The 68,767-nt window shown below is 36.0% G+C and overlaps 1 long non-coding RNA gene across 1 annotated transcript; it reads left to right on the forward strand.

Annotated features, from left to right (window-relative positions):
• The first annotated feature begins 38,274 nt into the window (after positions 1–38,274).
• LOC122899189 lies at positions 38,275–58,077 on the forward strand. The gene is made up of 3 exons (XR_006383097.1): positions 38,275–38,315; positions 38,382–38,462; positions 57,933–58,077. It is a non-coding gene; the product is annotated as an uncharacterized LOC122899189 (long non-coding RNA).
• Positions 58,078–68,767: the final 10,690 nt, after the last annotated feature.

Here is a 68,767-nt window from a genome sequence, read left to right on the forward strand (position 1 = left end):
TAATGGTATTAGTATAATACACTGACCACTAGATGGAGACAAGCCCTCCTAACTTCACCTATGTTCGTTTTCTTACTGTGAGTAGAAACCGGAAACAAAGGATGAGGTTCATGCGGTACTGGACGCTCAGAATCATCACTGATATAGGTCTTCTAGGCTTTATTTACCTTCAACCCTACAGGTCTCAGGAGCCATTTAGTCAAAGGAATGTTTACTATTTTCTACTATCATTTTTTCTACTATCATTAGAAGTAATTTCCAAACTATGATGACCATTATAAAAGCAGGTCCCTTTTCCTTTTCTAAATAATTTATTCAGATCTTCAGAATTCTTTGTTTTTGCTTGTTTATTTTTAGGTTTGGTCAAATTGTTTTTTGTTTTGTTTTGTTTTTATTGTGTTATGTTAGTCACCATACAGTACATCATTAGTTTTTGTGTTTTTTTTTTAAATTTATTTGACAGACAGAAATCACAAGTAGGCAGAGAGGCAGGCAGAGAGGCAGGCAGAGAGAGAGGCGGAAGACAGGCTCCCTGCTGAGCAGAGAGCCCGATGCGGGGCTTGATCCCAGGACCCTGAGATCATGATCTGAGCCAAAGGCAGAGGCTTTAACCCACTGAGCCACCCAGGTGCCCCACATCATTAGTCTTTGATGTAGTGTTCCATGATCCATTGTTTGTGTATAATACCCTGTGCTCCATGCAAAACGTGCCCTCCTGAATACCCATCACCGGGCTCATCCAGCCCCCCACCCTCCGCCCCTCTAAAACCTTCACTTTATTTCTCAGAGTCCATAGACTTTCATGGTTCAACTCCCTCTGTGATCCCCCCCCCATTTTTCTTTTCCTTCTCCTAATGTCCTCCATGCTATTCCTTTTGTTCCAAAAATAAGTGAAACCATATGATAATTGACTTTCTCTACTTGACTTACTTTACTCAGCATAATCTCCTTCAATTCCATCCATGTTGATGCAAAAGTTGAGTATTCATCCTTTCTAATGGCTGAGTAATACTCCATTGTATATATGGGCCACATCTTCTTTAGTTCACCTACTGAAGGGCATCTTCGCTCTTACCACAGTTTGGCTGTTGTGGACATTGTTACTATGAACATGGGAGTGCATGTGGCCCTTCTTTTCACTACATCTGTATCGTTAGGGTAAATGCCCAGTAGTGCATTTGCAGGGTCATAAGGTAGCTCTATTTTTAATTTTTTGAGGAAGCATCACACTGTTTTCCAAAGTGGCGGCACCAACTTGCATTCCCACCAACAGTGTAAGAGAGTTCCCCTTTCTCCACATCCTCTCCAACGTTTGTTGTTTCTTGTCTTGTCAGTTTTTGCCATTCTAACTGGTAAAAGAGGGTATCTCAATGTGGTTTTGATTTGAATTTCCCTGGTTGCTAATGATGATGAACATTTTTTCATATGTCTAGTAGCCACTGTTTTTGATTAAACATGAGAAATAGTTGTTCAGGGCGCCTGGGTGGCTCAGTGGGTTGAGCCACTGCCTTTGGCTCAGGTCATGATCTCAGGGTCCTGGGATCGAGTCCCGCATCCGGCTCTCTGCTCAGCAGGGAGCCTGCTTCCTCCCCCCTCTCTCTCTGCCTATCTGCCTACTTGTGATCTCTGTCTGTCAAATAAATAAATAAAATCTTAAAAAAAAAAAAGAAATAGTTGTTCAATCATTATATCATTCAAAGGATATTTGGTGTTCCAATTTCAAGTGATTGTTTCCTTAGATATGATATTTAGGGAAAACTGACATGAACTCATACTCAGGTTCTTATGTGATATTTCATCATATGACTGAAATAGATTTAATAAAATCAAAACTCTAGTCACTACTTTGCATTCTAGCATCATTCTTTCCTCTCCCCTAACAAGCACTCTATCCAGAGGCCCTCAAACTTGCTCATAGTGTTTTTTTAAAAACACTATGTGTCCTTTTGTTTCATGTCCTTGAAATATGCATTCCCTGGATGTGCATTTCTTTTGTAAAGTGAAAGTGGACTATCTAAAAAGGAAGGGAGCAGTCATGACAGAACGGGAGGAAGAGTGGGGGCCCACTTCCTTCAAGACACTTTTCTCAGATCCACACACATCATTTTGAGGAAAGGGTGCAAACCGAACTAAAACACCTAACAATGTACTGTCTTAAAAGTGTGCCACGCAGGGGGGCCTGGGTGGCTCGGTGGGTTAAGCCGCTGCCTTCGGCTCAGGTCATGATCCCAGGGTCCTGGAATCGAGCCCCGAATCAGGCTCTCTGCTCAGCCGGGAGCCTGCTTCCTCCTCTCTCTCTGCCTCTCTGCCTACTTGTGATCTCTCTCTGTCAAATAAATAAATAAAATCTTAAAAAAAAAAAGTGTGCCACCCACTATTTATTTTTTGTAGATGTCCACGTTAGCCCAATATTAGGGCCACTGTTCTAGCCTACCTTCCAATTTTTTTAATTCTTTTGACTTACACTACTCAGAGCTGATGGAGCACAAGTAGAGTGCTGCCCTCTCTGGTGGCAATGGGAACTGCACCAGCAGAAATACCCCACAATAATGCCGTGCAAGCAGTCCCTGTTGAGCCAATCAATGAAATACTATATAGAGCATTAAATGATCCTGCACTTATCTGAACAACACTTTCCACCTGATGGGCACAGTTGGTCATAAGCAAGTCCAGGGACAGTTGTGTTTTCTAACAGATTTTTTAACCATTTGAGCCAGAATAGTGTATCTAATTACTAGAATTACGACCACTATAGTTTATTGAAAAAACCACCATGATGGTGCAATTAAATACATATGTCTAGTCTCCATGGCCATCTAACCTGATGAGATAGGCAGTGCCATATCCATCTGCTAATGATAAATATGAGGGTGAAAGCTGGTGAGAAAATTGTCTAAGGTCACATAGGCAGTCACAGATGGCATAATGGCCACCTAATGAACATATATAACAATATCTACTCCGAGTAGTAACAATGACAATAATAACAAGACAAGTAACTCTTACTGAGCACTTACTGTTATTCAACTCTACAGCATTCCAGCTGGTGAGTCTCAATGATGAAATATCAAAAACCTTGTTCTTTGAATCATAGCAGCAGCAAGGAAATAACACTTGAAACGCTCTTGTTTAAAATCATATAGTTTGAGAAACGTGGTTATTTGAAGTTATATTTAAACCACAAGATAAAAACAAGTTAATCTTAACCTGGAATATATCAGAATACCACCCACATTAGAGCAGATATGCTTAGGGCACCTGGGTGGCTGAGTGGGTTAAGCCACTGCCTCCGGCTCAGGTCATGATCTCAGGGTCCTGCGATTGAGTCCCACATCAGGATCTCTGCTTGGCGGGGAGCCTGCTTCCCCTTCTCTTTCTCTGCCTGCTTGTGATCTCTCTCTCTGTCAAATAAATAAATAAAATATTAAAAAAAAAAAGCAGATGTGCTTAAAGCTGGGAGCCAATCAGAGTTGCTCCCTATGTTTGATACCCTTCTTCAAAATCTCTGCTTGTCCAGAATTATTTTCAGGTTTTGCTTGGAGAGGTTGTGTTTCTGAACACAGATCTGTCTTGTCTGGCAAGTTTGATAAAATTGGCTTTGTATTTTAGAATCATGCTAAACTCTGAATGAAACATTGTTCTGAGCATTGTATTTATTTATTTAAAGATTGATTGATTGATTGATTTTAGAGAACAGAGAGAGAGGAAGGCAGGGGCAGAGGAAAAGGGAGAGAGAGTCCCAAGCAAATTACACACTGAGTGGGGCTTGATCTCACAAGCCTGAAATCATGACCTCAGCTGAAACCAAGTTGGATGAGTGTGCCACTTGTTCTGAGCATTTTAGATGCTCAGGTGCCCCTGTTCTGAGCATTTCATCCTCAGAACAGCCTCATGAATCGTGCTGACCTCCATCTTACAATTGAGGAAACTGAAGCACAGAGAGGTTAATAAACTTTCTCAAGGCCACATAGGAAATAGCAAAGTCAAGATTTAATCCGGGTAGCTTGTGGCTGTCATACGGTGCCTGCAAAAAATTTTTTAAAAATTCATAACTATTCTAGAAAAACAAAGAAAAACCTCTCACTGACCAGAAACTATAGGGAATAACTGAAAGATGGAAAGCAAACAGGCATAGGGCAACATTGGGTAGACCTTGGGAGCAGAGCTAAAGGGGGTGGATGGGGAGAAGACAGAAGCAGGGGTAGTAATTCTTAGGTCAGTCCAGTAGCAGGAATATCTCAGAAGTCAAACTCCTAGTACATGACTTTTTTGCTAGGCAGAATGTTCTGCATCCTGGAGGCACCAGTAGATGGGAGCTTGGGTTAGAAAAATGAGGCAGAACTCCAAGTGATTCTTCTTCCTAGGGAAGTCCTCACACACAGAAGACTAGTTGCTGAAGTATTCAGTGCAGTGGCACCTATCTCTTTCAGGCCATCTTTGGGCAAACAGTCTGCTGCACAAATACTAACAGCTTATCACAACTGGTAATCCCTCCTTGGGTTGTGCAAATACACACATCAGATAGTCCAATCAGAAATTTCAGCCTTCAATTAAGAGCACAATCAAGAACCAGTGAACATTTAAGAATAGAGTGAAATTAAAACCACATTGAGATATCACCTTACACCAGTTAGAATGGCCAAAATTAACAAAACAGGAAACAACATGTGTTGGAGAGGATGTGGAGAAAGGGGAACCCTCTTACACTGTTGGTGGGAATGCAAGTTGGTGCAGCCTCTTTGGAGAACAGTGTGGAGATTCCTCAAGAAATTAAAAATAGAGCTTCCCTACGACCCTGCAATTGCACTCCTGGGTATTTACCCCAAAGATACAGATGTCGTGAGTAGTAGGGAATTTGGGTAAATTGGAAGGGGAGGTGAACCATGAGAGACTATGGACTCTGAAAAACAGTCTGAGGGGTTTGAAGTGGCGGGGGGGGGGTGGGAGGGTGGGGTACCAGGTGGTGGGTATTATAGAGGGCACAGCATGCATGGAGCACTGGGTGTGGTGAAAAAATAATGAATAATGTTTTTCTGAAAATAAATAAATTGGGGAAAAAAAAAGAAAAAAAAAAGATACAGATGTCGTGAAAAGAAGGGCCATCTGTACCCCAATGTTTATAGCAGCAATGGCCACAGTCGCCAAACTATGGAAAGAACCAAGATGCCCTTCAACGAATGAATGGATAAGGAAGATGTGGTCCATATACACTATGGAGTATTATGCCTCCATCAGAAAGGAAGAATATCCAACTTTTGTAGCAACATGGACGGGACTGGAAGAGATTATGCTGAGTGAAATCAGTCAAGCAGATAGAGTCAATTATCATATGGTTTCACTCATTTGTGGAGCATAACCAATAGCGTGGCGGACAAGGGGCGTTAGAGAGGAGTAGGGAATTTGGGTAAATTGGAAGGGGAGGTGAATCATGAGAGACTATGGACTCTGAAAAACAGTCTGAGGGGTTTGAAGTGGCGGGGGGGGTGGGAGGTTGGGGTACCAGGTGGTGGGTATTATAGAGGGCACAGCTTGCATGGAGCACTGGGTGTGGTGAAAAAATAATGAATACTGTTTTTCTGAAAATAAATAAATTGGGAAAAAAAAACATATGTACACTAAAAAAAAAAAAAAAAAAAAAAAAAAGAATAGAGTGAAATGGAGCCTACAGATTTGAGTAACCAGAAAATTATACCTGAAAACTGAGAATTCTACAAGTAAACATGGAGCACATAAAAGAAATAATTAAACAGATCATGAAAATTAAAAATCTCACCATAGAGGGTAAAATTTGAGACAGGACTTGTAGATGAAACAAAACTGGTCACATATTAATAATTATTAAAAATAAGTTAATGACAGATGCATAGATTTAATTATAATATTTTTTCTATTGTAATATGTTTGAACTTTTCCATAATAAGGGACTGCAAATCATTGTCTTAAAAAAGTTGAAAAGAAAAAATAACATGATGAAAGATCAAGCCAAGGAATTCTTATAGAACACACCACAAAAGATAAGGAAAATGAAACTTGTTTCATTTCTTAAGAAAAGTTAAATAACATAAAAGGTAGATCTGAAAGTTGTGACAATAATCTTCTAGAAGTTACAGAGGAGTGATGGGTCACAACATACAAAGAATTAATGAAACTGTGGGTTGAAAGGGATACCAAATTCTGGGTGCTCAGTCAGTAAAGCTTCCAACTCTTGATCTCAGCTCAGCTCTTGATCTCATGGTCATGAGTTCAAGCCCTGCACTGGGCACCATGCTGGTTGTGGAGCCTACTTAAAAAAAAAAAAAAAAAAAGGACACCAAATAGATAATAGACAGTGTTAAAATCAAACACAAATGAGAATTCCCTGAGATGATAAAACCAGTTAGTGATACAAGCAAAGTTTAAGTCAGTTTCTGTTACAAGACAAGTGAAGTTAACTTGACCTGGGTCACTTCTTGGTTATGCCTCTGAAAATCATAAACAAAACTTAAATAGTTACCTAAAATTGATATGAGGTCACCACTAAACAATTCCCTTTCATTTAAGAATATTCTAATATTGTAACCAACCACTGTAAAAATTAAACACTGCCTTCCTACTCTGTAAGCTGCATTGTAACAATACACTTCCATGCTTCAATCCGTACTTTACTTTGCATGCTTCTGGTTTGCAAACTGTCTTTTTGGTGTGTGCACAATACATTTTTACTAATTTCTATTAAGTAATTTGTTGATTTCACTCCTGCTTTTTTATGAGCTTTTGATAATAGGTAGGTAGGTAGAGCTAGCAAGCTAACGAGCTAGGTAGATAAACTACCAGTGACACCAAAATTCCTTGTTTGGACATCACATAGCAAAATTTATAAATGGCAATGTAAATGTAATGAGTAAATGACAGAGGCATAATTCAAAAGTGTGACAAATTTCAAAAGTCTTCTTTCCATTGCACCACATCAAAAGCTAGGTTGCAGAGTTCTGTTAGTATTTCTTTCTTGTAAGGCTACTGTGAGAAGATAGGCTGAAACATGGGTCCACAAGTTATGGAAAGTATGATAAAAACCTGTAAATAAAAGGGATTAAAGTAATTTGAAGTTCAAGAGCACTAAATGATAACATTTCTATTGACAGCAAAAAAAAAAAAAAAGAAAAGAAAAAAGTCCAGATTAAAGTTCTCTGTATTGTGTTTTTTGTAATGCTTTTACATGAGTTTTTAAAAGATTAAATATATGCTATTTCTGACATTTTTAATAAAAATATCTTTTTCACACTTCCATTTTCTATTTCTGAAGGCCTCTTTCACATAGATATAACCCAAAGAGTTATGTTTGAATATATTATTTTCTGAAGGGGATTTTATCCTCATTTATATAAATCATGATTTAAAGATTGATTTAGCTGAACTAAAAAGCCCACTCCTTATTGTTAGGAGCCATATTTTGTTTCATTTTTTTTTCATTTTTTGATTGCACATGCCCAAAGACAGTGCCTGATTCTTTTCTTTTCTTTTTCTTTCTTTTTTTTTTTTTTAATTTATTTGACAGACAGAGATCACAAGTAGGCAGAGAGGCAGGCAGAGAGAGAGGGGGAAACAGGCTCCCCGCCGGATGCAGGGCTCAATCCCAGGACCTTGAGATCATGACCTGAGCCGAAGGCAGTGGCTTAACCCACTGAGCCACCCAGGGGCCCCGACAGTACCTGATTATTTTCAACTGGTAATGGATTCTAGTTCTAGGTTGTTGTTTGTTTGTTTGTTTGTTCTCTCTACCCTATCATCCCATTCAAATGATTAATTATCAACAGATATATATAACATTGGAGAAGCATAACAGGACATTATCATTAAGGCAAACATTTTATCATTTCATGTGGATCATTCTCAAGTTCTTTCTCTTATATGTAAAAGTTTTTGTATATCAATTTTTCATAAGACAGGGAATAAATGGTAACTTTCTTAACCCTTTGAGTATAACAATTAATGATTCATCAGAATGGTAAATATATGTAGTTTTTAAATTTTACCATTCTTGGTTGTCCCTCTAATGGGACTATCCTTAACCCCAGAAAAAGAAACAGAAAAAAGCGTGTATTACCTAATGAAGCAAGATTAAAGCATAAGATGTTCACAGAGTGAGAAAAGTTCGACTCCTAAATGCATCTATTAGAAAATAAGACTGTTTTGAAAATTGATGAGGTTTTTATTCAAGAAGCTAGGAAAAAACCTACAGAAAGAAGAGAGAATCTTAGATATGGAAAAGCAGAAATACATGAAATGACAACAGAGAAATAATAAAAGGATCAGCAACTCAAATATGGCTTTTTAAATGCCTAATTATATGGCAAATATTTTACATGATTGATATAATAAAAAAAAATAAGTAAATAACAAATTAAATAGTAACAGGACATAAATAAAGATCTAATGCAATTGTAGACATCATTTGTGAATGCCAGTAACAATTTTTGTTCCATGCATTTAAATGAGATAAAATGCATATTTTATAAAAGAATTGGCAATAATTATGTTAAAAGAAACAGAAAAAAAAACAAAGAAAATAACTAACTCTTGGCACAATTAAAACAATTATTTCAGCATTTTATGGGACTCTGACCTTTCTCTCCAAATAAGGACTGGAAAATTCTAGATGTGAGTTTTATGAAACAGTCAAAGGATGCAGAACCTCTACTATGTGTCAACTGTAAAAGGAATGAAAATTGCCAAAATTGCCAACTGGTTCTGTTATATTAATATATATAATATATATTAATACTGAAGCCAAACAAAAATAGTACAAGAAAAGTCAACTATATAGATAAAACTTCATTGTGACTTGGAGGTGAAAATTTAAGTGAAGTACTAAGAAATTAAATAGAACATTTATTAAGGGCCTATCTTAGTAGGTTGAAAAAGAAACATTATATGATCAACTTAGTATTGCTAAAAGAAAATTTAAGAGACTATTTTTATGACCTTAGGATGGGGAAGGAGTTCACTGTGGATAAACTGGAGTATATTGATTTTAAAAACATCTTTTTGGCCAAAAAAAAAAAAAAAGAGAGAAAGAAAGAAAGCCATACTGATGAACAAGGTTTTGAAAAATCTGCATTTTGGAATGGATATTTATAACACCAATATCCAACAAAGAATAACTATGTAAAAGTAATGAATAACTCCTATAAATTAGCAAAACCAAGCAATGGCTTGGAATAGAAACTGAAATCTCATGAACATGGTAAAGAGGCTAGTAAAAAAAGAAATTCACACTTGAAAACCACACTTCAGATTAACAAAAATTGTGTCTATTGTTGGCAATATCTGGTGTTGCTAAGGTTTGGAACCTGCTAGAAGTGTAAATTGTTATATCCATTTCGAAATTTGACATCAAATAGAGTTGAAATCTGGAGAACCTGTGGCATATGTGCTCAAAGAGACATGTATGAAAATGTTCACCGTGTCATGAATAATGGCAACAAAATGAAAAAGATTGGGCAGATAAATTGTAGAAAAATCTTGAAAATAGATATGGGGCACTAGGAAAATGGTCGACAGCCGCCCATATCAACTTGAGTAAGTTTCAAAGACAATAGTAACTGAAGAAAGGACATTACTGAAGAATGCATATGATACAATTTATGTAAAATCTTAAAACATGCCAAACAACTCTGGACATTGTGTTATAATAGGGCAAACATGCATGAGAATGAGACCCAAATTTAGGATGGGTCCCTGGGAAGGCAGAGATCGAGGAAGGAAATGCCATAAGATGTGAAAAAGGTGGTGAGTGGACATCAGTCATATTTGTAATGAGCTGTTTCTTAACAACAACAAAAAATTAAAGTTGAAGCAAGCGTGGTTAACTGTTAAAACTTGATGGAGCTTCATAGCTAGGTCTTGGTTCCAGACACTAGCCATGGTACAATCTTACCTTCTGTATATTTGAAGTATTTCATGATAACTAAAGTAAATTCATTAAAAACAAGAAACTGGAAGCAATTCTTTAAATGAAAAGGGAGAGAAGGTTTGGCAGGGGCTTTATGCAGGATGGAATTGTATTAAAGTGTTTCACTTCCTGCTCTAAAAACCTGGGGACTTCATTTTCAGGAAATCACATTCTTATCTTAGCCTCAATCTTCTGGATAAAAGTTTAGGTCTGTTTTCCATGATTTTTGGAATTTTTCCAAATGCGCTCTTTCAGCAGTAAGGATTCAGGGGTCTTATGGTAGCAGTGTCTTTGGACAATGTGATCATTAAAGGAAGGTTACCTTGAGAAGTCAGAAAAATGATTTCTTTAGATTCAAATCAAAGTTTGGATGCATATTAAGGAACAAACAAACCATGTATACATACTCTGTGTGATTAGGAGGAAATGTCTGTACCGCCTTCTTTTTTTTTTTTGTTAGCTGTTTCTGGAGAAGACTTTAAAAAGAACTCTTTATAGTCTCTTTTGAGCATTTTGTTTTCTTCTTTTCTGGGCATGGTTAACAAATTAAAAAGCCTATTTCCTCTCCACAGCTGTGTGTCATTACCTTGGGGACTATTATGGGAACAAATTCTAAAGGAGTTCGTTCTGCTCTCTAGCAGCAAGAGCTTTTAACATAAACAAGCCTGGAACCTCCCTGATTGTTCCTCTACTCAGACTGTCCTGCCAGCTGACTGTGGTGCCTTCCCTGATAGCAGACCCCTGACCTCTGAAGTAATGCTGCCCTGAAGATACCAGGATGCAAGCACAGGTCTGAAGTAAATTCAGTAACTTTGTTTACTGATGAGGTCCTGAAGAGGTCATGGGTGCAGCACCCACAAGTTATGGGAAACTGGATTGTTCAAGGATATTGTGTGGTATATATATATATATATATATATATATATATATATATATATATGATTTTACTTATTTGACAGAGAAAGAGAGATCGCAAGTAGGCAGAGAGGCAGGCAGAGGGAGTGAGGGAAGCAGGCTCCCCCTGAGCAGAGAGCCCATTGCGGGGCTCCATTCCAGGACCCTGAGATCATGACTTGAGCGGAAGCAGAGGCTTAACCCACTGAGCCACCCAGGAGCCCTGGGTGTTGTATTTTAAACCTATTGGTATTTGTTAATTTTTACTCTTTCCATGAAAATGAGAAACTAAAACTAATTTTTTTTAAATCAGTATTTTCCAGTAGGGAAAACTAACATTTTAAAGTTCTGACTTCTTAAATAGCTGAAATAGCATGTTATACCAAAGATCCATCCCCGAAATGAGAATTTTATAAAGATTATTTAAGGTTAACAGGGTGATAATGAAGCTGTTGCTGGTTTTGTTTATAATGCACTAAAGTAACTCGTTTGACTTCAAATATTTAAATTTACTTTGTTTACTAGATATCCTCACCTTATCAGAAAAAAATTTACTTAGCAAGACTAATTTGGAGAATTGAGAAAGTTAAGACTTTGGGAAATAGGACAAGGGTAGGGACAATATAATTTTCTAGGATATTAATCATTTATCTGCTTGAGGGACAAACAGAATGATGTGGGTGCTTACTGAGAATGAACTTGACTGTACGTAAAAATAATAAATCCTAGGGGCTCCTTCTAATTGAGTTGCAACAATAAAAGGATGTTCGTAAATGATGCTGGCATATGGTCATCTCCAGCTGAGATCACTAATCTCAAGAATCTTGGATTTTTAGAGTTGGAGCAGTTTTTATATTGATGAGGAACTATGGCTCAGACAGGTTAATGGACTTGGGCAAAGCCCAATGTCCATCACAATGGTCTAGGTATCTTTTTTTTTTTTTAAGATTTTATTTTTTTAGAGCATTTAGGTTCACAGCAAAATTGAGAGGATGGTACAGAGATTTTCCATATACGTCCTGCTCCCATCCAAAAATCCTCCACTGGAGTGGTAATTTGTTACAAGTGATGAAGCTATATATCATTATCACCTAAAGTCCATAGTTAACTTTAGGGTGTTTTTTTTTTTTTTTTTTTGGTGTTATACCTTCTATGAGTTTGAATAAATGTATAATGACATCTATCCATCATTATGATGTCATACAAAGTATTTTCACTCTCCTAAAAATCCTCTGTGCTCTGTACTCTGACTATCCATTCTCCCTCCGCCACCCCAACCAGCAGCCAACCCTTGATGACCACTGATCTTTTTACAGTCTCCACAGTTTTGCTATTACCCCAAGGTCGTATAGTTGGAATTATACAGCATGTACCCTCTTCAGCTTGACTTCTTTCACTTAGTAATATGCATTTTAACTTTCCTCCATGTCTTTTCATGGCTTGATAGCATGAAGACCTGAATAATATTCTACTGTTGGGATGTACCCCAATTTATCCATTTATCTTCTGAAGCAGATCTTGGTTCATTCCAAGTTTTGGCAATTACAAATGAAGCTTCTATGAAACACCTGTATACAAGTTTTTTGGTTTTTTGTTTGTTTTTTTTGTTGTTGGTGTTTGTTTTGTTTTGGCTTTTTGACGTTAGTTTTCAACAGTTTGGGGAAATACTAAGGAGTGCAATTGCTGGATTATATGGTAATAGTATGGTTATCTTGTTTTTATTCTTATAAAACTGTCTCTCGAAGTGGCTGTACCATTTTGCATCCCCACAGTAATGAATGAGTGTTCCCATCGCTCTTTCTCCTCTCCAGAATGTGGTATTGTTAGTGTTCTGGACTTTGGCTATTCTACTGGATGTGTAGTGGTATCTCACTTCTATTTTAATTAGCAGTTAATGATAACATATGATGCAGAACATCTTTTCCTACACTTATTTGTCATCTGTATATCTCCTTTGGTGAGGTGTCTGTTAAGGTCTTTGGTCCATTTTTAAAGCAGGTTCTTATGTGTTTTTACTATTGTGTTTCAGGAGTTCTTTGTATACTTTGGATAACAGTCCTTTATCAGATGAGACTTTCACACATATATTCTCCCAGTCTGTGATTTATCTCTCATTCTCTTGACATTGTCTTATCCAGAAATTCTTAATTTTAATGAAATCTACTTTATCAACTATTTTTTTTCATGGATCATGACTTTGCTGTTGTATCTAAAAAATCATCGCCACATCCAAGGTCATCTAGGTTTTCTCCTCTGTTATCTTTTAGGTGTTCATAGTTTTGCATTTTACATTTATGTCTATGATTCGTTTTGAGTTAGTTTTTGTGAAGGGTTTAAGGTCTGTGTCTAGATTCTTTTGGGGGGGAGGCAGTGAGTATGGATATCCAGTTGTTCCAGCACCATTTTTTGAAAAGACCATCTTTGCTTCATTGTATTGTCTTTGTTTCTTTGTCAGAGATCAGTTGTATATATTTATTTATTCTATTTCTGGATCTCTATTGTATTATGCTGATCTGTCTATTCTTTCTCCAATGCAACATTGTCTCAATTACTATAGCTTTACAGTAAATCTTGAAGTCAGGTGGTGTCAGTATGTCCACCTTTGTCCTCCTTCAGTACTGTGTTGGCTGTTCTGGGTCTTTTGTTTCTCTATATAAACTTTAGAATCAATTTGTTAATATTCATAAAATAATCTTTTGGGGTTTTGGTTGGGATTGCCCTGAATCTGTAACTAAGTTGGGAAGACTTAACATCTTGACAATATTGAGTATGCCTATTGGTGAATATGAAATACTTCTCCATTTATTTAGTTATTTGATTATTCATAGCTTTAGTCTGTTTCATTTCTTTTGTGTCCCAGTCATGCCTTGATTATATGATCCTTTCAATCTGAGACCATAAATAATGCCCTATTAAAGAAGTTTCCCCAAAACTCTTCTAGAGTCATTCTGAGAGCTACTTTACCCAAACTTCCAAAATTCTTAGCAAATTAATGAAATAACCTTTTGTTTGAAATTCAATATGTTTAGAAATTCAATATGAAAGATATTATGCTCTGTGCTGGAGGTAAAACAAACTAAATCATTGTTCCTAAAGAAGCTAAGCTTGATGGTATAGATGAGACACCTGTAGAAACCTACCCAAAGATTTTTAGGGGTATTTGTGCTCAGGAGATATCAGGGATTTGATTTTTTCCCATCTCTTATTATCTTGAAACAAGGTTATTACAGCTGAATTACATTGGAATTATTTGTTATTTGAATGAAGATTGTGTCCACATTACATTATGCCAAGTGATATTACCTGATATATAGGAAGGAAGGGTTTTATAACTGGTGGCATCTTGGCTTTGGCTATGGTGCTTTCCTTAATATTTTGGCTGACTTAATAAGCATTGTCATTTCCTATATCAAATGGTTTATCCTACACAAAACATAGACCTAAATAGTGCTGTATATAATTATCATTGTCTGTGTGTTTTTTGGTGTGGCTGTTGTTTTTTTCTTTTTTCCTCTACTGTCTTAGGCAGAAATCTGTTCCAAATTAAAATAGACTTCTGATTAATCATTTGGAACATGGCCTTCTGTTTGCCAAAGATTTATTCAGATTCTTTTATTGCAATATTATTAGCATTTCCATTTTTTCTCTATAATCCATATTTTAAGATTAAATTTACAAAATAGGAGGTTATCCTTGAACTAGTAAAAAAGGAAAAAATCCAAAATCCAAGAATGTGATTATAACTTGGTGTAGTCATGAAAATTCATGCTTCCAACCCACACACAAGACAAAATTTTATTAGTGTACAGTTTGTACTGTATGACCTTACATTTCAGTCTGTCATGCCCTAAAAATGCTTTTTTTACTTGGATAAGTAATAAAATTTACCCAATGGCTAAGGCTGTTTTATGTCTGATTTCCACTATGTGGCCGTACAACTTTTGGGAATGTCTGATCAGTGCCAAACGAGAGCATAATTTTACCAATTGTACGTCTGTTGGCAGAATGTTTGATGTTTGGGCTCTGTCTCCCACTCAGAATCTTATCCTTAGATGTAGTTTGTCTAGTTTTTATTTTACAAGTCCAAGAAACAATTTCAGTTTGGCCTAAAACACACCTTTTTTTAATGTACATTGTAGTGGTTTTCTCGCTGTTACTTTTGAGAAGAATTTTAATGAACCCACAAAAAGTTGAATTAAATTAAAATATACACAACAAAACATTAGGCATTTAGAGGTTCAGAATCATGCATTCAGAGTTGATCTGGTTGGTTCTACCACTGAGTAGCTCCCTTACTTAAGAATTTGCCAGCAGATACCAGTTCTTCTGTTTCTCATTGTAAAGTTTGGCAGGCAAGGTAAACACACCACCAGGCAGGCAAGGTAGGTGCAAGACAAAATTTATTAAAGGCACTCTGGCGAAGTTTCAGGGCTCAGGAAAAGGGGAGCCAGGAAAGTCCCTCCAGGAGGAGGTTGGCACTCTCTCGGGCGAGGTTCCGCGACTGGGGGGAGTCGTGCTGGGAGGGAGTGGGTAGGGTCTTTTAATCGGGCCAAGGCAGGGCATGGATTCACATCCATACATGGTAAGGTATTTGATGATCTGAGGGTATGGGGGGGGTCCTGATACTCCTGTTTCCTGCATAGGTATCAGGTTACCTATGGAGCCATAACCTGGGCATACATCCTTTTGGCGGGAGAGTCAGGGGTTAAGGAAGGAGGGGGCAGGGCGGGGTGGGGGCTGGAAGATGGTGGCCCTGTGGCCTCACTTCTATTGTTCCTCCTGCATTCCCAGAGCCGCCAACCCAACACCATTACCATGTAATGCACTAAAATGAGAGTCCAAAACCCACTCACATGAAGTAAGCCCTTTTCAAGCCACATCAGTACAAAAATTCAATTAAAAAGCCTAAATGTGTCATCAGACAATTGCATTGATCAAGCTCATTACTAGAAGGCAGGCAGTATCTTACCAAGTTGATTTTAAACTTCCTAGATATATAAATTCTTTGAAAGAATGAAAGAACTATATCTTAGGATATGTGAAGAATAGACAGGGCATTAGTCCTATATGCATCTGACTAAACACAATCCAGTTTTCTCAGGAGCTGCTTTGAGAGAGGGAGTCCCAGCTGTCAGCTTGGAATCTTCTTTTCCATAAGCACTTCACTGTGCCATGGGTGGGCAGCACAAGGCAGTTACTGAGTCAAGGCTTAAGCATACAAAGAAGCTCCTCTTCTCCAGTGGCAGTCTCAGGCACCTCTGACAAGAATGGGGCCATTGGGTGGGTCTCCAGCCTCTCAAGGTCATCCTCCATCTCTACTTATGGTAGAAATAAATTTTGGAAAACTGTTTGTTTGCTTTCCCCTAGCAAATAGATAGACATGCTCATCTCAAATAACTTTTTCTTTCACTTTGCAAACTTGCTATTTTATTTCTAAAATTCTAGGATTTTCAAAATGTATTTAAATGGGGATTTTCTAGCTCCAGCAGCAGGCTTAAGAAGAAGTAAAAACTATGGCACCTAAGGGAATGTATAATTGTGTGTAAAAATTGAGTGGCTAATGATGTGAAGAAGTTTTTTTAATATGTATTTACAAAGTTGATGATGTTGCTTAATTAACAATATAGTATTCAAAATTCAATGACAGGAGGTCATAAACTGTGACATGACTTAAAAGGCAAAACCTGAGGAACAGCCTTAACACAAGAGGGCAAAAAAGGAGAGCCCAAAGAGACAGAAAAAGACTGGCCAGAGAGGAGATGTAATAGGAGAATTAAGGGATTGACAAAGGCCATTGAATGATAAAAGTAGGATCTCTTTTACAGTGACTCAAGGTGTGATAAGATAATGACAAAGGAGAGTCAGTATGTACAAACATTTCTTCAAAAAACTATTTGGCTGTCAAAGGGAGGAAAGAAGTAGAGTAATAACTAGGGAAGAAAGTGGAAATTGGAAAGATATTAAAAATGGAAGAGGCTTGTATACTTTTAAAATACTAATAGAAAAAAATCCAGTTGAGAGTAAGGAACTTTAGATACGGGAGAGGAGGTAGGCAATGAATAGATTAAATTCCCTGAAGGAAACTGGGAATGTTGGCACCCAGACAATAAGTGAATGAGTAGCTTCAGATGGAAGAAGAGGCATCTCTTCCATTGTGTTTGTGTGGCTAGATACATAGATAAGTAGATATAGAAACAAGTAGATAGATATGCATATACATCTATATCTATCTATCTGAAAACAAGATGATTTGCGAATGCATGTACTTATGTAATTTTGATGTAAGTTCTCATCTTACCAGTAATTTTTATTTTGTATCATGATTTTTAAAAATCTATCCATAACCAAGTCTCTAATCATTGTCATTCCTAAGCCTGGTTTTATAACTAATATTTTTATTTAATGTAATTAATGTAATTAAATGAATTTCTTCCTTGTGGACAGTTTTGAGAATTTAGCATATTTACAACATTGTTTTGAAATATAAGTACTCAGGTATATACATGCTTTGCATCATATACAGAATTTTTATTTCTACCTTATATAGTTTCTTTCTTTATAGTATACATTTATTTGGCATTAGGGTTTCCCTCTAGTGGATGGAAAATCATTTTTAAAATTTTGGTTATAGCTTTTAGATTTAGATGGTAGTCTGTATAAATAACTTAAGGTGTGTAGCTCAAGAAATAAAATAATCAGAATTCTGGAAAAATGTTTGCAAAGTATGTTTATTGTATCATTCATAAAAAATACATAGAAAAATTGGACACAATCTAGAATTCAATCATAATGGATGAGTATATTATAACTAATAAAATACATACCCATTTTTATCATTCACAAAATTTAAATAATATCAATGTTTATATGACAGTGATTGATAAATGGCATGCAAATTTTATAAGTGTAATTTCTTTATTCTGTTAATATAACAATGCACCGAAAGATTGTAGAAGATTATTTGATAAGTTGTTTTGATTCTTTGTTTTTTATGCTTACCTGTGTTTTCAAAAATAGGAATGTAAAAATTTCATAAGCAGAAAAAAGTTAATATATTTTGAGAGACATGTTATTAATTCTTCTATTTTGAGGAACACATGTTTACATTGTTTCTAATCACTAAACTTTTAAATGATATGCCCATCTTGTAAAAAATCTATTGTTTCATTTTAAGTGTCAGACTTGATATTTACTTCGATACCCATTTCTATTCTGTGTGATAAAAATGATGTCAATTACACTTCAATAAAAAAAATGTTCTTTTTCTTCTAAATTTGCCACAATTTTTTTCCCTGAAAATTAAAACATTTGCATATAATAAAGGGAATACAGGCTAAAGGCAAAGGTAAAAAAGAGTCAAGTCCATTCCATGTAAGATTTGTGGTAGTTAACATAAATCATCTTTCTCTGCCTTTCCTCTAGCTCGTTCCAGCTGGATCTTGCTCCTTGGTCTGTGCCTTAAGTCAGAGGACAGTATGTACTCTACCTGTACTGAGCATTTTATTATTTGTTAGAATTTTTCCTAGTGCTAGGTCATTTTGGGCAAGAAGTCTTTGCCAGTTAGAAAAGAGGCAGAAGGGAAAGCAAAAATAATGTACTTTAAAAAGGACAGTATTTGCAAGTTGCATATAATTGTATTATTTTAAACCAGCAAGCGTTGTGTTCAGTGGTGGCAGCCACATCTATCCTGGAGCTTATCACGGAAGAGAACCAGGTACTACAGGAGCCACAAGCAGACTGTACAATTCGGGTTAGGTGAAAGGATTGGGCAATCCTGCAACAGTCCCTGTTACATAACACCCCAGTTGCTGTCCAGGGATATGAGCGGTAACTGAATATTATAGCGGGAACTGTTAGCTTTGTCACAGCCAAGGGTCACTTGTTGTTTCCATTATAAACCTTGTTTTGTAGTTAGTTGGTTTATAACCCAGACAGTTTAATTCGCATCAGGCCGAAAGCTGGCATTCAAATTAGAAGCCCAGAGGCACTTTTTTTCCCCCAATGATAGAATTTTGAGCTAGAAAAAAATTGAGAGATCATTTAATCCAACTTCTATTTTGCAAATAAGAAGACTGAAGCCCAAAGAGGGAGCGAAATGTGCAGAATGTTAGACGGTGACCACGAGGCAGAACCAAATCTGTGACCCAGGTTTTTCTGCCTTTCTGATTAAAACAAAATAGAACAAAACAAAATGAACCTTTACCACCCTACGGTAATATAATCTCTGTAATGTAGCCAAGGGGAACAGGTGCTGGCAATCTTATCTATACCAGGGCTCCCCTTTGATATGTTGAAGTGACTTGCCCAAGGATATGCAGCATGCTGAATGTCAGGATAGGAAAGAATGCAGGCCTGTTTTGTGACTGTTTTGCATTGGTAGATTCTTTTTGTCCCGTTTTATCAATTGATATTCCAATGACCCATTCCATATCCCCAAAGAAATGACTGTTAAATCTTGATAAGTGGGGCTCCAGTTTAGTACACTCTCAGGGCCATAAAATGAATCAAAAATTGAACTGGGGAAAAAAAAAAAAAGAGGGTTATGAAGCCAGAATCATATTTCTACAAAACCACGGTGAGTTGAAAAGTGAGTTGAATCAGTCAACTGAACTTCGTTTTATCTCCATAATATCAAAAGAAAATTTTTGTGGTGGGTTGTTTTTCTTTCATAAATTGCAACTGTTGTTTTGTCAATATTAACAGGGTCAGACTTTTTGATGTAAATAGAGTAAAAGGCATTTTCTTGAGCTGTGTATTATATCCAGTTGGCTGGAACTAGATCTATACAACTTGACTTCATGCATAGCTGGCTTTCCTGAAACCCAACCCAGAAAAACATCCTACATCATTAAACCATGATGGAGTATTTAAAAGTGACCTCGTCTCCCAGATCTGGAAGCCCATTCTACCATGGCAGTAGAATAGGATTTTTTATAAGCTCATGCCATAAAATTAGCGTTCAAATGTCAAAACATAGTTTTAAACCCAGCATGCAGTTAGTAGTACTCCCACTTCTCTTTGTTTACACCCATGACTCCATTACTTTTTTTGAACAGGTCTTTTCGCCCTTATATTTGGTAAGTTTTGGTTTTTTTTGTTTTTTTTTTTTAGTACAAGGACCATCCATATTTACATTCCTTTTTCCATACACGGTAACTTGTGTGGAACCATTTTGCTTTTCATTTGTATCATCAAAATTTATATTATTCATGATATTATTTACTTGGAGATATACTTGTGCAAAGTACAAAATTATTTTATTAACAGTGGTCTTTTCTCTAGAAGAATATGATGAGAAATTGAGTTAACCCCAATTTAGGAGAGGAGAAAGAGGAAAATGCTATGAAAACTGGAACTTTTTTTGACTTTTGTTTATGAGAATTCAGAAAGCAGCTGAGAGATAGAATTCTAAGAATATAATTTGATAAACTTAACCCAACCAAGAAAACTTATCTCTTGTTTCTTGTACATTTTTCAGTAATTTTGTCTTCTTTTTCACCTTCCTTCCCCAAAATAAGATTATTAGCTTATGATTGCATTTTGTTTATACTTTCTGTCTGTGGTCATTGTTCTTTAAGTTTATGATACCAACAGCCTGAAATTCCCATAAACTAGGAAAACCATATGGAAGAAGTAGGTGGTAATTGGCAAAAAGAAAGCATAATATGGAGAGAATTAGTCAAAAGCTGTTGTAATAATTTGGCTCAGTTAGGGGAATCATTTGTTTTGCAGTTCTTGTCCAATATATTATAACATTATTGGAGATGACTTCATAGGTCAAGTGTCACTAAGAAACCTCATATTTTTATTTAGCATGAAGAGATCCAGACTTGCCAGAAAGTCAATATTTATCAGGGTAACTTCATTTAATATTTTTATTTTCTCCATAACCTAATCCCAATTTCTGGAGTTGACAATGTTCGTCAGTGGTTTAGGTTTCCTCATTTTGTTGGAAATGGTGTATGCCACCAACCTAACTTTTTGTTACTAAGCAGTGAGACTAGGCTAAAGGTGCTTTCTCACTGAATAGCACGTATCTGTGGTTTGAAAGCATGGGTATTAGTGGACTTCCTGCAATTACTATTGGGTTTCAGGTATGTTTGGGGGCCTATTTTAGGAGTTTAGGATCATCAGGTTGAACATTAATATCTTGTAGGAAGCACATGTCTTTATGAAAAATCCATGTGCACTCAGATTGCATAATAATGAAAACCCAGGTGTATTATGGAGAGCTTGACAGACAAATGTAATTGTGCTGTCTGGCTGCAAAGCCACTAAAAAGGAAAACTGAGTTGAGATGAAATGACAGCTATGCAGAATCCCTGTTCTAAGTCTGAACTTCATTCAACCCTTGAAGAAGTTGGTAAAACTGACCCATGTTCTCTCATGACTACCACTGTTCTTTTGTGTATACCTACCCAAGCATGGCTTACCTACAGTCACAGAAGTATCAGACCATGCATGAAAGTCCATGCTACCCATGTTTCTGGCCTGAATGAAATTTCATCTTGTAACTTCTAGGAACCTATGTAATTTCCACAGTGCTGAGAAGTAATTCCATAATAGAAGGTATCTTCTGAAAGAGAAAGTGACTTAGTCAAATTAGACAACTCTACTGAATAATCAGATACACACACATGGACATCCTTACATCTTTATCTATTAGGTGAATATGTTTGTCCTGGACCATTTTCTGTCTGAATATGTAAAATTCTTCCATTGTATATTATATTCTATTACCCATTACTAATGCTACCTTTTATGTGTATAGTAGCTTAATTCCCAAAACACTTTCATGTCTATCCAATCTTCATCTGTTTTTGCTTTTCATTCTGGGAGATTTTCTTTGATGTGACTAGGTTCTTAAATCAGGACTATTCTTTTATTCAATCTTTTTATGAATAATTTTATTTCCCCAATCATGGTTTTAAAATATTTTTATTTTTGGAAGCATAGTTTTAAGTTCCAATAAAGTTTTTGGTTCTCTGGCTTTTCTTCTTTCATAGCAACATATTTTTGTTTTATTGATCTTGGAGGATGATTCTTTTAAATTCTCCTTTGATACAATTTCTTTCTTTTGCCTAGAGTATCAAGCTTCCTTCTTTGTTCTTTTGGTTTACTTTCAATACCTAGTGATCTATAGTGTTGGGTTTTTTAAATTTTGTTTTTGTTTTTATGTGCATGAATGAAAAGCAGAAAGGAAAGAGCAAGATAGGAAAATGGTATGTTGATTTATCCATTGAATAGTTCATTATGCCTCCCCAAATTTATGTTGTGTTATTTTAATGCTATGGCACTAAATTTAATGATAAATACAAAATTTAATACTACAGTATGTGAGAAAGGAAAAATTATGCCTCATACCTATGGGTGCAGTCTGAAGTCCATCAGTTCGACCACCAAAATCTGTATACTTTGATTCATCAGTTTTATTTCTAGAAATATACACTAAGAAAATAATTAAGGTTATATTTACAAAGAACTAGGTGCAAGAATATTCATCACACCATAAAATGTAAGAATGCAATGTCAATGTCAAGACTGGTGTGCTTGGGAAATAAGTCACAGTGAGTAAGATAATGGAGACTTTAGAAGTTCTATCTTGAAGTACAATTTAAGAAAAAAAGGAAATGCTCACAATGTTTGTAAAAAGAGAAAATGCAAAATAGTCGAAATAATATAATACTATTTAAAAAATAAAATAAAGGAAATATTTGTGTGTGTGCGTGTATGTGTACTACAGGGAAATACAACAGAATATTAACCAAGGTTATCATTGATGATGAGAACTTTATGGTTGCTGTATTTTGTTTCATTGTAGTAATATTTTTCCTCTTATTTGTAACACATAACTTTAAAAATTTTTATTATATAGTACTTAATATACATAACATATATAACATATGTATAAGTTCTGAAACATAATAATAAAATGAACAACAATTAATCAATTTCTAGATTTATAAACTAGAGTATTACCAACAGCTTTGGAACTACCTGTGTATACTTAATTATTTTTTCATATCTTATCTTCCTGTGTCCAAAGGTAAGCACTCTCCTGAATTTTGAATTTATTGTTCATTTTTTAAAAGTCTTCCAAAATACATTCCTTAGTTTCTCTTACTTTTGAATCTTACAAAATTGAATCATATTTATAATGTTTTATCACTTTTTTCCCTGTCACATGTTTAATGCTTCATTATTTTCACTCCTGTATAATATTCCAGTTTATCACTATACCCTTTTTAAATTAAAATGACTTCTGTCCCTGATCATTTAAGTTTCAAGTATTTTTATTATTAACTTATTTTAAAAGATTTTATTTATTTATTTGACAGAGAGAGGGGGAGAGAGAGAGCACAAGCAAGGCGAACAGCAGGCAGAGTTGGGGAGGCTCCCTGCTGAGCACAAAACCTGCTGCAGGGCTCAATGCCAAGATCCTAGGATATGACCTGAGCCAAAGGCAGACACTTAACTGACTGAGTCACCCATACACCCCTCAAGTATTTTTACATGAGTAACATTGTTAGAAAATTATTATAGTTGGCTCAAGATCTAGAAGTAAAAAGATTACTCTAGATAGTAACTTGCAGAATAGCTGGGGATATGGATATCTGTATAATAGGAAGTCTTCTTTGAAGGTGGCAAAACTTTAATTTATTTAGATCTTCTTTAATGTCTCTCAAAAACATTTAAAGGTTTTCTTCATGAAGGCCTTATACATTTTCATTGGACATATTTCTATGCATCTTGTACTCTAAGCTGACATAACAAAATGGTACCTATTTTACAATTTCATTTTCAACACTTTATTGCAACTACATACAGGTTTCTATATATTAATTTTCTCCAAGTACCTGGCCATATTGTCTCAGTAATTCTGTTGATTCTTTGGGGCTTTTTTCATCTGTAAATTATAAAGATTTTAGTTTCTTTCCCCCAAATTTTAGAACTTACTTTTCCTTTTGTCTTACTTGACTGTCTTAGACTTCCATCGTCAAAGGAATATTTTGTCTCAAAGCCTGATGTTTAATATAGGTTTTCTGTTGACCTCTTTTATCAGATTATAGAAATTTTTCTATTTCTGGTTTACTAAGAGTTTTTAAGATAATAAATAATTGAATTCTAGCAATTGTTGTAGCTACTGAGATGATTATATGTCTTTTTATTTTATTATTTTTTAAAAGATTTTAAATATTTATTTATTTATTTTAGAAAGAGGAAGAGAGAATGGGAGTGTGAACAGGGGGAGGGGCCAAAGTAGAAACCCATCTCTCTGCCAAGTATGGAGCCCAAGGTGGGGTTTAATCTCATGACTTTGAGACCATGACCTGAGCTAAATCATGAGTCAGGCTCCAAACCTACTGTATTACCTAGGTGCCCCTATATCTTATTCTTTTAACATACTGAATTACATTTATAGATTTTGTTAAGCTATTCAACAATGTTGGATTTTTTTATCATAATATGATCATGGATTAAGATTCCCAAAGTATTCTTTTGCTAAAATATTATTTAAAATACTTGCATATTAGGGCACCTGGGTGCTCGGTTGGTTGAGGGTGGGACTCTTGATTTCGACTCAGGTCATGGTCTCAGGGTTGTAGGATCAAGCCCCTCTGTGGGGCTCTTCACTTAGCGCCGAGTCTGCTTGAGGTTCTCTCTCTTCCTCTCCTGTTGCTCCTCCCCCCACTCATGCACCTGCACACACACTCACTCTCTCTAAAAATAAATAAATAAAATCTTAAAAAAATACTTGCATGTATGTTCATAACCTCTAATTTTCCTTTCTCATATTTACTTGTTAGGTGTGGTAGGCAAAAAATTGACCCCACCCATCAAATTATGTCCACATCTTAATCTCTGGCATCCATTTTACTTGGGAAAAGGAAATTTGCAAATGTGATAAACATTAAAGATGCTGAGAAGAAAACGTTAGCTTTGATTGCTCAGGTGGATTCAATTTAGTCCTTCCAGTTCTTTAAAGCAGAGAACATTCCCCAGCTGTGGAGAAGCAGACAGTGTGAGAACTCAGCCCACCACTGATGTCAGAAGCCACAAGGTTGGAAACACAGGCAGACTCCAAGCCCCAGAAAGAAACAGCTTTACTCACACCTTAGTCTTACTCTGGTGAGATCTGGGTCAGACTTCTGACCTCTAGGACTCTGAGAAAATAATGTGTGTTGTTTTACGCAACAGAGCTTATTGTTGTAATTTGTTATAGCAACAATAGACAACTAATATATCTGGTTTTATTATTAAGATAATATTTGACTTATATGATGAAATGGGGTTCTTTCCCTTCCATTTACATTTTCTGGAAGAATCTGTACAAGACTGGAGTGATATTTTAAAAGGTTTAATAAAACTTTAAAAAATTATCTGGGAATGCTATTGGCTTTGTAAAAGATTTTTTAAAAATATCAGTTCAATTTTAAATTGTTATAAGATTTAGAGGAGAGGAAAAGGTTTTCCTTGACCCCCCTATGGTTCCTGGCTAAGTCTGAAAATTTAACTGACCAAGACAGAGTAGCAGGAGAAAAGCATACAAATTTATTTAATACAGATTTTATGTGGCATGGGAGCCTTCATAAAGCGATGAAGATTAAAAAAGAAAAAAAGGAGTTGAGTGCATTTATGCTAGGTTTAATGAAGAGTAGGCAGTAGCAGAAATATAGTAGGTTAAGGAATCTGAAGAAATTGTAGTAAACTGAGGAAAACAGTAAATCCTATGTTTGGATTCTTCTTGGCATTCCTTTGTCTTTGGGGGTAAGGATGCTTCTTTCCTCTGGATATAGGGAAGGCACATTCCACATGAGGGTTTTATGACCCATTGTGGGAAGAAGAGGGGGAAGGTCAGAGAGACTGTCCCACTTCTGCCATTTTCTCAAGGTCCTTCAACTTAAAATATATAATATGCCAATGCACTATATTTTTGGGTAGAATGTCCTACAGTCAATCAGATTATTCTTAATCTTATTATTAAATTCTTCTTATTATAAGATTAATCTTTTGTTGTGCAACTTTTCCCCCAAGAATTTAAAATTTTCCTCTATTTAAAGGTTCACAGATTTATGATATTATCTTTTTAATCTCCAATTATCTTCTCTTTTCCACTACAAATATTATTTAGCTATATCTCCTTTTTATTCTTCTTCAACAATTCAGTAGCTTAACTGTTTTGTACATATATATTTTTGAAATTTCTTTACTTGTATGCATCTTTGATCTTCCTCTTGAAGTAATTTCCTTTTATGCTGAAGAACCTATATGTCAGAAGTTGGCTTACTGAAATTCTGCTGATGGTGACAACTCTCAGTTCTTATTTATATAAATATGTCTTTATTTTGCCCTTGTTACTGAAGAGAGTTTGGCTGGTTATATAATTTGAGGTTGACAATTTTGTCATTTCACTGTGTCCTGCCTTCTGTTATTGCTATTAAAGAAGCATGTCCTGTTAGTTCAATTTTTTGTTTCTGAGAAAATCTGTTTATTCTCTCAGGTTGCTTTTATGAACTTCTCCTTCTCTGTGAAGTTTTAAAAGTTTCATGGAAGTTTTAGTCATAGATTCATCTTTATTTATGCCATTTAGAATGCACTATATTTCCTCTGTCTATAAATTCTTATCTTCCATCGTTCCTGGAAAATCCTTTGTCATTACCTTTTCAGAAGTTAGCTCTGCTCCATGATCACTATTCTTTTTTTTTAAAAAAGACTTTATTTATTTATTTTAGAGAGAGAATGAGAGAGAGAGAGAGAGCATGAGAGGGGATAAAGGCAGAGGGAGAAGCAGACTCCCTGTGGACCTGGGAGCCCAATGTGGGACTTGATCCCAGGACTCCGGGATCATGACCTGATCTGAAGGCAGTTGCTTAACTAACTGAGCTACCCAAGTGCCCCTCCATTCTTGTCTCAAACTCTGCTAAGACAAAGTTAAGGTTCTTTTATTCTATTTTCCCTATCTCATTACCTCTCTTAAGTAATTTTCATTTCCTTTTGTCTTTGTGCTGCATTTTTCAGTATTTTTGTGATAAAACTTTCAGTTTACTTATTGGCTTTTCATCTTTGTTAATCTGATCATCCCATAAATTTTAATTTGAAGGTTATATTTTTATTCTTTGAAGTTTTAATTTGTTAAATTTAAGAAATTTAAGAATTAAATTAAGAAATATTTTACCCTCAATTTTTAAAATATTTTATACATGTCTTACATCTCATAATTCTCATATCTGCAGTCCATGAGACCTATATTGTTTGTTGATTCTATTGACTCTCATCAATGCCAGTCAGTCCAATTTTGCTGTAATCTTTGATCAGAGATAATATTTTACTGACATAAATAAATAAAAATCCTGAGGACCTGAATTTAAGTCAGAGTGGATTATTAATACAACAATAAAATCTGTTTTTTCCCAATTAGTTGAGTAAAAATTTTAGGTGAGAATACCTGTTACTATACAGATTTTTCTAAAGGAGAAAAACTTGAATAGTTACTGTTTATTAAAATTGAATATGTTAAATAACAAAATTTATTTTAAGAAAGATTAGATAGTAGTAGAAAGCTTAACAAAAATTCTTAATGTGAAGGTGATTAGGTGGCTCAATTGGTTAAGCTTCTGCCTCTTGACTTCTGCTCAAGGTCATGATCTCAGAGTCATGGGATCAAGCCCTGCACTGTGCTCCTCAGTCAGTGGGGAGTCTTCTTGAGATTCTCTCTCTCCCTCTGCCCCTCCTCACTCCCTGCATGCATACATGTGTGCTCTCTCTCTCTCTCTCTCTCAAAAATTCTGTGTTTTTGATGCTACTATTTTAAATAAATAAAATTTTTAAAATTTAAAAAAATTTTGTGTTTTTGATGCTACTAAGTTCTTTATTTTAAAAAATTCTGTGTTTTTGATGCTACTAAGTTCAAGTCACTACCAAGGCAGTTATGAGTAAGTCAGTGAGGTCTTAGAGTGAGTTAATTATTACATCTAGTGGGTAACCTCAATTTCATATAAGAAACGTAACTAAAAACAACTGAATACAGTGTTTTACAAGAAACAATAAATGTACCATACTATTTTTTTAAATATACTTGTAATTATAAGTGAAAAATCCTTAGAATCTCATAATAAAGAAGAAAAACTTTGTCCTTTTTAAATGAACTTTAGATAAAAACTCAAATTTCATAATGAGATGTAAGCTAAGTATGGACTTTCAGAACTTATGAAAACAAGACTATAAATATTTCCTAGCCTTTTTTTCATTGTCCTGATAAAACCTAATGGTTATATAAGAGCTTTTTCTTTTCAAAGCAGCTATATCAATTGTCTAACCATTATATTTAAGGTTCTTTATTAAATTTTGCTGTAGATTGAAAGTTTGTGTCCCTCCAAAATTCACATGTGCAAACCTAATCCCCAATGTGATGATATTTAGAGATAGGAATTTGGGTGGTGCTTAGGTCATGATAATGAAGCCCACATGAATAAAATAGACCATGAACCCCTTTATCTTTTTTCCAGCATGTGAGTATACAGTGAAAAGATGGCCATCTAGGTACTAGGAAGTAGGTCCTCACCAGATACCGAATCAGTCAGTGCCTTGACCTTGGACTTCCCAGTCTCCAGAACCATGAAAAATAAATTTCTCTCATTAGTAAGTCATCAGCTGCTTTTGTTATAGCAGCCCAAATGGACCAAGAGTTCTAATTAAATTCTCTAGTTTCTGTGTTTAGTTACTTTTCTAGGAAAGGCTTACCTTTTTTTTTTCTTTTTTTTCTCCATATTAGGGAGTGAGTCACTCTTGGACACACCTGCTCAAAATGTTAATATTAACAACCTCTTGGTTGAGAAAATGGGCAAAATATATTAAAATTAAATATATCTACTACCTAATCATTCCACCTGGGAAATTATCCAATAGAAATAAACAATGCATAGGAATATTATAGCAGCTGGTACTGCTTTTTAATAAAAGAATGGCTACAAAAGAGTGGGAAGTTGAATTCATTAAAGTACATCCAAACCATGGAACGTGTTGGGAAAAAAATTTCCATGGGTCTCACAGTTTGAAACATCTTAGGAACAGAGGCACTGACTTTTTTTTCTGGACTACCTTTTTTAATTTTTTTTATTTTTTATAAACATATAATATATTTTTATCCCCAGGGGTACAGGTCTGTGAATCACCAGGTTTACACACTTTACAGCATTCACCATAGCATATACCCTCCCCAATGTCCATAACCCCCCCCTTCTCCCAATCCCCCTCCCCCCAGCAACCCTCAGTTTATTTTGTGAGATTAAGAGTCACTTATGGTTTGTCTCCCTCCCAGTCCCATCTTATTTCATTTATTCTTCTCCTTCCCCCTTAACCCCCCATGTTGCATCTCCACTTCCTCATATCAGGGAGATCATATGATAGTTGTCTTTCTCTGATTGACTTATTTCGCTAAGCATGATACACTCTAGTTCCAACCATGTCATCACAAATGGCAAGATTTCATTTCTTTTGATGGCTGCATAGTATTCCATTGTGTATATACACCACATCTTCTTTATCCATTCATCTGTTGATGGACATCTAGGTTCTTTCCATAGTTTGGCTGTTGTGGACATTGCTGCTATAAACATTCAGGAGCACATGCCCCTTTGGATCACTACGTTTATATCTTTAGGGTAAATACCTAGTAGTGCAATTGCTGGGTCATAGGGTAGTTCTATTTTCAACATTTTGAGGAACCTCCATGCTGTTTTCCAGAATGGTTGCACCAGCTTGCATTCCCACCAACAGTGTAGGTGGGTTCCCCTTTCTCCACATCCTCACCAGCATCTGTCCTTTCCTGACTTGTTAATTTTAGCCATTCTGACTGGTGTGAGGTGATATCTCATTGTGGTTTTGATTTGTATTTCCCTGATGCCGAATGATATGGAGCACTTTTTCATGTGTCTGTTGGCTATCTGGATGTCTTCTTTGCTGAAATGTCTGTTCATGTCCTCTGCCCATTTCTTCATTTCTTCTTTGGGTGTTAAGTTTGCTAAGTTCTTTATAGATTTTGGACACTAGCCCTTTATCTGATATGTCGTTTGCAAATATCTTCTCCCATTCTGTCAGTTGTCTTTTGGTTTTGTTAACTGTTTCCTTTGCTGTGCAAAAGCTTTTGATCTTAATAATATCCCAATAGTTCATTTTTGCCCTTGCTTCCCTTGCCTTTGGTGATGTTCCCAGGAAGATGTTGCTGTGGCTGAGGTCAAAGAGGTTGCTGCCTGTGTTCTCCTCAAGGATTTTAATGGATTTCTTTCTCCACTGAGGTCCTTCATCCATTTTGAGTCTATTTTCATGTGTGGTGTAAGGAAATGGTCCACTTTCATTTTTCTGCATGTGGCTGTCCAATTTTCCCAGCATCATTTATTGAAGAGGCTGTCTTTTTTCCATTGGACATTCTTTCCTGCTTTGTCGAAGATTAGTTGACCATAGAGCTGAGGGTCTATTTCTGGGCTCTCTATTCTGTTCCATTGATTTATGTGTCTGTTTTTGTGCCAGTACCATGCTGTCTTGATGATGACAGCTTTGTAATAGAGCTTGAAGTCTGGGATTGTGATGCCACCAACTTTGGCTTTCTTTTTCAATATTCCCTTGGCTATTCAAGGTCTTTTCTGGTTCCATATAAATTTTAGGATTATTTGTTCCATTTCTTTGAAAAAAATGGATGGTATTTTGATAGGAATTGCATTAAATGTGTAGATTGCTTTAGGTAGCATAGACATTTTCACAATATTTATTCTTCTATGTCACTTCCTAGGACTAGGGAGCAAAAGGAACTCTCAAAAATAGGTTGATGTTCATGTTGCTTATCATGCTTATCAAGGTGTCCCTTAGTCTCTTCCATCAAGGCCCCAACCTTCTGTTCCTACAAGAGTATTACCCCTATGTGCCACCCCCCATACAAATTCTAACTTGTTAACTTGCAAGTAAGAGAACAACATATCAGACCCTGCACAATTCTTTAACAGTTTTGGTGACAATGATGGGATGCTGACTTCTGGAAGAGAAAGGACAGGTTTCTGCAGGCCAGGTCTGGGAATGTGGCAAGATTCTCTAGGATCTGACAGCAAATGTTGGATAAGGGGAGGTTATGTGATAAAGCCCCTACTGTCTTGCTTGTTAATAAATGTTTAGAGCAGTGAGAGGTAGGATTGAACCAAGGTGCCCAAATGGTGCCTTGGTTATTCTTCACTCTCCTCTGGGTCCTTCAAGAGGAGAGTGAACAACACGAGTTAATGTATATGAGCTAATGTTACCTTGACAATGAGACAGCAAGGACTATAGCCTCAGCTAAAAGGTAATGAGGCTACAACTGATGAACCAAAGAGGTTCCACAAGCAAAATAACTGGTCTCAGCACTGAGAACCTTGCTATTTGACACAGAGCTTTGGGCATATCAAAATCATTAGAAGTTATATTGGACTCTAAGCAAGAATGTGTGTAATACCTGCTCAAATTGAATGCAATACTTTGTTTACTGGCATGGATCCCCTTTCTCCCTCCATACCCTCTGATTACTCTCTTCCTTTCTATACTAATCTCAACTGCTATTCAGACAGGTCTACCTGTCATCAAAAGAGATCACAGGTCATACATACCAGTCTCGCTCCTTATGCTAGGGAATTCTGCTGGATAAAACTGCCCAAGTCACTATCTTATCCTGTCCTGTGGGGTGATTGGGGACCCAGCTTCAGTGAATGGAGTTCAGGCAGGGTTCACAGTGGGAAATAGAGGCTAATAGGGCTTTGGAGGTTGAGAAATTTGGGTCAGTTCAATGTACTGTTGTTGTTGCTTCTATATCTGAATGTACTTCTTCACCCCAAAACTGATAAGGGGATTCTCCTAATCATGGAAGCCACATACAAAAGAAAGGCTTATAGAACACACACCCCTAATGACACCTTTGAGCTCAAGTTCCACTGACAAGTTTCAGGCAGTTGGGATTTCTGGCAAAGGGAGGTATTTTCTACCCTGAGGGACACTGGGGTTTCAGACTTATCACCTCTCTGGTGTAACTACCAGGTATGGCTTTCTGCTACTAGGCTTTGAGCAAAGTTGAACCCCTGATGCATGGAAGCCTTGTGACTCTCTGATTTGATAGTCCCATTTCTGGGGTGGGTCAACTGGAACTCAATGACTCACACAGTGAGAATAGCTTAATTAGCCAAATCTGTCAGGTGAAAATGATATATATTCAGGAGCAAAATCAGCCTGGCCTGGGTATATCTCAGCTTGATACAAGGGGAAATTTCATTTCCCAGTGTGCTTTCCAAAGTCCAAAGGGGCTCTCAATTCATAGAGGTTCTCCTACATACCTGGTTTGGTTCCCTGATGGTGAATCTATGTACACTGTGTTTTGACCTCAGGAATTCAATGTCTAATAATTAAGAGTACAAGTATATTGATATGTTTGCATACTGTTATGTTTGCAGGGATGCTTATTACAACATTGTTTTTTATAGCAAATGACAAGGAACTATTAAAAAATCTCTAATTTAGGGGGGCGCCTGGGTGGCCCAGTGGGTTAAGCCGCTGCCTTCGGCTCAGGTCATGATCTCAGGGTCCTGGGATTGAGTCCCGCATCGGGCTCTCTGCTCAGCGGGGAGCCTGCTTCCCTCTCTCTTTCTCTGCCTGCCTCTTTGTCTACTTGTGATCTCTGTCTGTCAAATAGACAAATAAAATCTTTAAAAAAAAAAAATCTCTAATTTAGGGATGCCTGGGTGGCTCAGTGGGTTAAAGCCTCTGTCTTCAGCTCTGGTCATGGTCTCAGGGTCCTGGGATCAAGCCCTGCATTGGGCTCTCTCTGCAGTAGGGAGCCTGCTGCCCCCTCTCTCTCTGCTTTACTCTCTGCCTGCTTGTGATTTCTGTCTGTCAAATAAATAAATAAAATCTTTAATAATAATAATAATAAATTAATAGAAGAATAAAACATCTCTAATTTAGGGACTAGACAGAGAAATGAATTGTTCCATATAAACCATGTCAAATTATCCCAAAACATGACAAGTAAAAATAATGTTAACTTTTGTTTTTATGGATAGTATTTTCTCAGTGTTATGTAAAGTGTGAGTAAGAACATAGTTCATAACCTTTTCCATTTATTGGTCAGGCACATACAACCTAACAAATAACAGTGTGCTTGCTTAGTTAGACAGGTAACCTTAAGGCAAGCCCTCTTGTCCCACAACAACAGCACCACTATGGTGTGTCATACCAAGTCTGGTTTCAAGATTTATTATTACTTAAAAAGACAAAGCATTAAAAAATGTAAAATTACCATTTTCATGCAAAAATAGCACATATAAAGATGTTTGTGTGGATAACCTGTGAAAGAAAACACAAGGCACTGGTAATAGGGTTTCGTCTGGGAAGAGATCAGGGGAACCCTAAAAAGTATTTGGTGAAAATAAAATTTATTTTCATTGCTATACATGAAGAATCACACTTAGGTTAAGAAGTATTATGTCTGGGTGGTGAAATCCAAAGGATGATTTATTTACTGCCTGTTATTCATTTTGTATTATTCATACAATGAGCTTATATTTACTCCAAAGATAAAAAAAAAAACATTAGAAATAGTTTAAATATTTTAAAGAAAGGCTATATCCATAATTTGGCAGCTGGGAGAGCAACAAAAGTTGTTGTAATCTTCTTGCTGAAAAGAAAAATACAATCCTGAATATAAACCCGGATGCTGACATTGGAATAGGGAAGAAGTAAAAATGTCACACAATTAGTAGGCAAATGTCTGGTAGAAAAAAATAAATCTAGATGCAAAATTACCTATAAGAAAATTACACAGATTATATAACCAATTGAAAATTCAAAGACCAATCCAACAATATCTTGCTCTTATTATTTATTTTTTATGTCTTCTTAGGTCCAAGGATATGACCAATCGAAGAAACAAACAGTATTGTAACAAGAAATTCTCTGTTCCATTCATTAGGTTTCAATAGCCGAGTTGCTCCCAGAATCCTATGTGGACTAGCCTCAGTCATTACCATACCATACAGACAGACAGATCTCTCTGGGGCTTTTGGCGGAGATTCTTTTATTCCCACAGCACTTTGAAGGATTTCAGATGGGGAACGCTGTACCATTGCCTTTGCACGTCTTCCAGACAGTGGAGAATGTGTTTGGGAGCAACAGATTGAAGTTCATCTTCTGGGGGCCTGTGAAAATATCTTCTGCTTTTGTAGATTGGTGAACCAAAAGAAAAAAAATACCCTCAATCATTGGATTGGTATTATATACTACCAGTACCCTTCTCATGGTAATGGTCCCACACAAACCAGTTTATAAAACTCCAAGAATGTGAGATAGATCCTTCATCTTTTAGGAAAACAGCAACTCTTAAAACAATTATTTTATTTCATCCGTGGATTGTTGCTAATGGCAACAGAAAGAATGCACCGGAGTGTCATAATAATCCTCCATTAAATCCGTGGTGTTTAAATTTTAATGCTATAATTCAAGAGCTGACAAAAGCCCATTGAGTGCGTCTATGGAGAGGAAAACAGGCGGGTCCATTTTCTCAGGGGTGATGCTATAGCAACATGGAATGAATTTGGGGTCAGGGAACAAGCAGTCTCCAAGCTTTGTTTGCATTTCCTGGCTAAAAGTAGAATTCAACATTATAAATTTTACCCAACTAAGTAGTTATTTTGAGCAGCAGGAAGATAGCTCCCTTTGCACCACGGTTTACATTGAAAACAGAGAGAAGGTAACAAAACCAGAACTGGAAGAAAGACACACCGACAAATATATTATGAAATGACTCTCAAAGTGACCACTTTAGAAACCCCAAAACTTCCCTATGCTTGATGCCCAACCCTTCTCCCCTGGACAAATGATGCTTTCAAACTTGGAAAAATATCACAATTCCCAAAATGCCTTTTAAAATGAGGAGGCAAAAAGTTCTGATCAACAGTCCCTGAATGAGATCTCCTTCCAGTCAAGCAAGACATGGCAAAGTACAGTGCTGTTGATTACGTCTAGCTCTTTATAAGGGTACTCTTGTTTCAGTGGGAGGATTTTTTCCTTCAGAATGAATAAATATACCTGAATCACAACTGCCCTACAACATAAGGCAAAGAACAAAAAACAAACAAATAAAAAATACCCAACCGCATTCCCAGAGGTTTGTGCTGCCAACTTCTCTTTCCCTAAGCATCTGTGTTTTCACTTTGGGCTTTAGTGTTTAACAGCAGCCTACTGAGTCAGTAATATAATATGTTTAAGGTGCTTATCCAGTGAATGTGTATCTATATGGCTCACGATATACAGACATGAAGAATGTTAGGTTTTCAAGTGCTAAGTCATAGACAAAGACACCTGTAAACCATGTAGGTCAACAAAACCCAAAGCTGTTCCTTCCTTTCCATCTCCTTGTCAAGGCCCTCACTGTGTCACCTCAGCAATGAAAAATCCCTGCCCTTCCCAAACTCTCATGACTGTTGGTACCCACCCTTAACAATTCATCCTATGGCAATATTAATCGTCTTAAAACAAACAAACAAAACATTTCTCCCTTATTCAAAAATCTTTGATGCCTATAGAATCAAATTCACAGATTAATTTTGCTGTTCATTATAAGTAAAGCAAACTCTATAACTTGCTGTTCCACAAATATGGCTTGTTCATACTCTCCTCATAATATATTTAGTTAATGGACCCTGCCTAGAATTTTCCTAACATAACTCAGTTCACCCTTCAAGCTCAATTTAAATGTCACTCTTTCCAGGAAGCCTTTCAGGATCACTCTGTCTAGAAAAGAGTTCTTCTTTTTTCTCCATGCTTCCATATAACATGTAAAAGTGTCTTTTGGAACATTTTACTTTTTTCTAGTACACCATCTGGCTATTATTCCCTGAGAACAGAGACTATAGATTCAACTTGGAAGAAAAAAAATTTTTTTAAAGAAAATCTTCCCTAAGCTGCATTGCTCACCTGGTTTTGCCAGTTAGGTACGCCAAGTGTAGTATTATCTATGAGAGGAAGCTACGAAATAAAAAATATTGAAAAGTAATATATTATGATCAAGTATAAGTATCTTCAACAAAAGAACAGCTTAGCATAAAAACAAAAATAAAGTATTACTTTAGGTTATTCTGTGTGAATAAACAATCCTAAATCCGAGAAGTAGATCATGATAAAAATTAAATTTCTTCTCACATTACCCACCCAGTGAACATTGGCAAAAAGATCCTAGTCACCATAGTCAGTGAGGGACCCAGGCTGTTGGAAGCGCCTTCTGTACACATGCTTACATAATCACTGACATAAGTCAGAAAAAGGGAACCTGGCAAACTACAACACACTGGCTTTGAAGATTTCAACCCATAAACGACACATTATATCTCTTCCATTCACAACATAATCCAAAGCACATAACACAGCCAACCTGACTTCCAGGGGAAAAGACAGTGCAATCCAGCATGAATTCAGAAATGGAGACATTTTGAAATGTTTGAAAACTAGCCCTTATGAAGACTGCCTCATATTTTCTCAAGAGTTGAAGAAAAACAAAAGTGGTAAATTTCAAAATTTACTTAAAATAGCAAAGTACTTAAAAGTAGGAAACTCTCTAAGGTTGATCAAAGATACCTTTCAGTAACCTAGGAAACTGTTTCCCTATGGTGAAATTTTAGATATCTTCCCCTTAAGATTAGATTAAAAACAAAAATGCTTATTATCCTTGCTTTTGCTCAATATGAACTGCAAGTCCTGGTCAAGACAGTAAGACATTAAAAAGAAAATGAAGTACAAACTTTGGAAGAAAAGAAAAAAAAAAAACTTTCCACTTCCAATAGTACAATATGAATTTGTTGCTGTTATCTTTTGATTTTTTTGATTTTTCTATCAGAATAATTAATAATCATGAGCAAATTTAGCACAAAAATTATGTTAAAAATCAAAAGCAAAACATCCGTGATCTGCACAAAAGCATCAAATGAAATAACAGTGTGTAACTGGCATCCTAGAAAGAGAGAGAAGAGAGAGTATGGGGCAGAAAAATTATTTGGGGAAAAATTGGTTGGGAAATTTCAAAACTTAATTTAAAAATCCACCCATAATTATAAGAAACTAAGTAACCATCAAGCAGAGGGAAAAATACAGGCACATGATGTTAAGCTGCTGAAAGTCAACATCAAATAGCACATAAGAAGAACAGGAAGAAAATATAGCTTAAATATAGGAATCCACAGTAAGATAGCTGACCCCTCATCAGAAACAGTGAAAGTCAGAAGACACTGGAATGACATCTTTAAACTCACTAAAGAAAAAATATAAACCTGTTAACCTGGGAAAGTATTGATCTACAGCCGATATTCACTACAAGAAATGCTACAGGAAGTTTTTGGCTGATGGTAAATGAAGCAGGTGAAAATTTGATTATACAAGAAAAAAATGAAAACAATGAAACATTAAATACTGTGATAAGTTTTACGAAAAAAATTAAACAATCAGATGAAAAGGGTAAACATTTTTTTTTGAGAAAAACACCAAACGAAACTGATAAGGAAAGAAAAAAATGGAGTAGTCCCATTAACTAAATAAAAGTCATAATTAACCAAAAGGCACAAATTTCCAGGTATAAAATAAGTAAGTGCTGTGTAAATAACATACAGTATGGTGACTGTATTTAATAATACTGTATTGTATATTCGTACATTGCTAAGTAGATCTTATATGTTCTCATCACAAGAAAAAATGTGTAATTAAGTGTGGTGATGGATGTTACTATACTCATTATAGTTGTCATTTTGCAAATACGCATATATTAAATTGCTACGTTGTACAACCTAAACTCCCAATATAATGCATGCCAATTATATCTCAATTAAAAAACCAAACCTTCCCTCCAAGAAAATGCTGGGCTCAGATGGTTTCACTGGTGAATTTCATTAAGCACTTAACAAAATTATCCCAATTATATTTAACTTTTTCTGATTGTTTCCCATAGAACTGTGCACTTCAGGGAATAGTCTGAGTTTATTTGCTGAGTGGAGATATTTAGAACTCAGATCTGGCCAATTAGGAATTTGACTATAATTTCAAGTGGGTTATAATATTACTGAGCTTATCCACTGGTTCTTCAGTTCATATTTGATACTGGTCCTTTACTGCAGCCAGTTCCCTCCCCCCACCCCGCACTCCTACCCCCAATAGAGGCTTATGCACAACAAGAGAAATGACAGACACAGGAATCTGACATGGCTGTTGGAAAAACAAATCCAAGTTACAGTCTTCTTGAAGGTGATTAAAATCAAGATTGACAGAAAGTCAGTATGTTTGAAAGACGGAAAAAGAGGAACACTGATAAACTTGAGCCTAGATCAAGCTGAGTTTTGCATTTCATAAACAAATGCTTCAGGCCAAATATTTGGTGGACTAAATGAATTGCAATTCCTTTCAGTCTTTTTATCACAGGGCACTTGCTGCAGATAAAAATGAGGTAAGAAAGGACAGTCTTTTATGTGCTTTTCGTTCTCAATCTAACAGTTGCTATTCTGGCTTCTAGGAGAAAACTTCCCCAGACATGAAAGAGAAGAGGTAAAAGCAAGGAAGGGAATGCTGTGTGTCTGTGAACAGACCCTCGAAGGTAAGCTGTCAAGGAAGAAGGGACGCTCTGGCACGTTTAAGCAGCATGCTTTCCCTGTATCTTGAAGGGCCTGGACTATAGTGCGTGTACTAATGTTGCAGGTCAGATTCCCTAGAAAGCTGGCTAGGAGATGGAGTTTTGTGTACACAAAGTTTTGGGGGACTTGCTGTCAAGATCAATACTTGTGCAGGATGGTAAGGAAGCAGAGTTGGGCCAAGGGAGAAGCTGAGCTGAGTGACAGTAACAAATGCACTTAAGCTTGCCCTGAGGTTGGAATGGCCCTTTAGATACATCCTGAGTTGGGGAAAGGGGACCTGGCCTTCCACCAATCTTGGGGGGCAGAGAAAGAGGGATCTCCAGAGAAAGAAGGATCTCGTGCAATGAGGCTCTCTTCAGGGGAGAACAAAGCCCAGAGAGGACTGGCAGCTGAGAGCTATCATCCAGCAACACACTCAGTAGTTAAGGGAATTAGTCCTTCCTTCCTGGAAAAGGAATCTGGGCAGGGTAACACAATAGCCATTACTGTCCACTTTTATATGTCTTCACTCCTCTTGCTTTACCTAAGCCCTAAACGTCATTCCTCCAGGGCTGTGGTGATTGTTTTTCGCTAGGGCAAACTTATTAGAGGCAAATTAACAGAGAAAACTCTAGCCCTCACAGCTACAGCTGTGATAAGTTACTGTTTCCTTAGTGCACAATCTAGCCTAGATTCTCTTCTCCTACAGATAGTACCTGTGATGGTCTTGGTGACTTAGTCTACCAAGACTGGTGGGATAACCAAAAATCATATCTTTTTGCCTAAACCCCAAGTTATTAAGCCCTTTTGAGACTGTGGCTACTGTATTTGTCCATTTAACATCGAAACTGGGCAAAGAAGTACTAAGAGATACCTGGCTCCTTGGCATGAGTAGTATGAAGTCCACGGGCATAAACTGTACTTTGTGTTTTCATGGTGGGTGTTTTCCATCTTAGGCACAAAGACCACTGAACACTCAAGAGGTCAGAATTTCAGAAAAAGGAAGCATGGGTCATTCTTACTTTCACCCTTTGGTTCCTGACACCATGTATTCTAACTAATGGGGCACAGCTCCACATAGTAGTCACTGATACAAGTCTATCCTGGGTCCTGGAAGAGGACTCCCTATCTTTGCATGGTTTCATTTTTGAGCCTTATCTGTGACAAATATAAGCTATTCTATTGCTCTTCAATGCCAGCTGCTTTTTCACTGTGGTATGTGACAGGACCTGTGGTTCTTCAGATTGTGGGCCCCCTGTTGCACCTCCTTTGCCATAAAGTGAGTCTCTTAGTCCAGAGTTTTTGAACAGTGGCATATTGACGTTTTGGGTGAGACAATTCTTTGTCAACAGGGAACTGCTGCCTGTTGTAGGATGTTTAGCAGCAACTCTGGCCTCTAGCCACTAGATGTCAGTAGCATCCTCTCAGTTGTGCCAACAAACTGTGTCTCCAGATTTTGCCAAATGTCCCCCGGAGGCGGGGGTGGGGGTGGAGTGGGGGAGTGGGGGGGGAGCATGGGGGGGCGGGGATCACCCCTGGTTAAAAACACCTTAGTCTGATGTGAAGTTATTCGGAATTCATGTGGATCAATTAAACTTTCTGTAATCCCATGGCTAATGATGCTGTCTGAGGCTCTTCAAACAGGAAAGGCAAATCATACCTAGAATATATGTAGTTTCAAAAAGAGTTCTTGGTTGCTTGGCCTCTTGAAAGAATGGTGCTGTATTTGGGGGTTAGCACTGTTCTCTCTTGCTAACTGCTGGGTCATTTAGCAATGGCAGGAGTTATATCAGTCTTAGTAAATGGGACACCACATAGCTGGGCCCATACACAGCCTCTATCCTTGACACCACAGTTACTTTATTTCTTTGTTCCCTCCAGTGTTCAAACACTGGGGTCAGAGAAAGTTGGCTAACATGGACTGGCTGACATTTTGTCCACTTTGCTTACTTGGTTATTTGTTTAATGCCTGTTCCAGGGTAGATGTTCTCTTGTGGACACAAACATGCAACACAAAGATCTCCACACTTCACGCCCACTCCCATGAGTCCATCCACAAATCACGACTGCAGACCTTTTTGTCCCTGATATTCCCCCCCTTTTCCTCCCAAGCTATTTGTCATCTATGAATTTACATAGATTTTAATCGTGGGCTATTTTCTTTCTGCCAAAAGAGGAATATCAGTTTTACCACCTGGAGCTCTGCCTATTGAGATGATTTTCACCAACTAATGTCTCTCAAGGTCACCATGGAGAGGGCTATAGGGAAGTCCCAACCCATTTTTAGCTTGTACGCTCATACTTAGCTGACGGTTCATAAATTTGCTCTTTTCCTCTTTTGTCAGCTATTATAAGGCATCCTATGCAAAACAGGTAAACGTTGGTTAAGAGGTCTTGCTCGTACAACGGTGGTGAATGAAACATAAGGTGACGCCTCCGGACTTTGCTGCTTGATTGGGCCTTCTGGGGCTTCCTGGGCCTAATCCTCATATACCATTTTTATCTTAAGACCTCGTAGGTCTGATGAAGTGCAATTTGACCTCTTTGACTATTTTCTTAATCTCTAGAATGAGAAGTTTAACAAAATAACATCTCTATAACATCTTTTCAATTCTGGAATTTTATGAGAGGAAGCATAATTTTATATTTTGAAGGATGATAAACATTGGCAGCTATTGTACCCTTCCTTTATGACCGTGGGTCCCTCACATAGTTTTATCTATGAATACCACAAATGCCTTTTTATCACGGTCATGACCAGTTAAATCATTGTTACTATGAGAAAACCAATGTTTCCAAAGCCAATTAAAATCCTGCACCCACAATAGCAACATTGTAGCAAGTGTTCACCACTCAGTTCCTTGCTCCAGCTTGTACAATCATCTATACACCCAATTTATAGTAAATGTTACATTTAGAATAATAGACTATACGTGATCTCTGGGGGAAACCTTAAAAATGAACTTCCTGAGCCTCCTGGCCACATACAGCCTAATCTGTCAGAGGGAAAACTCAGGTGCATTGGCCCATCTGGGACCTCTGTGGTCTTTAATACTTTGGGTGCACTTCGGTCTGCAAAGAAAGAAGATTCAAGAATAGATTCACTAAGCAATCAGTGAGAGCTGTTGCCTATGTCAGAGAGATACCTCGAAGCGGGACTGTGAGGCATGAGAATTGCTGCTTAATTTATTTGCAATGGGAAAATCATTTTAAAGTTAATTAAGTATACTTTGAGAAAACGAAACAGACTGTATTAGTGAGGGTTCTTCAGAGAAACGGAACCAATAGGATGTGTGTACATGCATGTGTATATGTGTGTGTAAGGGATTTACATATATATAAAGATTTATTTTAAGGAATTGTCTCATGCAATTATGGAAGCTGTCAAGTTCAAAATCTGCAGGATGGGCCAGCAGGCTGGAAACCCAGAGAAAAAGTTAATGTTACGGTTTAAGTTCAAAGACTGTCAGGTTGGAAAATTAGGGGAAAGCAGGTGTTGCTCTTCAGTTCAGAGTGTTGCAGAATTCTCTCATGCTTGGGGAGCTCAGTCTTCTATTTTTTCAAGACTTGAACCAATTAAATGAACCCTATCTACACTATGGAGGGCAATGTGCTCTACTCAAAGTCCACCAATTTAAATGTTAATCTCATCTAAAAACACCCTCATAGAAATATCCAGAATAATGTTCAGCCACATATTTGGGCACCATGCCCATCCAAGTTGACACATAAAATTCATCATCACACAGATTACAAAATAAATTTGTTTCAGAATTATTTTCAGAAACAAATTTTGTACATGCTACAACATTATACTTGGATGCTACAGTGTGTATCATTTATTTCCATTTTTGGAAAATTGGCTAACATTTTGAAACCCTCAAGTAACAACAAATTAATGAAGGACTACTTAAGTCCAGTGATAGTTACTGCATTTCCTGATATGAAAAGATATAATTTTTATTGCTTGCTAAAAACATAGCCTATAAATACTTTTTTTATTTGACCTTGTGCAACAGCTTGCTCACCACTGATTTAGTATCCCCCTACCTCCCCCTTTTTTAAGGGCAGAAACCCAAAGTCCTGAGAAATCTATGATACGGTAGAGTTTAATGTCAATCTTTGAAATACTTACTTTTTCCTCTAAAGATTTAGCCAAATAAACAAGCTGAAACGTGAATCATATTTATTTATATAACCTAAATATAGTGAAAAACTTTTAATTTTATTGCTAATACAAGATGTACTTTGTATATGGAAATTGTTCAATGTCCAGTTCAATGCCCATACATTCATTACTCACGTTCACCTCTTTTTGGTAACAGTACTTTTTCTCAGATATTTTTAAAATTTAGGTCTTATTTTACTTGTCTTTGATATCTGATTAATTAAAGAAAAACCTCACAAAAGACAAGATACATTTATATACACTCTTAGATCTACTTAAAATTTTGAAATCTTAAGCAGAGCAGTATCTAAGTTTTACTCACACATAATTGACCTCATAATTATGCTAACAAATATTAGTTATTGGAAAATTATTGTAAAAATTACTTTAGTAAGCTTATTTTCCACAAAAATATGCAAATCTTCCCATAATTTTCACAGTGCTAGTTCTGTTTATATATTTTTCTTTAGTTCTATTTATCTATTTATTTTATTACCTATTTATTTTTCTGTCTATCTATTGTCTATTTATCTATTCATTTATTATATATGTCATTTAATTTACACTAAAAATTACAGAAGTAATACATTTTTTGAAACTATATTCAAATAACAGGAGAACATATAAAGTAAAAAGAGAAAACAGCAATTCCCTTGCCCCTAAAATCAGGAATTCATATTGATCTGCTTTTTCAATGACTGTATAATATGCCAGAGTGTGAATATAGTATAATATGTCCAAGCATATTGTTATTTATTATTTCTAGTTATTCATGATCATAAATGATGAATAGTCAACATATTTATTTATCCTTGTGCATGATTGTTTCTTTACACTGGATTTCTACAAGAGCCACAACTGAGCCAAAGACTAAGAAAAATTTTATGTTTTATTATTTATTATAAAATTTCCCTCCAAAAATATCTGTGATAAAATTAATACTCTCACCAACTGTGTGTGTGCATCCATTTCCCTACCAATGTTGAAAATTGTCCATCTTTTAATATAGTTAGAATCTATAAAATATTGTTGCCAGTGGAAAATTCTTTTAATGTTATTTAACTCCAAAATGCAATGGTCCATAATTATTTCTAGAAGCTAAATTTTTTAAGTATTAATTGTAGTCACTCTTTCATACTCTTTTATTATTCTTGTTTTTTTATTTGTATATAGGATCAGTTTGTACTCATCCTGGTTTATCAGTCATTGTCTGTAGGAGTCTACTTACTGTTAATCAGGATCTGTATCTCTATCTTTATAGCTATCTTTTTGTAATTTGACTCCAACATTAAACTTAATGTCTGAGTCCATACAATAATCAACCAGTGAATCTGGAATCTCCCAACGCCAAGACAACAGTACATTTATCATTGGTAATCTCAGGTTCCACTAAAAATTGTCTTTATTTTTTTTTAAAGATTTTATTTATTTATTTGACAGAGAGAGATCACAAGTAGGCAGAGAGGCAGGCAGAGAGAGAAAGGAGGAAGCAGGCTCCCTGCTGAGCAGAGAGCCCGATGCGGGACTCGATCTCAGGACCCTGAGATCATGACCTGAGCCAAAGGCAGTGGCTTAACTCACTGAGCCACCCAGGCACCCTAAAAATTGTCTTTAATTAAAAGCTCACCACACTACAGATGGCTTCTGTAAAATACTATTAGATATTGTTCATTATGATTCCTGCTACATTACTTGCTAGAGTTTTATTTTATGGAAACATAGTAATACTGCAAATATTTTCCCAGACTGACAAAAATATATTTATTGTTGGGCAACATAGTCGTAATAAATATGCTTTGAGACAAAAAGGATACCGCATTCATTTATATGAGTGTACTCATTTATATGACTATAATTGAATATTTATGAGTATTTCGTAATTGACTATAAATCCAGAATTTATCACTGTATCATTTCAGACTGTTAATGACTTTTATAAATGACACTGAAAGAATTTCTCTAATACAGCATGGGAGAAGTAACTGACAGCAAAATTACATGACCTTAAATAGAAATTATCCTAACCCCAGATACCTATAGGTAACATAATTTTCACTCCAAAATTTGAAAGTAAGTAATTTCAGTAGCAACTTGACATTATAAACCTTAATTTTGGTGACGACAGATTAGAGCAGAAATTAATGATATAGAAACAAAACAAAACAAAACAAAACAATAGAACAGATCAATGAAACCAAGAGCTGGCTCTTGGAAGAGATCAACCAAATTGATAAACCTCTAGCCAGACTCATCAATAAAAACCGAACAAACAACTAAGTAATATGGGGCACCTGGGTGGCTCAGTGGGTTAAAGCCTCTGCCTCCAGCTCAGGTAATGATCCCAGGGTCCTGGGATCGAGCCCCACATCTGGCTTTCTGCTCAGCAAGGAGCCTGCTTCCTCCTCTCTCTCTCTCTCTCTGCCTACTTGTGATCTGCCTGTCAAATTTAAAAAACAACAACAACAACAAAGTAATAAGAAAAAAGAGAGGACCCAAACAAACAAAATCACAAATGAAAGAGGAGAAATAAAACCCAACACTAGAAAAATTCAAATAATTATAAGAGAATATTATGAAAAATTGCATGCCAACAAACTGGACAATCTAGAAGAAATGGATAAATCCTAAAAATATAAAAATCTATCAAAAGTAAAGGAAGAAGAAGTTGAAAATTTGGACAGACTGATTACCAGCAATGAAATTTGGGAAAAAACTTCCAAAAACAAAAGTCCAGGACCAGATGATTTCACAGGTGAATTCTACCAAACATTTTAAAAAAGAGTTATTACCTATTTTTAAACTATTCAAAAAAATAAAAGAGGGAGGAAAACTTCCAACTTCATTCTATGAGGCAAGTGTTACCTTGATACCAAAACCAGATAAAGATACCATAGGAAAAAAAGAGTACTATAGGCCAGGATCTCTAATAAACATAAATGTGAAAACCCTCAACAAAATACTAACAAACAGAATCCAACAATATAGTAAAAAAAAAAAAAGTCACCACAATCAAGTGGGATTTATTCTCAGGATGCAAGGGTGGTTCAATGTTCACAAATCAATCAATGTGATCCATCACATCAATTAGAAAAAGGATAAAAACCAGGGTGCCTAGGTGGCTCAGTGGGCTAAAGCCTCTGCTTTCAGCTCAGGTCATGATCCCAGGGTCCTGGGATTGAGCCCTGTATCAGGCTCTCTACTTGGCAGGGAGTCTGCTTCCCCTCCTCTCTCTCTGTCTGCCTCTCTGCCTACTTGTGATCTCTGTCTGTCAAATAAATAAATAAATAATCTTTAAAAAAAAAAGGACAAGAAAAAGGATAAAAGTATATGATTATTTTAACAGATGCTGAAAAATCATTTGATAAAGTACAACATCCAATCATGATAAAACCCTCAACAAAGTAGGTCTAGAGGGAACATAACTCAATATAATAAAGGCCTCATATAAAAAATCCACAGTGAACATCATATTCAATGGGGAAAAACTGAGAGCTTTTCCCTTAAGGCCAGAATCTAGACAAGGGTGTCCACTCTCATTGCTTTTATGCAACACAGTACTGGAAGTCCTAGCCACAGCAATCAGACAAGAGAAAGAAATAGAAGGCATCCAAACTGGTAAAGAAGTAAAACTTGCACTATTTGCATATGACATGATGCTACATATAGAGAACACTAAAGACTCCCCCGAAAAGCTACTAAAGTCACAGGATACAAAACTAGTAAAATTGCAAGACACAAAAATCAATACAGAAATCTATTGCCTTTCTATACAATAATAATGAAGTAGCAGAAAGAGAAATTAAGAAAACAATCCCATTTACAATTGCACCAAAAAGTAAAATACCTAGGAATAAACTAAACCAATGAGATGAAAAACCTGTGCTCTGAAAACTATAAAACACTGATGAAAGAAATTGAAGATGACCCAAAGAAATGGAAAGACACTTCATGCTCATGGGTTTAGAAGACTAAGTATTATTAAAATATCTATAGAACCCAAAATGATCTATAGATTTAATACAATCCTTATCAAAAAACCAACACATTTTTCAAAGAAGTAGAAGAAACAATCCTAAATTTGTGTGGAACCACAAAAGACCCTGAGTAGACAAAGAAATCTTGAAAAAGAAAAATAAAACTAGAGGTATCACAATTCCAGACTTCAAGTTATATCACAAAGCTGTAGTAATCAAAACGGTAGGGTACTGTCAAAAAATAGATGCAGAGATCAATGGAATAGAATAGAAAACCCAAAAATAAACCCATATTTTATGGTCATTTAATCTTCAACAAAGGAGACTAGAATATGCAATGGGAAAAAGAGTCTCTTCAACAAATGGTGTTGGGAAAACTGGACAGCTACATGCAAAAGAATGAAACTGGACCCCTTTCTTATACCGTACACAAAAATTAACTAAAAATTTGATTGAAGACTTATGAGACCTGACACCATACAAATCCTAGAAGACAGAACATGTGGTAATTTATCTGACATTGGCTATAGCAACATTTTTCTAGATATATCTCTTAGGAAAAGTGAAATAAAAATGAAAATAAACTATTGGGACCACATTAAAAAAAAAAAAAAAGGTTTCTGTACAGCAAAGAAAACAATCAGTGAAACCAAAAGGCAACCTGAGGAATGAGAGTAGATACTTGCAAATGACATATCTGATAAAGGGTTAGTGTCCAAAATATATAAAGAACTTATATAACTCAACACCTGAAAACAAATAATCCAATTTAAAAATGTGCAGAAGACATGAACAGGCATTTCTCCAAAGACAGATAGCCAACAGACACATGAAAAAATGCTCAACATCACTTATCATCAGGGAAATACAAATCAAAATTAAAGTGAGATATCACCTTACACCTGTTACGATGGCTAAAATCAACAATACAAGAAAAACAGGTGTTGGCAAGGAGATGGAGAAAGGGGAACTCTCTTACATTGTTGGTGGGAATGCAAACTGATGCAACTATTATGGAAAACAGTATGGGAGTTCCTCAAAAACTTAAAAATAGAACTACCCTATGATCCAGCAATTGCACTATGATATATTTACCCAAAGAATACAAAAATACTAATTCAAAGCGAGACATGCATTCCAATGTTTATAGCAGTATTATCTACAATAGTTAAATTATGGAAACAGTCCCAGTGTCCACTGACTGATGAATGAATAAAGGAGATGAGGTATGTATATACAACGGCATATCACTCAGCCATAAAAATGAATGAAATCATCCATTCGCAACAACATAGATGGAGCTAGAGAGTATAATGTTAAGTGAAATAAGTCAGTTAGGGAAAGAGAAATACCATATGATTTTAAGAAATAAAACAAATGAGCAAAGGGAAAAAAGAAAGAGAGAGGCAAACCAAGAAACAGATTCTTAACTACAGAGAACAAACTGATGGTTACCAGTGGGGAGGTTGGGGGGAATGGGCGAAATAGAAGATGGGAATTCAGGAGGGCACTTGTAATAAGCACCAGGTATTGTATGGAATCGAAGTGTTGAATCACTCTAGCTCACACCTGAAATTAATATTACATGTATATTAACAAACTGGAATTTAAGTTTTAAAAAATCTTAATATACAAAAAATAAATGGGATTTATTGATTTAAAAAAGAGATGTAGCACTTTTCCATCACCACAAAGATCTCTCATTTTGTCCTTGTATAGCTACCTACTTCTCTCCCATCTTCCTTTCCCTCCCACCTATTTCTAACTCTGGTAACTACTGATCTGTTCTCCATTTCCACACTTTTGTTATTTTTAAGAATGTTATATAAATGAAACTGCACAATGTGTTACCTTTTGGGATTGGAATTTTTTCATGTAATGTAACTCTTCGAAGATTCATCCAAGTTGTTATGTGTATCAGTAATTAATTCCTTGTTATGACAGAGATATAGTTGATGATATAAATATACCACAGTATTTATAATCCTTCATCCATTAAACAAAATCTGCCCCCATCCCAGTTTATATTACCTGTGATTCTCCTATGAACATTTGTGCACAGGTTTTTTTGTGAACGTTAAGTTTTCATTTCTTTGGAATGAAATGACCAGGAGCACAATTGCTGGGCTGTAGGGCCGTTACATGTTTGGTTTTTAAGAAACCAATAAACTGTTTACCAGAATAGCTAGATCATTTTAAACTCCCACCAGCAATGTATAAGTGATCCAGTTTCTCCACATTCTTACTAGCATTTGGGTTGTCACTATGTTTGCTTTTAGTCATTTTGATAGGTGTGTAGTACTAACTCATGGAGATTTTAATTTGCCTTTCCCTGATGGCTAATATTGTTAAACATCTTTTCATGCGCTTATGTGCTATCTGGGCATCCTGGCCAGTGAAATGTTTCTCCCCTTTTCCAATGGAGTTGTTTACGTACTAAGTTTTGAGTCTTCCTATGTTCTAGATATGCATCTCTTGTTGCATATGTGGCCTGACAATTTTTTTCTTCGTCTGTGGCTTGTTTTGAGCATCAAAAATCACTTGGGTATAATTGTGTGAGTCTATTTCTGGATTCTTTATTCTGTTGTTTTGATCTATGTGTGTATTCCTCCTTCATCATACTATCTTAATTACCATCACTCTATAATAAGTCTTGAAAACAGGAAGAGGAGTTTCTTTAGAATAATCTTTCACTACACAAAAACTTTGCTGGGATTTTGATGGAAATTGTGTTAAACCTAGATGGGAATTTGGGGAAAACTGACAATTTTTATTAGGTTGAGTCTTTCAATTCACAAACACTGTATGGCTCTATAGTTATATCCCTTTTGATCTCTTTCATCAGCATTCTACAGTTCTCAGCATATGTGCTTGTTAGAGTTATACCTTTATCATTTTTTTGAGTGAACAAAATGGCATTGTATTTTTAATTTTGATGTCTGTGTGTTCATTGTTAGTATACAAAATTACAATCCACTTTTATTTTACTATTTTTTAATTAAAAAAATATTTATTGCATCATTTCCCACCTGTAGCTGCTGCCACTGCTATGGACCCCACTGAACTTGCTAACCTTGGCTGACCATGCCTGACACCTGTGGGAGACAATTAAATTTTATATGCTTATCTTTTATTTTGCAATCTTGCTGAACTCACTTACCAAATCTAGGAGTTTATAGACTCCTTGGGATTTTCTAGAGAGACAATCATATCCTCTACAAGTATGAACAGTTTTATTTTTTCCTTTATAATCTGTGTGGGTTTTTTTTTTAAAGATTTTAATTTTTTAGAGCAGTTTTAGACTCACAGAAAAATTGAGAAGAAGGCACAGAGATTTTTCATAGACCCCCTGCCCACACCCATTATCAACATCCCTCACCAGTAGGTACCTTTGTTATGCTAGATGAATCTACATACTAAACATCATTATCACCCCGAAGTCCATAGTTTACCTTAGGGTTCACTCTTGGTGTTACACTGTCTCTTGGTTTGGACAAATATATAATGACTTGCGCCCACCATTATATTATCATCATGCAGAGTATTTTGACTGCCCTAAAATCCTCTGTGCTCTGCCTACTCATCTCTCTATTCCCCAACCCCTGTCAACTGCTGACTTTTTTTTCATCTCCCTAGTTAGTAATTTACAGGATGTCGTATGGTTGGAATAATACAGTATGTAGTGTTTTCAGAGTGGCTTCTTTCACTTAGTAACAATGTGTTTAAGTTTGCTCCATGTTTTCTCATGGTTTTGTTTTGTTTTTAAGATTTTTTTGGTCAGAAAAAGCACAAGCAGGGGGACCAGCAGGCAGAGAGAGAGGGGGAGAAGCAGTCTCCCCTTTGAGCAGGGAGCCCGATGCAGAGCTAGATCTCAGGACCCTAGGATTATGACCTGAGCTGAAGGCAGACGCTTAATCTACTGAGCCACCCAGGCATCCCTCTTCTCATGGTTTTAAAACTCATTTCTTTTTAGAGCTGAATAATATTCTATTATCTGGATATACCACAGTTTATTTAACCATTCATCTCCTTAAGGACATCTTGGTTGCTTCCAAGTTTATGCAATTATAAACAAAGCTGCTGTAACGATCTGTGTACAGCTTTTGTGTGGACATAAGTTTTCAACTTTCTGGGTAAACACCAAAGAGGGTGCTTGCTGGATTGTATGGTATGAGTGTGTTTAATTTTGTAAGAAACTGCCAAATTGTCTCCCAAAGGGGTTGTGCCGGTTCATCCTCATCAGCAATGAATGAGAATTCTTATGGCTCCATATCCTCACCAGCACTTAATGCTAGAATTCCTGATTTTGGCCGTTCTACTTGATGTGTAGTGGTTATCTCCTTGTGTTAATTAGCACTTCCCTGATAACATATAATATGGAACATATTTTCATACACTTATTTGCTATCTGCATATCTTCCTTGGTGGCATGTCAGCTAAGATCTTTGACCCATTTTTTAAATTAGGTTGTTTGTTTTCTTATTTTGGAGTTTTATAAGTTCTTTGTATATTTTGAGAAACAGTTATCAGATGTGTCTTTTGCAAATATTTTCTCCCAGTCTGTGCCTTATCTTCTCATTCTCTTGGTATTATGTTGTGCAGAGTAGGTTTTCATTTTAATGAAGTCCAGTTTATCAATTATTGTTTTCATGGATCTTGCCTTTGATGTCATACCTAAATTACACCCAAGATCATCTAGATTTTCTTCTACGCTTTCTTCTAGGAATTTTATAGTATTGTTCTTTAAATTTATGTCAATAATCCATTTCAAGTTATTTTTTGTGAAGTGTGTGAGGCCTGTGTCTAGATTAATTCTTTTTTTTTTTTTTGCACGTGGATGTCCAGTTGTTCCACCACATTTGTTGAAAAGACCATCTTTGAGCCATTGCCTAGCCTTTGTTTCTTTGTCAAACATCCGCTGACTCTGTTTCTGTGAATCTATTTCTGGGCACTCTATTCTGTTCCATTGATCTCTTCGTCTGTTCTTTCATCAATATCACTCTATCTTGGTTACTGTAGTTTTATAGTAAGTCTTGAAGTCAGGTAGTGTTAGTCCTCTAACCTGTTCTTTGATACTCTGTTGGCTCTTTTGGATCTTTTGCCTCTTCGTGGAAACTTCAGAACCACTTTACTGAAGGCTACCAAATAATTCTCTGAGATTTTGGTTATGATTGCACTGAATCCATAGGTCAGTTGGGAACTGACATCTTAACAATATGGAGTTCACAAACATGGACTATCTCTCCACTTAATTCTTTTTATTATTTCATTTTCATCAGAGTTTTGTAGTTTTCCTCATCTTGCACATATTTTGTTAGCATTATACCTAAGTATTTTATTTTGGGGAGGTGTAATGATTTCTATGGCTTCTGTCCCCTTTTCTTATTATATGAATTGACTGGAATTTTCAGTTACTTTTTGAACAGGAACAGTGAGAGCACAAATCTTTGGATTGTTCCTGATCTAAGGTGGAAAGCATTCAGTCTTTCATCATTATGTCTATCTTTTCTGTAGGGTTTTTATTTTTGCTTTTGAAAATGCACTTTATCAAGTTGTGGAATTTCCCCTCTATTCCTAATTTTCTGGGAGTTTTTAATCATGAATAAATACTGAATTTTTGTCAAATGCATTTTATGTACCAACTGATACCATTATGTGATTTTTATTCTTTAGACTGTTAATATGGTGTATTATATTAATGATTTTCAAATAGTAAACTAGCCTTGCATCCCAGAAATAAAACTTGCTTTGTCATGACATATAATTCTTTTTTTATATTGCTGAATAGTATTTGCTAATATTCTGTTAAGGATTTTTACTTTATATTAATGAGGGTTATTAGTCTGTACTTTTAATTTTTGTACTACTTATGTCTTATTTTTGTATCAGGGTAATATTAAGTTCATAAAACTAACTGGGAAATGTTTACTCCTATTCCTTTTTTTTAAAATATTGTATATATAATGGATATTAATTTTTCTTTAGATATTTGTATAATTAGTTTCAAAATTATGAATGCAATTTCTTTAGTGGTTCTAGTGTTATTGCAATTATTTTCATGATCTATTTCTTATTGGGTGAGTTGTAGTAGCTTGCGCTTTTTGAAGATTTGGTCTACTTATCTAAGTTATCAAACTTCTGTGTGTAGATTATTGATTTGAAATATCTTCTCTCTCCTAATATAAACATTTAGTGATATAAATTTCCCCCTTAGAACTGCATTAGCTGTGATCCACAAATTTTGATGTACAGTATTTTAATTTTCACTCAATTATATATATATATATATTTTTTTTTTTTTTAATTTTCCTTAAGACTTTCTCTTTGGCCCATGGTAACAAATATGTTGTTTAGTTTCCAAATGATTAGAGGTTTTCCTGTTATCTTTTTCCTATTGGTATGCAGTTTGATTCCAGTGTGGTCCAAGACCACACTTTGTATTAACGTCACTTATTTTAAATGTGTTTTAGTTTGTGTTGCTGCCCAGGGTGTCATCTATTTCAGCAAAGTTCCATGGATCTTTGAAAAGAATGTGTATTTTGCTGGTATTGGGGCAGTTTTCTATGAATATCAGTTCAAGCCTGTGGGTTGATGGCAGTGTTGAGTTCTTCTACATCTTTGCTGATTTTCTCTCAATTATTGAGAGAAGGATGTTGAAATCCTCAGCTGTAACAGTAGACTTATTTCTCTTTTCAGTTCGATCAGTTTTTGTTCCCCCTATTTGGCTGCTCTGTTCTTTGGTGCATATACATTTAAGATTGCTAGGTCTTTTTGGTGAACTGACATTTTAACATTTTGTAATGTTTTTCCATGTATCTGGTAATTTTATAGCTTCTTCTTACACCACTGTGGCAGGCGAAGTGTGGGCATTACCTCACTACTGCTAGATGGGTTTTTAGTTTTTGTTTCCACCTCGGTTGATTCCTGAAAAGAGAAGGGGCTCCTTATTAGTGCTTAATGATGGTGAGAATTCAGACCCCCCCCCCAATAAGCATCCTCTGATACCATCCTGCTGGTAGAGAAAGGAGTACATCCTATTGCTCTGCACGTAACTCCAGAGAATGGGAAGATGGCTTCGTTACTGCTGGATGATGGTGAAAATCCTGATGCTACACTAGAGTTTCTCTGGCCTTGCCCCAATGTTGAGGGGCATTCCTCATAGCCTGATGATGGTGGAAGTCTAGAATCTCCTGTTAGCGTTCGCTGGCATGGATGAGGGTGGGGCCAAATTTTTCTTCCCTGTGGTATTTAGCTAAAGTAGAGCAGTTATTGTCTAAAATAACTGCTTTTCTTTCTTGCTAGACCATCCTAATCCTGGTTCTTTAGCTAAGGAGAACAGGCTTTTGTTGGGGATTTTTGGGTCCATATCCACTTGTGTTTCTGAGTTACCAGTTTCTTTAGTTCCAAATCTGGGATATATGAGGCAAAAATAAAATACAGGGAATTCATCACTGTCATTTCTTGGGTCCTGAGTTCCTAGTCAGCCTTCCTTCTTCTCTCATCTTTCAGTCTTCTATGTTTGTTTTGTATATCTTCCTATATTCAGTTTTGTTTGTTTGTTTTTTAAGGAAGGTAACCTGGAAATAGAACAGCTGGAAGCTGGCACAGCTTGACTGCCCCTGTATACCTCTATTTTTTTTTAAAGATTTTATTTATTCATTTAAGAGAGAAAGAGAGTGCGTGAGCATGAGCAGGAGGTGAGGGCAATGGGAGGGAGAGGGAGAAGCAGGCTCCCTGCTGAGCAGGGAGTCCAACATGGGGCTCAATCCCAGGATTTTTAGTTGTCCATGGTGGGACAAATAAGGAAAAGTATGTCTATTCCATCTTCTCCTCTCACTGACAATTTTAAACGAACTCCTACCTCTCTCTATAAGCATTTGCATTTCAAAGACATAGCTTGAAATCAGCTCCATTGACTGTATTACTTCAGTATAAAATGATCCCTCTCTATATATGCTTGGATATAAAAAATGTGAATCATCTTAATTGCAATCAAATTTAGCCTGTTGTCTTTGGAAGAATTCTACTGGATCAGCTATTCATAATCATAGACAAGCCCCAAACCATGCATATATAGCATCTTCTGATCTAATGATAATATGACAAATTCAGCCAGTATGTAAAAGATGTACAATATTATCTGGACTTTCAGTAAATGATTTGCAGGAGGAAATAAATGAAAAACAGAAAGGATTTCACTCATAAAATTTACAATAGAACAAATAGTAGGTGGGGGAAATGCAACTTCTAAAACCAACCACAACAGCAGCCTTTGGGAAAGGTTTTCTGCCATGTCACAAGTTCTCCAGTTCACTGGGGGGAAGCAAAATTTCTAGTGTTTTGGGGGGTACTACTTTGACATATGTATCATTAATGTCATTATATAAATTTAGACCAATATTAATATAAGAAAATATTCCTTTATTCAATATCAAACACCAACTCTGAGTATAATAAGCAACAAACCAATAGTCCTAGACCCATTTACACAATTTTTTTTTTCTTTTAAGAATACTTTTTTCTAACTCTATAAAAATTTTATTACAGCACAACATAGACTTTTAAGAAATATATCTGAAGGAATACTTGAAATTAAAGACATTCTATCCTCTTAAATTTTGAGAAAGCAATTACTATTTAAAGAAAAGAATAGCTTAATTCTTCACAAATACCTAAATGACTTTGTAGCAAGCTACAAAACTGAAAAAGCCATGATAAATGAACTGTTGTTTGATCTGAATCTGAGTGTCAATTATCAACCTGAACTAGGCCTGTATCTTTAGTGTTATGCTTTAGAATGACAATGTGGTCATGACAGAAGAAAGGTAGGAAGGAAGAAAGGGAAGAGTAAGGAAGGAGAGGGAAAGTGTGGGATGACAAAAGGGCAAAAGGAAGGACAGATGGAAGGAAGAGGGAGGGAGGGGGAAAATTGGGAAGAAGGGAAAAAGAAAAAGAAGGTTCAAATATTTCAAATAACTAGGACTTGTGGGGGGAAACTATTATTTTTCACGCATATACCTCATTGGTTCTAACTTAAACAAGGAAAATACATAAAAAGCACTGTTTTTTTTTTTTTTTTCTTGCCTTCCCAAGCTTCATTCCATCTGTCTGCTAATAGTGCCCCAGTTTTACTATGGAAATCTATGCTCCCTAAGGGATGTGGTAAGCCCTTTACCCAGCCAGGTCAATCAGTATGTATAATACAAAATGTTAAGAACTTTAATAAGACCCAATAAAGCAATAAAGTATTCATCTCTACCTAAAATTTTGTTCCTTAGCCTCATTCAGCTAAAATATAGAGTTTATCTATAATTATTTTGAATAAAACCCATTTGAACATCTAGCTTGAGTGATGACCATAGTTTTGTAGAACGCCTTCTAGTATTCACTTTAAAATGCCCATGTTTCCATATGGATTTCATATCCATAAAAATGTTTATTGCTTGAAAAATGACTTTCTCATTGAAAAAATTCAACCAGACTGGTCAGGACAAATGTGCTCTTAAAATGGTTAAGGTGATTGGTCTGCCTTAAATGGCAAATGCTACTATCAGAACTCTCTAGTGGTTAATTTAAATAGGTAGGCTGCTCAAGAGACTTGCATATAATTTTCACTACGATGCAGGGGAATATTTGTGGTCTCCGGTAAGCTATTTTATAACATTTTTCAAAAAAACTACTAGGAAATCATATCCCCAGAAGGTAGTGCTTGAAGGTACTGGAAGGCATCAGCCTTGGATTACAGGGAAAAGTATTTCTGTTCAAATACAGTAAAGAATAGAAAACTATGTAACTTCTAATGGGTTGAAGGCACGTTCTACAGTTCATACTGAAAACTAGGTTATGTCAGGTGAAAATCAGAGCTAGGGTATACATTAGAGTTAAACATTCTGGAAATTGTCATGGTTTCCTTTTATTTTAGAGCTAAGTTGACTGAGTATGATGATGTAAAACGTTAGATTGAGAGAAAATATACATGGTAAATAATTTCACATGAGGTATTTATTATGATTAATACCTACTAGAGCCTGAGGATTTAAAGCAATATCTAAGTGTTAAAGTAACGGGCCTTTGCATGAGACAACCTAACACATGGAAACCCATAAAAGCGATTGTTCTTAACCCACATTTGCTTTCGTTGTTCTGTCAGTACTACATATTGGTGTTTATTCTCTGTATTAAGCAGCAATCACCTTAAACCTTGCCAGATCCAGCCATTTTGGGGTCATCAAGGCAAACGTTCGCATCTGTAATGTCACTTCATAGTGAAAAATGTGATTTGTGACATCTGTCAGTATGAATATATTTATAAACAGCTATCTGATTCCTTATATAATGTAAGTAGAATAGAAAATACATTTTTTAATGTATCACCAGAATAATGCATGAATGAAATACAGTCACAGGATAACAGTATTTTTGGACCATAAATATTCCTGTATAAAGCCCTCATGACTAGATGGTAAAGAACAGAATCAAAACTCAGGCTCTTGGAAACATATTCTGCCTTAACACTTTACCCCTTCCAAATCAATCAATCAGTCAATCAATAATACAGAAATAAAAATCAAAAAAATACCTACACACATTAAGTTTAGAAAAGTGACAGTTTTTAAAAACTCCATACTCTCTAAACAAAAAGATAGACTATTAAGAGTTTGATGATGCATTTTTATCTGATTTATTTTTTTCTATTCTAACCTTAAAAGAAGTCATAGTTGTATTAATGTAGCATCATATAATTTTAGAGCTTACTTTTCCATTTAATTTTATAATAAATACAAACCATAGTTTCAAAACTCTTGTAAATATGCCTGGTGGTGTTTCATTGAATTGGATGTTCCATAGTTTAGAAAATGATTTCTATTTTTGGTCTAATTTTGGAGTGAAGTCCTTCAGATTTAAATACTTTGCACTGATGCCTGAAAAAATCATTTTGCCTTGCATTCTTGTGACTTTAGGAGCACAGTGTTCATTCTATACTCAATCTTTTCAAGAAGAATATTAAAAAGTAAATCTCAATGGCAAAGTGTGAACAAGCAAAAGATCTGCCAATAATGGGAAAAGAGCTATCCCTATGATGTTGTAATTCTCAGAGCCAAGGAATAAGTCTTGAATATTTTGGGATTGGTTTGTCCAAATATCCGATGTGAAGAAGTCTTCAGGTTCACATTTTTCCTGGATTAGCCAGTCTTTGACTCTTTATCCTTATATAGAAATGGCTGGACTGGTCACATTTTAAAAAGAAATGAAGAAAAAATTTTCAGGCCAAATCAAATTTTATGTTTCTGTTTCTCCCAAATTATTTTCAGATGCAAGAAAAAGCAAACCACACAGAAGAACTGCACACTGCAATGAAGTTGGAATGCAAGTCTTCATCAGAAGGGAGGGAACAAACTTTGGATAATCCAACCACAAAATATGTGAACCACAAACAAGTGTAAACACACAGGTAGACACAACACACACACACACACACACACACACACACACACATACACACACACACATACACATACACAGACACTAACACAGGTCAGCCTTTTCCCCAGGAATTTTCATCAATGTAGGTTTTTTTTAAACCTTATTAACATTCCAGTATAAAAAAAGTATAAAAATATATATAAAGTATATAAAAAAGTATATAAAAATTTCATGTCTGTTTCCATGTTTAAATGCTTGGCTTTACAAATATTGCAAACATAAACAAAACAAAACAAAACCTAAAAATAAAAAAATGCAATCCATGAAATTCAGTTTCTAATGATCAGGCCATACACAGCTGATTAAAATAAAAAATAAGTTACTGTGCTTCAAATCTGCCTCTAGGACACAGGTCCCAAATCTTTCCCTAAAATATAGGTATTTTTACCAGAAATTGTCTTTTTTTTTTTTTTTAACCTCTGTCATTTAGGCTCCTTCATGTAGAGGACAGAAATTTTCTCCAAAATATAGTTAAAGATACTCATCAGGCTGCCTTTTCCTTGGGTACAAACAAGTTAAAACTAGGCAATTAAAGCATATTGGTCTGATATCAATTGTAGCATATTTTTAAAAGTATCTAGTCATGCATAAATGATAGATTTTTAGCAATATTTTCATGTTTTAACTTTCTCAGATAATTAAGATTTTTCACTAGGCTATGAAATCTCTTTCAGGCATCTTTATAGTAAAATGAGAAAGTTTTTATGACATCCAAATCTTTTGGGGAAATAGTAATGTCTTAGATTTTTTGACTTTGTAGTTATTTTTCAAGGATCTTATGCTGTAAGATTATATGATTGATTCCATTCATTTATTCTTTATTCCTTCATTGTCTCATATATATCAGGTATGGGATTAAGTTTCAGGGATTTCTTTTTTTTTTTTTTAAGATTTTATTTATTTGACAGAGAGAGAGATCACAAGTAGGCAGAGAAACAGCAGAGAGAGAGAGGGAAGCAGGCTCCCCACTGAGCAGAGAGCCTGATGTGGGGCTCGATCCCAGGACCCTGAGCTCATGACCTGAGCCGAAGGCAGAGGCTTAACCTAGGCGCCCAAGTTTCAGGGATTTCTGCATGCATCGCATAACACATATCCATAAAAGGCTTTCATTTGTCTCCAGGTGAGCAGGTAATTTAAAATGTGATTAGGCAGTTTTATTTTTGAACATATGGTAGGATAGTTGTTCAGAAAGATTCTCCCAGAAAATAATACCTACAAATATGAGTAAGTTTTTGTAAAATGATATATTTCTGTATTACTGGTCTGAACTGATGAAAAAGACAAGGAAATCTTAATGGGCAGATAGCAAGAAGGTATGAATACAAAGAAGCAAGCAAGTTCCAAAATCATTGTTTGTCCTGAGAGCATGTGCCACAGCTGGTGGTCCACAGCTGCATGGGCTACATAGAGACAAAGCCTGGAGTCTATGCAAGTGAAAATACAAGAACAACAGCAACAACAACAAAAAAATCCAACACAAAAGCCTCCAAATGGTGACATCTCGGTGAATGAACTGAGAAAGAACATTCTAAGAAGGAGATTGAAGCCAATCAAGCAACTTCGAGTGGGCATCATCAAAATAATCGGACTCAAAATATTGTAGGTTTTGAAAAGGTACATACAGACCCTGAAGTGAACATCAGTCACATGTTTTGAGAAGCAAGATATCAAGATTACCAAGGGGACAAGAAATTGTTCAAAAATCACCAGATACCTGTAAAAAAAAGAACCAAATAATGAATTGGGAAAGGCTTTAAACAGAATATAGTACAGAGACAAAGAAATTAAAATATATAAAATATAGGGTTAAGCAAAACAGAAGATCAAGAAGGTAACTGAAGTTTCGGATGGAGAAAGAGAGTAGAGAGAGAGAGATAAAGAATGTAAGGAAACCGTCGAAGTGTTAATGAGTTAGACTTTTCTAATATTACAAAGGAGATCAACTTTTAGCTTCAGGGGAGTCCAAGTGTAAAAAGCCTATCCAGGTATATTGTCAAACATCACATCAAATATGAAAAGATCTTAAAATAGAAACAAGATAAAGTAACCCCAAACAAATAAAAATTAAACCAAAGCAGACCTCTCAGTAATAATACTGGAAGACAAAATAATATCTTTAGAGCTCTGGAAGTAAACTCAGAAAGAAATGAAGAAGCATCAGCTTAGAATTTTATACTCAGTGAAACTATCTTTTGGGACTAAAGATAAAATGAAATGAAAACTTTTTTTTTAAATTTCAAGGAAAACCTACTTGAATATAAAATACTGGAATTTGAGACATAATCCAAATTATAAAAATAATCTCTTACATTTTGTTCTGCTTTGTAATTTATAACATTCTTTCACATTTCTTTTCTTGCTTGAGCCATAGCAATGTGGTGATGCTCTTGCCCCAAATAAGAAGCTGTGTTTTTCCAAAATTTGAAAAACAAGTTTTATTAATTAACTTTAAAATGACAAAAAAATATGTAATCAATCTAGTTGACTTGTAAAACACTGAAAGGGGGAGAAATAAAAATCATCCAATATCTCATTCCTCAAAGATAACCACTGTCAGTTAATATTTTGCTCCAAAACCTTCCTATAATTTTTCACAATGATGTCTTTTTATGTGTTCTTTTCCCTTTAAAATAGATCATAAGCATATTACTATGCCAATTGTTTTTATTCTATTATGTTATTATTTTTTTAATTATAAATAGCCTTTATCATATGAATCTTGCTTAATCATTAAAACACTATTTAGCTACTGTGGTAATCTGGATTATTAAACAGCAAATGTTTGCTTCCCTCCCCTCCTACAGAAGATGCTTTTCTAACACTGTCGATTTCAAGCTTGGCCATGAAACTTATTTTGGCCAATGGAAGTTAATGAATTTTGTGCAGAAATGATAATTGTCCTTGTCCAAATTGGTTTGGGTCTAATGTCTGTAGCTAACTCCTGGTCCTTTCTGTTTGGGACTTCCAAAAAATAAGCACATCTGGAACAAATCTGAACCCAAACTGGACCAAGTACTGTCACCACAGAGCAGCCCAGTCAAGCCTGTCCTAAATCAGCCAATCACAGTTGATCTGCACACACATAAGCATTAGAATAAAGGCTTGCTATTGCATATAACAGACTGTGGAGATGCTTTTTTGCATGCATTATTGTGTCAACATCTGATGAATACAACTGGAATTGAACACTGAGGTTGTTTTCCAGTTTTGCTTTTATAAATAGTGTTTCAATAAGCATGTCACTACAGCTTTCTAAAAAAGTATAATTATTTCCCTTTCACTGAGGAAGAATCTAGGATTTGGTTTAAGTGTGTATTAGTGGTACACAGCTATTAAGAGCCAAAATATATGAATCTGCGTCTGTCTGATGCGAAAGCCCATGTTCTTTATAAGATATTACATTGCCAGCCACTGAAATATGTTCACCCTTTGGGATAAATGCATATTAAAACAAGTCTGGAGTTTTATAATAGCACAGAAATGTTTTGACTGACAATGTAAGTATTAACTGATTTTAGTCTCATTTTCATTTAAAATTAAATTTTGCACTGAATTCTTGTTACATGAAACACTAGAGTCTCTATATCTGTCATTTAAAGCAACTTTAATTTGTATAATATGTCTTTTATTCTGAAACCAGACACTGAATCAGATAATAATTTGTAATGGAAGTTGTAGGTTCAATATGAGAATAAGTGCCTTACTAAAACTTTCATTTCTTAATTCCCCTCTTTAAAATAGGCAATGTTTTCTTACTATTACTGAGGTTTTATTCATATTTTCATAAACACACACAGTGAAATAATACTTGAGAGGATGTGATGGTACTTTTAATTAGAAGTCAGTAATATTCACATTGTTCATGTGGCACAAGGATCATAAGGGAGTAATATACACCTTATGAATAAGCAGACAGGCAAATCAGTAAATGCCAAAAGAAGCCCGCATTCCACTTACGTTTGTTAAGTTAAACATGTTTGATCTTTACGTGGTCCATTTAGAATTAAGGGTATGTCTGTAAGTCAAGAGAATACCATTTTTTTTTCAACAAACATGTAACTTGACATCATGAGCCCGAAAAGTAAAATGAATTTAATTAGAATAATTCCAAAAGGCCAAAACCATTTTCCTCATAAGCCTTCGCTATGCGAGATATAGATTTTTTTTAACTTGGAGGTGAAGGGATATTATTGTCAAAGGGAGAGATTATGGGGGATCAATTTGCAAATGCAACCATTTCTGTATATAGCCCTTTTGTTACATGACTACAGATATGTACGTAATATTTTGATTGCCTGGATTCAGTCACAAAAAGAGAAGTCAAGAGAAGTCAGTGAAAAATGCAGATCAGCTCTGTCTTTCACAAGCAAAATTGCCTAAAATAAAAGCTAACAGGTCATTTCTAAAATGTAACATTTGTTGAAGTGCACACCCAATATCTCTAAGCATGTACCCAAAAGATGATGACACAAGAAGGAATGGAATGGAAAATGAGAGACATAAATACATAGTCCTGAAAGCTAGCAGAGGACAAGGTCATTGTCAAGTTAAATCTTTTAGAGAAACTTTATCATATCTTTCAGTCGTCTTAAAGGAGAATTACAGAGAGTAGTGATACTGGGTAGAGGTAGCAGTGCAAAAGCAGAGTAAGAGTATGATGGAAGGATGTAGGTCTGGTTTCGACGCATCCTGTAGAATCTTAAGAGTAATAAGAGCTAATAAGGGAAAAGTAGATTGAATGTCCATGAAGGATTATTTTATGTATATCTATATCTGAGTATGAATATATATGTGTATGTATATCTCTCTGTATCTATACCTACATCTAATGAGCTGGAAGTTATCTTTCCATATAATCCTTAAAATATTATCATCATGAAGGCTTATGCATGCAGATTTAAGAATTTTCTGAATTTCTTTCTTTCCAGAGTAACATTGCATCCATGCCTTACGCATACCAATATTATGACAGGGAATTAACTGGCACCAATGAAACAAGGCAGTGATGTTTTAGCATTCAGACTCCTCAAGCAAACATTTTCCTTTAGAGAGTTCCATTCAACAGAAGCTCCTCCATATTAGCTTTATTCACTCTAATGTGTTAGAAACATGTGGGGCCAGTATGGGGCTTGCAGATGTATCCAACTCCTCCTCAAGAAAACTCATGCTGAAGGGTGTAGTCCTGGGTGATGATCAACTATTTCTCAGGCCTTAGAAACTGCTTAAAAACCATTGTTTACTCACTGAACATCCAAGACCCTGCATGTCTGTGGCATTTCTCTTCACCCCAGGGATTCTCAGATCTTCTTGGTCCATGAATTGTCCATAAAATGATGTCATAATGAATGCATTGAGGAAGCACTGTCAGATGGTGCTCACAAAGATAGGATAAAATCACAGGACTGTCAAAGGCTTCCTTGCATTCCCAGAATCAGACTTGGATAGTCTGTATCAGCCAGATGTGAACTTAATCCACTATAGTCAGCTAACTTTGGGATGACTCTACTCCCACATTGCTGACCATAATTATTTCCTGCTGTAGAAATACTACTCTCACTGCATGTGAATCTTTTGTTAGTTTTCCTATATTGGCTACCATGTCAGGTTAGTTTTCCTATATTGGCTACCATGTCAGGTTAGTTTTCCTATATTGGCTACCATGTCAGGTTAGTTTTCCTATATTGGCTACCATGTCAGGTTTTTTTTTTCAAAGTATGAAATCTATAAAACCTCTATAAATGTAAAGTGTTAATTAGCACCCCCAAATTCTTGCTCTATGATGTTTATCTAGAGAAAGACTTCTCTTTCAGTATTTATAAAATACTACTTAAGGTCTCTGTTATAGGCCTAAGAAGCTGATTCCCATGGACAATCTAATTTAGCTACAAACCACATGACTAACCACATCCTACTTTATTTAGCACATACGTGGAGGGCAAGAAAAGGTCCACTCCAAGCAACAATAAACACATGGTGCTCACCTCCAAAGTCTTCCATCCTTTTTGAATACCGCTCTCATTCCTCCTTTCTCAACAACGAAATGGTATGGGGGTATATAATAAACACAGGTTTCCTCAAAAAGAAGAATTTTTTTATCCTGTCAAGAAATTTACACTATGGGAAAAATACTTTTTGACATTTGAGTTCTACCTAAAGATTCGTTCAAGTTTCACGTCCCTGAAGGACCTTGGTGCATCCTGTTATACATCAGGTCAAAGTAAGACCTGATGCTATCTGCGTGTCTGATGGCTAGTGGCTGAATCAGCCATTTCAGGCTGAAATGAATTCTTCTGTGCTGTCTCTTACTTGAGAACAGTGGCTCACACACTTCTCCTCTCGGTGACAGAGCAAGCAAGAGCCATGTATGTGCTCCATATGTGAGCATGTGTGGATTTTCACATCACCCACAAACTTTCAGAACCTAAATATAGTGAAAGACTTTCAATTTCATTGCTAACACAAGATGTGCTTTATATGTGGGAATTGTTCAATGTCCAGTTCAATTCAGAATCCCCACAGTTATTAAGGACCCACCAGCAGCAGTCTCTCTCACTTGGTTGTCAGAGGCACTGAGGTGAAAGGGCTGGTGTTATTGCCACACTCCATTCCATTTGTTTAATCTCTACTGAAAAATCTGTGTGTGGGATGGAGAAGTGAGAAGACACAGAAGATATATTAGAATCCTGCTCCGTCTGATAATGGTATAATGCAGATACAAGTTTGTTAGAAACAACAAAGACTGAGGGAAATAGGAGCAGTGATCCAGCTTGAGTTGAAGAGTTCCACATCTGGCTTCTCAGCCAGTTTCTCTTAAGTCCGGGACATCACAAGTGCCAGTGAGAAGCTGAGAAGATCTGTTAGTTGTACGTATAAATGTGTCACTGATCAGAAAGGTAAGAAATGGTTGATGTGGGCTTTGGGACTCTGGATATTATTTTGGCCTGAACATAATTTGTACTTTCTCCCTCTCTGTCTCTCTCCCCAAACCCGTTCTCCCTTGATCACTTCAGATCTAAAGATTCATTACATTTATGATTTTTGATGAATTAGTGCCACTCTGGGATTAAATGATGGGGACTGGATTTTCCAACTACTTCTTTGTCTGTAGCAGACCCCTGTAAAAAAGCTGATTGGAGAATATCAATGCATGAGACCCCTGTTCCAGTCACCTAATCCTGTGAAGTACAAAGCAGCTTTTCCACACCCTTTAATGACACCACAGAGTAGATTCTTGGAGACATATGTACTCTGAGAGGCCACAACAAAACTTCTGGCTTCAACTGCACAATTATGCATGCTTCTTCCTGGTGGCCTTGCCCCAACATAGGAAACAGATGCTGGTGAACTTCATGTTAGCTTAAATTTTATAATTTCAATACAGGGCCTGACTACCCACATTTATTAAAGAGACTAGTCTATGGTAAAAGCCCAACTGATTATCATAGCCACACATATTTGTGTGTGTGTGTGTATTTTCTGGAGTCTACATGTGGAATCTGACAACAAATAACTTTTAAAGAATAATGTGCACAGTAACTCTTCATCCCACTTGAATGAGAACACACTGAAATGGCAGTCTGAAAATGTCATAATCTAGTCTTAAAATCAATCTTTTCAAGACTCAGTTAAAACAAATAAGAAAAGCTTCTTCCTGTCTCCAAACAAAGTCTGATAAGCATCTGGGACAATTTCTCCATAAAGTCTTCATAAAACACATCCCACATCCCCAGATGCTTTCATGAAACCATTCGAGTAATTGCAGCCATTTTCCTCCTTCTGTTGTTATGTTCCTTAATACACACACAGACACACACAGACACAAACACAGGAGCACACATACATCTGCTCATAGTCAAGAGGTATTTACTGTACAAACATCTCAATATCCTCATTTTTCTTTATCTTGGACTTGGGCATGCAACATTTTTCAGACTTTTCAATAATATGCTGATAGTGAATTAGGCCTTTATATGATCTATGGATTATGTTCTTCCAGGAACTCCCAATTTTACTCTAATATGATTCCAGTATGCTGAGAGAGTTATTCCAACTAGAATGTGCTGAAGAGATGAATGTGGCTTCCATGCAGGGCATATTTCAACTTTTCCCAAATAACATTCTTGTAGAGATTAGAGAATAATCTGGCAGCCAGACCTAGCCAATTAAAACAGTAATTGAAATGGTTGGAAATGTTTTCCTTGGCAAAATTTGATTATTTTGCTTCATTTTGGGTTTCTTTGAATAACAACAAAACAAAACCCAATAAAGGGTCAATCATAAGACTGTTAATTTATTTTCTTGGTTATCTTTTCTCATCAAACAAAAAAGGATTGCTGTGTAGCTGAAAAGAAAAATTGAACACTGTGGTATGGGTTCTCATAGAACCCATAGAACAATTCTTAAGCTAACACCAGTAAATCTATTCTCAGCATAGACTATGTGGGAATTTCTGTTGTGGGTGGAAGGGATAAGATGAGGGGAATTCAGTAGGAAATAAAAATACACAAGAGACATCCTTGGAAAATGTAAGTTTACTTTATCCAGATCAATAGATACTTAAAAATTGAGATTTTCAACTTGAAGATATTGGAGAAAAAGAATTAAAAAATCAACTTATGTGCTATAATTCTCTTCTCCTGAAATCAGCTGTGTGTTACTAAATTTTTAATAGTCCTCTCTGGGATCCGAGAGCATCTTATTTTTTAGCATTCGCTAATGTTCATGATGCAAACACTTTTTTACCATGGCTAATTTCAATCTACCAACCCAATGTTCCTGAACATAAGACTTGGAACAAAACATGCACGGTCAGGTCTTGCAAGCCACCATACACTGTTCCAGCACATCACAGAGTGAAGTCATAGTTTTACAAAGAAGACAGATAAGAAAATGCAATCTAGACTAACATTTGGTAAAAATACTGATAAAAGAAATTAGCGGGTGAAGATCATCATCTCACAAATTAACGAATCTAAGTTTTGCCGATTGAAATGGTAAGACTTGAGAAAATCCAAATGTTGGAATTGATTTTTTTTAAAAAAGATTTTATTGATTCATTCAACAGAGGGAGAGATAGAGATAGAGAGATTGAGAGAGCACAAGCAGGGGAAGTGGCAGGCAGAGGGAGAGGGAGAAGCAGGCTCCCCACTGAGCAAGGAGCCTGATGTGGGACTTGATCCCAGGGCACTGGAGTCATGACCTGAGTGGAAGCCAGACACTTAACTGACTAAGACACCCAGGCATCCTTGGTGGAATTTTATTTTAAAAGGAAAACACCTTTTTATGTCAATCCATGCCTCTTCCTTTTCAAACCCTGCTTGTAACCTCAAATCCTCTAAAGAAGTCTGAAAATAGGTGGCGTATCTATTTTAGTATCCTCTTGGATTTAAGATCAATTCAAAATGCCATGTACTAGCCAGGCTAACCCTGCACACTAGAATCATGTGGGGCGCTTCCATAAAGTACTAACTCCTTGATCCCACCCAGGACCAACTAAATGAGAAGGCTCTGGGCGAGGGGCGCCTGGGGGGCTGTCTGTTAAATGTCTGCATTTGCCTCAGGTCATGCTCTCAGGGTCCTGGGATCGAGCTCCACGTTCAGGCTTTCCACTCAGCAGGGAGCCTGCTTGTCCTTCCACCCCTCCCCCTGCTCATGAGCTCTCCCTTTCTCTCTCAAATGAATAAATAAAATCTTAAAAAAAAAAAAAAAAAGGCTCTGAGTGAGGCAAGGTACTGATAGTTTTTAAAAAACTCCCCAAGTGTTTATTTTGTAAGCAGCTTTGTAAATAACTACTCCATGTATTTATTTGTCTACATTCTCACTGATAATATTCTGAAGGGAGACTGTAGCCCATCCCATTAAATTATGAACCCTGGCTGGACCAGATACATGATTTCCTTTTTTCTCTTTTTATTCCTTCTCCCATCTCCATAGAATCAATTAAAAAAAAAAAAAACTTTAAGTTTTGGATGGACTAAGAATGTGATACTATTCTGTTGGGCTCACATTTATCCTTACTCTCTCTTTTTTAGATTTCAAATCAAGCTCAGAAATTGTTGAGATAGATCACAGTCACCAGAAGCATGTACTAATTAATAATGATTTTCAATGATCTCAGGACACCCATGCAGAATAAATCACCTTTTTACTTAGAAATGGACACTAATTATACATTTGATTTATTGAATGATTAACACACAGGATTTATCCACATATGTGCTGGTATGAATATCAATATATAAAGCAAAAAAAAAAAGAAGAATATTCCCACCTTTTAAAAAATGTAAAAAATACATTAAGATATGGGTGAAGCTTTAGTTTTTTTCCAGGAAGTGTGAACTATATGATATTATAGCATTATTTTATATGATTTAGTTACTTGCACAATTAGTTTCAGGAAAAAAGAAATCAGACCATGCAAAAATGAACCTGGCCTATTTTCCAAATACACAGTCCTCATCATTAGTGGCAGCCTTGATCAAATTTGAGAATCTTGAAAAGACATGCTCTCTATGAATCTTGGAAAGACACACTTCACGTGTAGAAATCTGTGCCACCTCCAGGCATGGCAACGGAGCCAAGAACAGCAAGGAACACAACAAAGAGCAGCTGTGGCTCTTCACATGTGTGGTACCATTCGGCTAATGCCCAGGATATTGTATCA

The sequence above is a fragment of the Neovison vison genome, chromosome 1 (genome assembly GCF_020171115.1).
Source record: "Neovison vison isolate M4711 chromosome 1, ASM_NN_V1, whole genome shotgun sequence".
In the NCBI taxonomy this organism is placed as follows: domain Eukaryota; kingdom Metazoa; phylum Chordata; class Mammalia; order Carnivora; family Mustelidae; genus Neogale; species Neogale vison.